The sequence below is a fragment of the Plodia interpunctella genome, chromosome 10 (assembly GCF_027563975.2).
Source record: "Plodia interpunctella isolate USDA-ARS_2022_Savannah chromosome 10, ilPloInte3.2, whole genome shotgun sequence".
NCBI classification, from domain to species: domain Eukaryota; kingdom Metazoa; phylum Arthropoda; class Insecta; order Lepidoptera; family Pyralidae; genus Plodia; species Plodia interpunctella.
Genome location: NC_071303.1, coordinates 8,388,707 through 8,460,375, shown reverse-complemented (window position 1 = coordinate 8,460,375; position 71,669 = coordinate 8,388,707). Strand labels below are relative to the sequence as shown.

At 33.6% G+C, this 71,669-nt stretch overlaps 1 protein-coding gene and 1 long non-coding RNA gene across 3 annotated transcripts; both read left to right on the top strand.

Annotated features, from left to right (window-relative positions):
• Positions 1-449: 449 nt before the first annotated feature.
• Positions 450-4,356, top strand: LOC128673059 (piggyBac transposable element-derived protein 4-like). 2 transcript variants are annotated; one of them, XM_053750658.2, is made up of 3 exons: positions 450-824; positions 1,067-1,477; positions 2,101-4,356. In XM_053750658.2, exons 2-3 carry the CDS (start codon positions 1,067-1,069, stop codon positions 3,958-3,960), a joined length of 2,271 nt encoding a protein of 756 aa, XP_053606633.1. In that variant the 5' UTR covers positions 450-824; the 3' UTR covers positions 3,961-4,356. The 2 variants fall into 2 exon arrangements, with proteins under 2 accessions (XP_053606633.1, XP_053606634.1); XM_053750659.2 differs by having other exon boundaries at positions 450-1,477.
• A 28,781-nt stretch (positions 4,357-33,137) lies between these two features.
• Positions 33,138-45,729, top strand: LOC128673060 (uncharacterized). The gene is made up of 4 exons (XR_008405037.2): positions 33,138-33,281; positions 33,447-33,568; positions 38,469-38,569; positions 45,452-45,729. It is a non-coding gene; the product is annotated as an uncharacterized LOC128673060 (long non-coding RNA).
• Positions 45,730-71,669: the final 25,940 nt, after the last annotated feature.

Sequence of the window (71,669 nt, the reverse complement as noted above, 5' to 3'; positions counted from 1 at the left end):
GTATTAAACAAATTTAATCATAATTTTGAAATAAATGCTCACAGAATTAATCTTTCATTCTGTGAGCATTTATTAATTATTCTTGAATAATAAAAAATAATAATTAATCATTGTATTTTATTATATTTTTCTGGGGCGATTTTGATGAAATTTAGAATACACAAAGGACAACACGGTCAAGGACACGAGGTCAAACATATGCTACGCCGGGCGAAGCTGCAGCAAACAGCTACTTATAAATAGTTTAAAATTATACAGAAATAACGCCTATCACTTAATAGAGTCCTATATTCAGTAAAATCTACTACTAGAAATCAAAACATTTTATTTTAGATTTTTGTCTGTCTGTCTGTTAGCATATCAGGCAAAATTATTTTATGTCTGGATGGAATTCGATGCAGTCACAATTGTATAGCGGACAGTCTAACTTAAGTTCTGGTGTAGGTTTAACACTTTCCGGGGCAGAACGGCGATTTTCGTGATTTGCGAAAATCACAATATGACACAACGCCTATTTACGCTAAAATATTTTTCAATTTATTTGCTAGTACGGACATAAGCGTGAAGATTTCATAGAGTCTATATGAAGTCACATGTTTACTGTCACAACGCAAGCAATTTCAATGGTGTACTGTCACAACAGAAGATTTTTAGCTGCAAACGTGTGGCCTTACACACACATGTAAACGTTCGCATAGTAAGCGTGTCGTGCCGCCACGAAGATAGCCGACGCGCGACTATAGCGCTGTGGTCGGTCAGTAGCGCAGTGCCACAGTGGGGGGCGATCGCTTGCGGCCGCGCAGTTTCAGCACGTGGTGTTTGTGGTTAGTATTTTATTCAATTTATTATTTTCTTGCTTTTTTGGAGTAAAATAATAACATGCCAATTATTTGTGAAATGTGTTTCAGAGAATTGAGTGTATTTTACGATAAAAATGACATATTTTGTACACCCTAACCTGTAACTATAATTATTATTATGTTTTATTGTATGTTGTATATCTATTGCAATCGTGTTATGTTGCTTCTGGTCTGGCTGTCTGTTACAATAGGTATTTTACTTATAGATGGCTACTAGAAAGAAGAGGGCACGTCAAAGCGAGAAATCCAAGACCTTGTTTGGAGCAGAAGAGTCAGGTAGTAGTCATGATCCGTTCTCTGACGTTGAAGGTGAATATGACTCCGACAAAAATTTTGAACCACCCGTGGAATATTCTAGTGGCAGTGAAGAAAGTATTTTTGACACACGTCCGCAGAACATACCCCGATCTCTGTCAGGAAGTGAGGAATCCAGTCAAGAATCTGATGAAAACTCTGAGAGTGATGACGGGACAGAAAATAACTCAGCTGAAACTCAGGAAGAAGGTGAGGATGCCGACGTAAGCAGCGACCAAGAAAGAAGCTCAATTCAGGGTGTTAGGGCTAGATCGCCCGAGCGGGTTTCTGGAGAAGAAGTTACACATCAAGAAGAAAATGAGGTAAACTGCTATTTGATACTTACCTTGAAGTTGAAACTTTGAGTTCAATTTTTTTTATAACCTATTTAATTAGTACAGTCAGCGTCATAAACATCTACACACTTTAGTACCCTAACACGTTGTAATAAGGTGCTATAGTGTGTAGATGTTTATGACGCTGACTGTACATATGTTGTAAAACCCAAAATGCGACTATACCTAAGTTTAGCCGACTAAATTTAGGTGTATCCGCATTTCGGGCTTTAGCTGTAACACATATCGCACTAACAATACAATAAGTAGTGTTGTAACTCAAAATAGGTAATTTTTCAGAATCAAAAAAGACTTATAAATCACTTCCTATTATAGATACACATAAAATGAATGTTTTCTGTGTTTTTGAAATGAAATTTTTGGCATTATTACAACGACGGTTTTATTGACTTGTGGGGCATTGAATTTTACGTTTGTTTATAGTGTTATGTCAAGTTAGATGTATTTTCAGTTACAACACTATTGTATTATTAGTGCGATATTATAAAGGATACAGGTAATTGAGTGTTGAATTGAAACTGTAAAATTTATGTACAGATTTATTTGATTTATTGTCAATAGTATGTTTACATTACTTTTTGTTCATACAGGACCAAAGCAGCAGACCAGAAGATTCACACGTTTCGGAAGAGGAAATCAGCCCAAGTCAAGACGAACCGATTACCGATCGTCAATCAAGCGCCAGTCAACCACCAGTGGCCCTAGTTTCTGATGGAAGAAATCAAGACTCTGAAGATTTTCCTTTGCCGCAACCACAGGCACAAGCTGAAGTGAGAGAGCGTGAGATAGAGGTCAGTATAGTTCAAGAAGAAAATAATGCCGGAAATCAGCTTAGTGTCAGTAGAGGACACAGACATTCGGTGAATCCTGTGCGCCGAGGTACTCCTCCACCAACTGAAAGGATTTGGGAGGAAAATGTATTAGATATTCCTTCATTTGAGTTCAGATCAGCTGCGGAAGGTCCGACTTTTGAAGTAAATGAAAATACCACATGTGAAGCAGTATTTAATGAAATTTTTACACCAGAGATGTTAGAATATTTAGTTGAAAGAACAAATTCTTACGGAGAAGCCCTAACAAATACTAATCGGCCGCATACACGCCATGCGCGAAACTCTGTATTCCGACCAACAAATACAGAAGAGATGAGAAAGTTCCTAGGGCTCATATTATTAAATGGTCATATTCATGTCCCAAACCAAAGAAAACTTTTCACTTACGATGATCCGCTGTACTTCCATCCCGTATTTAATTACACAATGTCCTGTAGAAGATACGAACAACTACTGCGGTGCTTATATGCAGCTGATTTGGGTGCAGATGGAGGTGCAAAAATTGAAGGATTCATCAATACACTGACACAAAATTTTCGAAACAAATTTAACCCTGGAGTAGATTTGTCTCTTGACGAGTCACTGTTGCTATATAGAGGGCGTTTGATGTTTCGACAATATATAAAGTCAAAAAAGGCGAGATACGGAATAAAATTTTACGTTTTAACGACATCTGATGGCTATGTGTTAAATATTAAAATGTATACTGGAGCGGAAGATGCAGATTCAACTGTGAGAAAAACAGATAAATTGGTCCTTCGTTTGATGCGTCCGTATGTGCTAAGAGGGCATAATCTCTATATGGACAACTTCTACAACTCTGTAACGCTTTCAGAGAAGTTAATAGATTTACAAACTCATTCTAATGGAACCCTGCGAAAGTCTAGGAAAGACAACCCAAAAGACGTCACAGGAAAGAAACTAAATAAAGGACAACATGTCTGGGCTAGAAAAGGAAGAGTTTACGTAAGTGCATGGAAAGATAAAAGAGAAGTCTGTATGATTACAACTTTGGACCACCCAGAACTTATTGAAGTGACAAACAGATTTGGTAAAAAGAAAACCAAACCCATAGAAGTTCATAGATACAACCAAAAAATGGCGGGCATAGATCGAGCTGACCAAATGGTCAGTTATTATTCGTCACCAAGAAAGACCATTCGGTGGTATAAAAAGGTTCTTTTCCACCTTTTGGACACGGCTGTTTGGAATTCTTTTTACATTTTCAAAAACTATGTGAAGAAAAACACAAAGTACGAGTTCATAAAATACAGAGAAGAACTGATCCGAAAACTGATTGGATTGAATGAAGAAAAAGGAGTCGATTTAGTACAAAAGTCTCATAAACACAATAGCCGACGATTTGTGGTTCAACCTGATCCAGTGCCCCAAACACAACCTGAAGAAGCATCTGCTTCCCCATCGACTTCCAATCACGGACATTGGCCTACACGCATGATGCCTTCTTCAGCATCAAAGAAGAAGTTTGCATTTTTGTCATGCAAGCAATGCTCAAAGAGTAAAATACGACGAGACACGAGCTATTACTGTAAAGGATGTGACAAATCTCCTGCATTGTGTCCATCGTGCTTCGAAGACTGGCACAAAGATCTCTAATATAATAGAAATGATACTTATATTTTGTTATATCTGAACTTGATACTGACGTTTTTAAGTTTTTTTTATTGTTATGTTTGCTGTGAAGAAGTCACATTTTTGTTTTCTTAAAAATAAATAGATACTGTAGGTAAATAGGTATAATAACAGGGTAAATTACTTTTATTTTATTGTGAGGAAGAACAAATTTTAAGTTTTTGTTAAGTTTCGTTTTATTTTTTTGTACACCCAGTATCATAAAGATTGATAAAACTGTGATTTGATGGAAAAATATGTTCCTACTTAGACTATAAGATTTAACTGATTAAAAAGACTTGGAATATAAAGACTGTATCTAAAGTTTGTCAATTATAGTTATTAAGTTGTAAACAAATTATAGTATGTGATTTAATTAAAGTGACTCTATTTTTTTCCTACAAAAAACACTTCGTACACAGGTATTGTGCAAACAATCATCAAAGGATTTGTAGTAAGTAAATATGCAACTTTACGTTTAATTATATACCAAAAACGTCTAAATCCGTGACGTAACAAGGCGTTGTGTCATATTAACGCAGTACATCTCTATTATTACCGGTCAGCACGTCTATTTGCGCTGACATACCAAGACGTTGTGTCATTTCTTAACTGTTCTTTTGATCAATTTTGGATACATCTCGACACAACGTCTGTTTACGTGTCACGTACTAAGACGTACTGTCAAATCCACAATATGAGCAGCAATGCTATACGACAGTACGCCTATTTACGGTCACGTACCCAGGCGTTGTGTCAGAATTTTACAGCATGCATGTAAAACCACATGACAGTACGCCTATTTACGTGTCACGTACCCAGGCGTTGTGTCAGAATTTTACAGCATGCATGTAAAACCACATGACAGTACGCCTATTTACGGTCACGTACCCAGGCGTTGTGTCAGAATTTTACAGCATGCATGTAAAACCACATGACAGTACGCCTATTTACGGTGACGTACCCAGGCGTTGTGTCAGAATTTTACAGCATGCATGTAAAACCACATGACAGTACGCCTATTTACGTGTCACGTACCTAGGCGTAGTGTCACATTAAGGTAGAGTCTGATGTAGTTATAATGGCAGTACGCCTACGTACAGAGACGTACTGCCATGTCAGCAGTTATAGTATCTTTAAATATGTGACACTACATTTATAGACGTGGTTTGAATTTGTATGAAAAAAAATAGTGCCACATTTGGTACTTGATCTAGTGAATAGTGTCCTTGAAAGTGTTAATCACGATACGATGCTTAGGACTGGAAATGACTGAGATTTTACTTTGATTCAAATTCAAAATTCACGCTGAAAGCTTCAAAAAACTGGAAAATTCACGCTGGCGAGGCCGCGGGCAGCCTAGTAATTGATAAGAAGCCTAATAAATTGCAATCGCATCACTAGCGGGACAAAGTACCTGAATGGGACTCGTGAGAATTCTAACCCAATTAAAAACAAGTTTCATTGAGTCCGTTCCCTTGAACCTAACTTAAACGGGTATTGCTCACCGGTATCTTAGGTAAGTGATAGCACAACAACACGACGCGATGCTGTGTGTATGTCCAGACGCCAGATAAGTACTCACAGTCATGTCTATGCGTGTAACTTATTTTTTTTCGGTGATAATACAGTCCAGACCAGAAGCAAACATTAATTCATACATTAATGCTAAAGTTTGACTGTCTATTTTTTGATCTGTCTGTTGCTCTTATATAGATGTGATCGAGTTTGATGATGAAATTTCTTATGAATATAAATAAAGACCCGTTTTTATTTGGTGAGAATTTTCAAACCTTATGAAAATCACTCAATTTACTAATAATATATAGCTTTTTCTTACACTGGCAACAGATACATATATATTATACACACATAGCGAATCGTCACGCCGCTTTACCGCTTTTGTCACTCGCCTAGGACGTTGCCGTGTATTGCTCAGGAAATGGACAAAAACGGCGGCGAAACCAGTTAGTCCAGAAATGGGAACGGCCGAAACTGGATGGCTAAGCCCTAGACGCAAACCGAAGGATGTGATAAGTTTAACATGTTTATGGTAGTATGAAAGTAGTAGTAGTAGTATGAACGCTCGTCGATTTGTGAAAAATAGCTAATTAATAAACCTTTTATTTTATGTAAAATTATATAATTATGCAATCGAAGCTTAGAAAATAATAAAAAGAATATCACAGCCACTTAGTTACGAAGGAGAAGTGAAAGAGTCGTAAAACTGAAGTGAATTATTTCACCCCGGGGTGCTGTAATCCATGGTGGGTGAAAGATAATAATATTTGCCAAATTAAATCTAAGAGAACGTAAAAAATCCGCAAGTTGAGGAATGAAAATGTGTTATTAAGCGGCGCTAAACGATGTTTTAATAACCGTTGTAACTTAAATGTAAAATACTTGTACATTTTTTATTATGGGCCTATTTTCTTTTTGTTACAAACAAGATAACAGTCTTAATGTAAATCACAGTAAGACAGTATCACTATGAACTCAGCAAAAATTGTTTAAAAGTAAGTACCTACAAATTACAGCCGATAATAAAGTATTCAATATATATCAAAAGTTAATATATATTTATTAAAATATATATTAAAAGTTTTGTCAATCCTACTAATATTATAAATGGGAAACTTTGTGATGATGTGTATATTTGTCACTCTTTCACACAAAATCTACTGGACGCATTGTTATGAAATTTGGTACACGCGTAGAATATAATCTACAATAATGCATAGGGTAATTTTTATCTCGAGATCATGAGAGCGAAACCCGGGGCGCAGCTAAGTTTTACTTAAAACTTCTATATTATAACGTTAACTATTAATCAAGAATACTGCAATTAAAACTGCATAAATGAATTATCAAAATATTTAAAATCCCTTTAAAAAATATGTTTATTATACATTCCGAATAACATGTTTGCCATAATTTAGTTTACAACAATATCCATCGATTAATGACCTAACAATATAAAATAAAAAATCTACGAATACAATCGAACAACCATAATACCAGGAAAATAGACTCGTGTCACATTGTACCCCAAAATATAATCAATCAATAACCATCGAAGAATTTGTTCAATAGGACCCGTGCCTATATTGATGCAATTTTAAACGCTCTAACACCTTCTAATTTAAACTACCCCACGGAATAAAAAAACACAATCAAACAAATTCATACCCTAACTGAACCCACAAGGGTTCAATTTCTCTTTGTCCCTATTGGACCTTACCGTCAATAGTTTTTGTGCTAGTTATTTTTGCATCATACTTCATCCTATGTGTGAACCAAATTTTAATTGTGGGACACTTTTTTGTCCTTATACAGGTTTTTTATACTTAAAACCACTTAACTTGCTTTCGGTAGATGTATTTTGAATGAATGTTTGTGATACAGACGTTTTTTAGGATTAACATTTTTTATTTTATTCAATTTTTTTATTTAATTTTGAAAAACGTGTGAGTAACTTTTTATTCGATGTGCATTTTTAATTGTGAGAAATATGATTTTCAACCCTCGTACGAAACTAGGAACGGAAATATTTTTAATAGTTGTTTTAAAAAATTAAGAAATAATGGTACATAGAGCATAATTATTCTATTCATTTTTTTTATCTATTCGACACATTTTTTTTACGTTAATTTCTAAACTTTTACCAGAAGATTTTTCTGTTGAATCCAAACTAATATTATAAATGCGAAAGTAATTTTATTTGTTACCTCTTCACGCTCTATCTATTCAACGAATCTTCTTGAAATTTTGCATACATGTAGAATGAAGTGTGTAGAAGAATATAGGGTGCCTTTCATTCCAGAAAAATAACTATTCTCATGGGAAATTTACGCAGGCCAAACCGCGGGAAAATAGCCTATATAGTAGTAATATATAATTATAATTTTAAATACCTTTTGCTCGCAACTTACCCGTTACCATACGCATTTTGGGAAATCTTCCTTAAATGGATTTGTTAAAGTACATGTCACACATTAACTTATTTTTGAAAATAATAATGAGATGAAAAAATTCTAAAATCGAGCGGGAGATGAAAAAATTCCTTAGTATAGTATATGGGAATAAACACACCATACGACACCTAAATACCTAATATGCATAGTGAGTATAATGCACTCCAGCACAGCCAAATTATAGTCAACAAACGTACAAAATAAAGTAGGTACGTAAAACTAAAGTCAAATGTTTAGAATATAAAAAAGAAATGTTTTTAATATGAGGAAATCTTACATAAAGACGGAGTGTAAATCTCGAAATTATATATTTACTTATAATCCCTCGGCGCGGGTTGTCGACACGGCGGAACGTGTTCCCTAATTAATTTTCAGGGGAAAAATTGAATTAGGGGGTGGAAAATTTTGACGAAACTTAAATAAAAATGCAGATAGGTGGAAGTGAAGGGACCACCCTCTCTTTGAAGTTAAGGGTATATACTTAGTAAAAATAAGTCGCTCCCTTAAATAAGTTATTGGGGAAAATTGAAATTGTTAAGGCGTATTTTTGTGTGGGGCCGGCAGGTTCGGGTGAAACGAATCAATCATTAGTAAAATACATAATACCGTTCAGAGGGATTAAAAAGTGCCATAGCTACGTCATTTAGGAATATTGTAGCTTTACAAAAATATGAAAAACAATTTAAAAAAGTTTTTTCAATAATTCGACAAAGAGTGTGTTGCTCCAGTCAACTTTGATAATAACTTTAAACTGCGCAGAAAAATCAAAATATGACATTTTGTCTAAACGGCGCCGGCGGCGCGCAGGTTAAAGTAAACGTCAAAAAATAAATAGTAAATAATAATAATTTATATTTTGTTATTATGTATTATATATCTGAGAACATAAACGCCATAGCTCGCTGTTTGATTTCCATAATTGCGACGGCAGATTGGAAGAAAAATGCTCTTTTTGGGGCGCGAATGTTTAGTCAAATAATTTTCGTCTTAAATACAGTAGAGTTTGCAAATAAATGCAATTATGTCCATTCTTTTATTTTTCGCAACATTATTATTATTAGATAAATCATACAAAGATAATTTCGATATGAATAAATAATTTAATACGCATATTACGTGTATTTAGGGATCATCTTACAGGCAAAGAATTTTGTTAATTGGTTAAGTATTATTAAAGGCTCTATGACAAAACGTACAAATTTATAAGCTAACAAGTAAACATTTTATCTTAGTAATTTCAGTGTCTATTTTAATTTCAAATATCTGTAAAAAAAATACTATTCGAATCATAACTTTCTAACAGTGGAGAAAATTTCCTTTTTAAAACATGAATTTATGAATAAGAATAAAATCTTTTAATCACAAGTTAGAAGCGGTGATGTTGTAATGGTTAAACCTGTTGAAAGTTCTCAGGTTCCAATCCTACTCATACCACATGAGTTTATATACCAAGCTGACTCTGTGTAATAAATAGTTTTCATAGACCACCACCTGCTTCCGGTTAAGGAAAATATCGTGAGGATATTGGTTGATAATTAACTCGTATGTGAAATAGAGAAGTGCCATGAAATTTATTGTGTGTTTTTCATTCCACGTAATGACCACGACCCTCAGCCATGTGGAAGTACGACTCTGAAGAGAGAATAACAAATATTGAAACAGTATAAAAAACGTCCTTTCACAAGCTTCTTTATACTATAGAGTTGAAATTTTCCACGTCGCTTGAGTCGCCATAACAATAAAATTCTGATAAGCATTAATTACCTGATGTTGCACCCAGCATCGGCTCTCTCCGATGGAACTCCTCAACGATTTTCTACACGGACTTGGTGTTAACGTTACGCGTCAATCAAGATCTCTTTGACGAGAGTAAATGCTTGCAAAAATGTTATTTACGTAAATAAACTGATCTGTGCTTAAATGTTTTCGAAAAATATGATTTTTTTTGCAGACGGTACTGTTCGATAAATACCAAATCGCCGAGAAGTGGGTGCGACCGCTCTATTCCTTTAATTATTTTCTTTCTTTTTTCCTCTCTCAAAGCCCCAATAATAAATGCAAATAGCAGTTAAATATTTTTCTCTCAAAAACGAGCATTGGGATTTTTATATGATGCGGAATTTTTGTTTAAATTTCTTTTTAATTCTGGCTGTGTAGGTTTTTTTTTTTATTTCAACTTCTTTCACGTAAGTGCCTGATTCATGATTCATTTTTAAATTTAAAGCTATAAGAATTTATTTTTAACTTTTTACTCGCATATTTAAAATTCTTTCTCATAAACGGATTTATTAAAGAACTACATTTTTTGCCATTGCAATACCGTATAGAATGGTCAAGATTGGTCGATAAATATACAGTGTTGCCAGCCAACAGGAAACTGCGCCGTCATTTATTTTCTTTACTTTCTTGACAGACTTAACATATTTTATATTTATATGCTACTGTCGTATTAGAATAGGCTTTTTGTGACGTTTGGTTACAAGTCTATTTGTTAGACAAATAAAAATGAAACCTATATTTTGCGATATTTTTTTACATAAACGTAATTTTTGACCCAAACTTACAAAACCCATATTCGCCCAGTAAACCGTTGAGGAGTTCCCATGTCGGGAGCCGATCCTAGGTGCACCATCAAGTAATGCATATAATGATAATGCATTGTTATCCAAACTAAACAAACAATAACATTTCTGATCGATCATTTGACGATATCTGTTTCAAAATTAAGTTCAAAGATTACACTCGTTACCGGCTCCACGACGCTATCGCTCAGTTCACCGAACTTGGCGAATTGGGCATACATTGCCGGTTTTTCATTGCGGTAAATAAAAGCGCTCATACAAGCTACGCAATATTCATGGATTCACGTCGGCATCTTTCCGACTTCGGCAAAATTGTGAAGCGTGTGATACATACCTTCATACACATGGGAATTTTGAGATGAAATATAGCCTATAGCGATCTTGGATAATGTACCTTTCTAATGGTGAAAGAATTTTTTAAATCGGTTCAATATATGTATATGTATAACGTAAATAAACTTGCCTGTAACAAGTTAGTCAACCAATATCTAAATTTATAGCTATAACGAATTCCATCACTCCCACCCCTCTGATTTATCAAGCCTGCTTCAGACAACTTGGAACTTTACGAAAAATTATTGTTTGCGATTGTTTTTAATGGTCTTACTTTCTTTAAGTTAGGTTTTTATCGATGGATTTAATTTACCAAGAGAATTTCTGAATACTTACGAAGTTCCGATTTGAGATTTTTTATTGTGAAAGAAAATTATTTTTAAGAGATTTTTATATTGGAACTAGCGATGTGGTTTAGCTTCATGCGAGGTCATTATGTATGTATAAACTTTCGGGAATAAATTGTCTAAATAACAGTGAAAACTGCATCGGAATCCGTTACATGTTTTAAAAGAAGGAAGTTAAGAAACAGACAAACGCGGACAACTTTGTTTTATAACTATGAAATGTTAGTAATGAAGCTAATGTGTAGTTGTGAAATACATATCTGGTCTTCTTTACATTATTATTAAAAAATCCTCTGCCACGTCTGTCTATTCGCGATAAAATCAAAAACTATACGGAATTTTTCATACGGTTTCCAACAATAGATAGTGTGATTCGGGAAAAGGTATATGTATAATTTATTATATTTTTATTATTTAGTTAGCTAGCGATAACCAGTATGCAAACCTAAAACCCCACATTATATATTATGCATAGATTGGCTTTACGCCCAAGTTGTTCAGTTTCTTCCCAACTGATAAAAATCCGATAAAAATTCAATTACAGAAGATGGATTTGCCAATGATGGTATACCCATCTCATCATATACAGGATGTTTCATAAACCATGTGCACATAAGAAACTGGTACCTTAGGTAGATCCTTTGTGCGAAGATTCCAGTAAATATCAACACTTCCAAAAAATGGAGCTACCGCGAATGAGTCACGGGTCACGGGCGAGTGTGTAAATTACACAAATGTTACCAGGTCAATCATATGGTGTATTGTATATATAATAAACATGAATAAATAATAAGTAAAAAATAATTAATATTTTCCTCTCAGATTACTTCACCGACAAGAAATGTTTATATTTACTCAAAACTTCGCATGGAGGATCTGCCCAAGGAGTTATCACCCTGTTTCGTATGTGCACACGATTTATAATACATCCTGTATAATTTATATAGGGCTAAGCTATAGGAGTATGAACCCCGCGTGCTCTCCCCCGCTGGTCACATTTGTAATGGTGAAAAAAATCGATAGTGCAAGGGTCAGGGACGTTGTCACATCGCCATTTTAGCTTTGTTTGTCGGTCAACAAAATGAGGTCGGCTGATAACCGACTTCCCGTATGTATACAGGGTTACTTGTATCAAATTCAAATCATTTATTCAGAAATTAGACCTTCACAGGCACTTTTTCTCGTAAATTTTTATATTTATAGTTATTTCTCACAAGCTACAAACTACTGGCATTTCTGGAGAATAAATGCCGAAAGAAACTCATTTGAACAGTGTTGGTCCCTATCATGCCAGATCGGCTTACCATTATTGTTTCTTACAATGTCTTTTTCAAAATAAAACGCAAATACAGGAGGTATTAAACACTACTTAGTTACATCAAAACAAGCAACTTTTATTCTACGACATTTCGTGATTCGTAGTTTTTTTTTCATATAAAAAATACAATATAATTTGCGATTCAACACATCTAAACTCTATGTAATAACAGAGCAACACGAGACAGTACAGTAGCGTTATATAGCGGAATCGAACACACAGTAACGCTTTATAGAAACGACATTAAAAGTAAAAAAAGGATTTTTTTTTGTATTTATCACGTTTAGACAAAAGTCGTAGAATAAAAGATGTTAGTCTCTATGTAACTTATGCGCCTTTTGACGGTTATGCGTTAGATATCAGTATCCCTGTATATATAAGGACAATTAATCACAACAGATTCAGTTAGTCCCAAGGTAAGTTCGAGACTTGTTTTATGGGATATTAACTCAACGATACTTTTTTCTAAAACATATACATATTTAAATAAACATCCAAGGACCAGGTCAATCTGAAAAAGATCATTTTCCATCTTCATTTATCGAACCCGGGACCTCAAGTGTAGCAGTTATGTTCATTAAACACATTGACTACGGCTTACCTAAATTATGATGCACCGATATTAACGTAACGCCTGCTATAGGTACATTATGCCGCTGTCAAACTGTGCGGATTCTATACATTGCTGGTTTTTTATTATTGTGATAAATAAAAGCTCTCATATAAAAAACGAAACATTCATGCATTCGCGTCGGCATGTGACATTAGCGAAATTTGGCTGTGAGATTTTCCGAATGTTGTTTTTACCTATCGGCTGCCAAGACTAAGGACACAATAATCGCCTTTTACGATATCCACGGAGGATATAGATTGGTTCTATTACATAGGACCATACGCCACAATTCGATCTCTCTCTCATTTTCGCGTATTTCATTCAAATATGTTACGCTTACGGCTTGCGTTAAAAAATAGCATTAAATTTAGAATATCCCTTTACAACCAGATACCGGCCTAACGTCTACCCTCTTTGGAAATGCTATTCTTATCTATAAGCTGTAAGGCTATGTACCCCTTAATCGCCTCGTACGACATCGCACCACAATCACCAAATCGATCGTAACCATTTATATAATAACATTTTTGATTACTATGTGCCTTCCCTTCATTAAGTTTTGTTTCTTGAATAAAAACGTATATATTAATCAACACTGAATTTACAGGCAAATTTTTTTGTAAAGTCCTTAATTCACCCCTCAAGAAATTTCAAAATCCTTTTTAAATTCAAATCCGCTCGCTGGAGCGTTGACGAAACGAGATGGAAAAATTACGAACCCCTAAATATATATCAGAAATGTATTGGACCCCCGTCCATATGAGATTTCAAACGAAGGGCAAAGAAAATGAGCTAAGATCAGTAGGGACTGTACGGTGGACTGTCATAGAGAAAAGGAATTGTTAAAATATCACATATATTTTAAAAATTCCATTATTTTGTATTCGAACAACGGCAATAAAGACCTAAGTGCCAGCCGCCATAAGGTCCCTTTTGGTTTAGACGGCCACATATTACGGTCTATTTGAATTTAAATGTAGACTCCAATTTTATGGAAAAAATCATGTCGTTGTCACAATAATACTGGCTGAAAATAGAAAATAAAAACAAATAAAAAAGAATTAACCACATTGGCACTTCTTAGTAACTTCATAAAATGTTTTTCACGCTATTAATTACAAGAATAATGAAACGCTGAAATATATTTAATAATATGCAGTTGTTCTGTTGATTTTTGAATATATTTATTAAATTTACTTTTTATCTCATTTAAGATTATAAGAAAAACTTTATGCCACAAATTTGATGAGTTTATATGTAAGTTTTGCTTATCCGTTACATGATCAGAAAATTTATATTTAACTAGGTAGTCTGTTCCCGGCAAAAACATAATAAATTAGCCTAACCAATATAACAAGAATCACGTTATCTATTGGTAAAAAAAACCATATAAAAATACAAGCAGTACAAAGTTTTGTGTTTATTGCGAACAAACAGACGAAATGACACGGCCGAAGACTTTGTTCTGTAATGTGTAATGATAATAATAATTGTAAATAAAAATTATAAATGTGTTTTAACCTCGACTGTACCAATCGCGCTCCCCAATAAAGATGAAGTTTTTCCAAATCAGGCGCTCGCCCCCGCGGCTTGTTATCGCGCGTTATTAGATTTGTTAACGGCACTGCAGTCTTATGTAAAACCTTATATACTTTCACGGGAATTTCGACCTTAAGTCGTTAAGGTCGAAATTCCCGTTTTTAGTTATTATGTAAAGAATGGTATGTGCTTTCATAACAATTTTGAATTACCAGTATATCAATAGTAAATATGTGTTAGATTTTACCTATATTCTTTTAATTTCAAAGCGTTAGGTATGCAGTGGTTTTATAATATGTAATATTATGATTATTATATTAGGTACTTATAAATACAGTCACAGTCATAGAGCTTCATATGTAAAAGCCAAAGTTTGTTGGATAATACATAAATAAAGAAATTACAAAAAATTTGTTACTGTATATAAAATAAAAACTAAAAAACTGATTCCTTAAAATCGATCTATTAAAGTGGTTATGTAAATATCCATGTTTATATTTTTTTTTCTAGAAATGACTTATTTTAATTCTTAGCAACCAGTGACATTATTATAGAACACAATTAAATAATTCCGTTCCTATTGCTTAAACAAAAAAAATATATTCAATAATAGAATTTTGAGACCTTAACATACTGGTAGTGTGAGAAAGGAATGACAAACAATTTTATTTAAAAAAATAATACATTGTCTATGTTTTTAATTTCGTTTGATTTGCATGCGTCGCCTGTTTGAATAATTTCTAACGAAAAATGAATAAATTATAAAAGGGGACAATGTCTTCGAGAAGGGAAGAGGAAGCCGTAATTAAAATATGAGTGGTTTGTAGGGTTGTCACAAATATATTTTTATTTTAAACATCATCGTATAAAATAATTAAAAAAAAAATTTAATCTAAACTTAAATAGTATTAATACTACTACTTCAATAGTAATTCTCAAGTGTTCTCTCAAAAATAGAGTAAATAAAAAATATTTGTACTAATTTCAAAATAGTACACCATAAAACAAAGTTATTTGTTAACATTAAAACTATATTCCTATAGACACGTTTAAGTTTAAAAACACAACAATAAAAATAATAGGTACATTATGTGACAACTAAGTTACGTCTTTGAAACAATTAATTTTATTTGAATCATATTTATATTATAAATTGATTTAACGGAAAAAAAGAAATGTAAGTATATTACAAATTCTGTACAAGACTCGGCATTTTAAAGAATGTGTCAACCCTAACACATCCACTTCACCGGCTCACATCTCACTTTACCCTTTCAGATGATAATTCAAACCTGTTCCAAATCTTATTTTTTGTTTTAGCCAAGGGTTCCTGGCCCTATAATTGTGTCAACGTACCTTTGTAACCATAGACAAAGGCAACTGGGGTCATACACCAGATGTTGCGACCGAATGCAATGATATTGTCTTAATAAAGACGAAATATGCAGATAAGGTATTGAAAATAGTTTTTTTCCGTTGGTGGGAATCGCCAGCCCTATAGTGTATAGTTATTCTTTTGTTTTTTTGCAACTGTTGTTTCTGTTTTATTAGTTATGGTACGAGCAGATGGTCTAGTTTTGTTTAATAAAATAAATAACCACGCTTAGATTGTTGTTGAGAATTTAGTTTTTGCCTATTTTTAGTTCTGGTGAATAAACTCGATACACATTTTCTATATAGTTATTATAGTAGCAATTTTACATAATTTGTTTTGAAAAAATAATATTACTTGTGATTTCGTAAACGGAACAGCATAAAAACATACGAGTACTTAAATCATTACTATCATTTTTAGCGATGTGCTTGAAAAATTATCTGTTCTCGGAATGTAGGTATATATCCTTGGAATATTTCCGCAGATTTCCATTTGACATTTATCGGAAATTTCACTATTATAATAAAGTGGTAAACGTTTGTGAGTTTGTATATTTGAGGGTAGTAATCTCCGAAATTACCGAATCGACTTCAAAAATAAATATAATAACACTAGATGTTGCCCGAAGCTTCGCTCCAGTGGGAATTTTAAGATAAAACGTAGCCCATGGCAATCTTGGATAATTTCTATTCTTGGATAAAAAAATTGAAATTTCTAATGAGAAAGGTACATTATCCAAGATTGCTCCAGTGGGAATTTTAAGCTTAAAATTCCCACTGGAGCGAAGCCCCGGGCAACATCTAGTGTTATTATATTTATTTTTGAAGTCGGTTCATAGATAATCTTTAACATTATAACGAAATTGTTAGAAATAATAAAAGTTATATTCGTATTCCTTTAGGCACAACAAAAGCTATTGCAGGCCTGAAGGTGAAAGCTGCACATAAATAAATAAATAACACCTTGCAAATAAAACATTATCTGTACCGACCATTATTATTACCTAGCATTCTGTACCATTAGCATAATATTAGACGTGATCTAAGGTGCTTCCAAACATCTGCCTTTCTAACACATGTCCTATCTAGTTTTATAGCTGATGTCTATATAGGAGAATATTCTGTAATTGACCCCGTGAGATATAGATCTCGCGGGGTACAGAATATTCTCCTACCCATGGAGCAGTTGACGGATTGCAATGATTTTAATTTTTTTATGTTTCGGCTTATAGTCGATTTGCCATGTACTGATGTACCACCTTTGGAGCACCGAACGTCATTATACTCGTACTTAGAGGTACCACGATTATAATTGATACCCGGAGCTTAATTCACTTATGACGACCTCGTGGCGCAGTGGTAAGGTTCTTGCCACTGAACCGAGAGGTCCCGGGTTCGATCCCCGGTCGGGTCATGATGGAAAATGATCTTTTTCTGATTGGGCCGGGTCTTGGATGTTTATCTATATATGTATTTGTTATAAAATATAGTATCGTTGAGTTAGTATCCCATAACACAAGTCTCGAACTTACTTTGGGGCTAGCTCAATCTGTGTGATTTGTCCTAATATATTTATTTATTTATTTATTATATTTAATTATTCGGTCGGTCCCGGTCGCGAAGAATAGAGATATACAATGTATATTTTTTTTATTATGCAGTACGAGTAGCATGTCACCGGTCACCGGTGTTATAAACATTATGAAGTGAATTGACATTAAACCGAATACTGTTTACAGACAGTTGAAAAAAAAGTTTTGCATATATTCGTGCCAATAAATATAGCGAATTTCTGTTCCGTTGTTTTTAATGAATTTATTATACAATTTGGTAAATATTACATTTTTGAGAACGGTCGATGAAAAACATTTTGATAGATGCGGTCAATCGATTCAATTTATCTGTAAAATATAACTCAATGTCCAGATTTTATTTGGAATCATAAAATGAATGTTGGTACTTAATTGAAGAAATTAATTATGATTTATTTCTGTAAAAACTTGTTATTCACTTCCAAATAAATATTTAGAGATGAAACAATAATTCTTTTAAATTACATCGTTCATAGATAAAAGAAAAACGACGTCGTTATTGAATGCCGAGGTAATAAAAATGTAATGGTATAATTTTCGTCCATAAAAAGAATAGAATGTCACATGCAAAAAGCAACTTCCAGTTAAAATCTGATTAAAATCAAAACTACTTTAACAATTTTTACTTTTTTGGAACGCGCAAAAAAATATCTTTTATATCTAACAAGCTACGCCATTCGTTTCAGTGCACTCAACTCTTTCAAATGTCGGCTTTAAATCAAATTGTATCAAAAGACGTAGTCAAATTTCGCGCTTTTGTTTCATGCCAGTGACACAAAATAAGGGGTACCAACTTTTTATACAGTTTGAATTTAAATTAAGAACTCTATTGTCACTAGTATTTTTTTTAATTAGAAACATTGCAAGAGTCATTTTTCATGCATCGCTTACTTTTTGATTTACCTGCCAGTAGCACATTTTTTCTTTTTAAAATAACCAGTTGCGTGCATAAAAAATGGCCAGGGGCGATTTTTGCGTGCGCACAGAATTATTTCCATTCGTACATACATTTCTGAATAATTATTATAATTGAGTAGCTTGAAATAATTTGCGAATTTTATTTTCCCTTGGTAATGGGATGTTGAGTGGTCATTCGACGAATTTATTTAAGAACTTCTCGTTCTCGTATGTTTAAAAAATATTTTCCTTTCTGCAAAACTTTACGTTGAAATTGGCAAAGTTAAGAAGAATGAAAATGATAGACAGGGCAGAGACAGACACCTAAAGACGTCTTTCATTGTTTTCTATAATCTAGACGAACATTTCTGATCAGTATATAATCAATTTAAAATTATTGACTAAATACTAAAACGAAGCTTTGCTGATTATACGATACCGCAACGGAAGGCTGTCCACTGAATCGCGAAATTTATTTGCAAGTTTCACATGTTTATAAAGATGGACAGACAGAAAGACATTTTGTAGTGCTTTACAATGGTCTTGTAATATGTAAATTTAGTTCAATTCTGACTTAATTGAACACCTTTGAGACCTGTGCCAGTGCTTGAAACGGGCAGATGTTTTTTTTTTAATTTTTTAATGGACAAAATGCACCTTTAGTTAGTCCAAAACTTTATCACTATATTAAACTCGACAAAATGTTGTTTTGACATACTGTTGCTGGCAGCAATGTTTTTGAGAATAATATTAACATTTAAAAAAACAATGTTTGAGAACCCTTTTTAAAAATGGTAATTTTATTAATTTGAAATCAACCATAATATTTCATCGCAAGTTGTTATAGTGTGTTTTAACTTTTTGAACTGGACGTGCTCTTGCCATGGCTTTGCTTGCGTGATAATCTCAATTTTCCCAGGTGAAAAGGTGTTTACCTTTTTTTTACCTATGTTTTTGTTTTGTACCTACTCCTCACATGTCACAATTTTAACAAACATATAATATTAAAATATAATAATATTCAAAGCGTAAATATTTCAACACAACAAAGCGTAAATATCATGATAATTATTTGAATTAAATCAGTATTAATTAGATATTAATATCATTCTAATTAAAACTTCTTTGGCAACATTTTTAACTAAGTACTTAACAAGGTTACTATTTTCATTTTGTATAGCGAAGTGTATACAGCACACCTATATTTTTACGTCACGTCATTGTAACGCTTACGAAACTATACTAAATAGTCTTTATGCCAATTTTTGTCAATCTCAATCATTATTACGTAAATGTGTGGACAGGTCTGATAGTCCGACAATCCCATAGTGAATAATCCAAACAAAAACAACACTAGTAATTAAACGAGAATAATTCTTGTCAAACAACATTGTCTTTTCTTAGATTAATTTATTACAATCGACATCGACGAGCACACCGCTTGGGCAGTAGCCAAACGGCCAAATAAAACCATCAAACAACTATTGAAAACAACTTGAATTTTAGCGCCACATGCCTGACGCACACATTGTCAAAGCCAACTTGTCGTACACAAAGCGGAATCGTCGATAAAACAGCACGCTGTTCCGCTATTCGACAACAGATGGCGTAACTAATTTAAAATAAAAATAATCTCATTTTGTTGACGAATATAAAATAAATTACGCTGTACCTATTAATAAAAATAAAATAAGTTTTTTCTTTTAAATATTTTTATGTTTTACTTAGCATTTGTTAATAATAATAAAAACTGTCACTGCTGGCTCATAGATGGCGCTAGTAGTAGCATTCAGCGATTCTGATAGTTGTACAATTCTACACGCCTTCGTACGTGACTTTCAATGTAAACTGTCTCATTTTCCATCCAAATTGCCTCCTCACATCTTACTCGGTACGTTTTACGCATTTATATTCATTTCTTGGGGCCTTTATGAAGATGTATGTAGTTTTGTGAACTCTAATAAGAAATAGTCACGTTGATTCCTATTAGAATTTACTGTAGGTATTGATTTTTTATATTAGAATATCTAAATAGAAATCTAACTGGACAACGTCTAAAAACCGAACGGATTGATTAATTTTTTTTTGTATGTCTGTTCAGATCTACTTTTAAATACAGAAAATTTTGATTATAGCTAAATCTATTCTTTTTTTACTTATCATGATGTTACTAAATACATGTAACTAAATAAAACTTTTTTTAAACATCGAAAAAGGTGTTTAATTATATTTTAATTTATAATTATACAATTATAAATTAAAATATAATTATAGTATAATCATAAATTATAATATAAATATAAATATATAATATGAATATTATAATATAATTATAAATTATATTGTAATTTTTTTATACGTTTACTCAAAATACGTATTATATTTACAATTTATTTTGATTGGAGAAAATGGTTCCGTACTAGAATAGAACCACTATACATATCATCACATCGTACGAGGCGACTAAGGGATTGGCATAGGAATTGACATTATGAAGGCGGCCGGTTAGTTAGCCGTAAAAAAAATAGGTTACTTTTTGCGCTGACCCCGGGCTTCGCGGCGTCACAGCCCCGAACGTTAACGGGAATTTGCGGTGATGAGAGAAAAATAAAATTCAACGATTTATATTTAGTTTGAGTAAATTTCACTTTCAATCATCCAATTTGTTTTAAAATATTAAAGGTTTAGTATATTATATAAAATTTATTAGTTTGGAATTGGACTGTTCTAAAACATTATTATCTCTACAAAATCTCAAACAAAAATTAACAATACAAAAATCGATAAAAAATACACAATCATTGCATCCCTTTCGCTCTACATCAATGAGCATTAAACACTTTTTGCAATGTATATTTTGTCTCGCTCTAATATTTTTAAGACTCCACCCCAATTTTGGACAAAAGATTTTTTTTTAGTTTCGGGGTAGGGATTTTTTAACGAATGAAGCAGTTGAACCTTTAAAGTGCGCAAGAGTGGATCGATATAGATAAATAATATATACTTCTTTCCATCTCTAGCATCAGTGCTAATATTTGTCGATTTAGCAGGAAATTTTATTTTTTCAATTGCTTATAATTTTTTTATACCTTTATTTTTTATTTGTCTCCTAAATTTTTCTAATACCAAGACGTATGAGTGAATATTATTAGTATATGACCAGCATTATTATTAGTGTTAATGACGTGTATTTTTATTTCTGTAAAAAGTATGTAAAAAAAATATTTGTGTGCCTGCTACAAATTATTTTCGACGGATTACCGATTGGACGTTTCGTGAAAACAATTGTACTTCTTTGAAATTCAGTTTTTAGACCTGTGAAATTCAGTTTTTAGACCTGTAATAATTTTACAACATGTGTATAAAATTTTAAAAACACAACCTTATTTAGTTATGTTTTAGTTGTATTTTCGATTATTTTCTGATTGGCCCGGGTCTTGGATGTTTATCTATATATGTATTTGTTATAAAATATAGTATCGTTTAGTTAGTATATATTAGTATATATTTAGTTTAGTATATATTTAGTTAGTATATATAACACAAGTCTCGAACTTACTTTGGGGCTAGCTCGATTTGTGTGATTTGTCCTAATATATTTATTATTATTATTATACTTTTATAAATGTTTTCTCCTTTTTTAAAGGATATAAAAAAAGGTTATACGCCTTATAGGCGGGCGGAAGCCAAGCGTAAGAGGGAAAAGTTTTATATGCTAAAGGTAGATGTGAGGGTAGACAAATTTAGGAATTTACGTGTGATTCGGCATGTATTTAGTATTTATTAATGTTTACTAACTAAAATCATTAAAAGTCAAATTACAATGTTTATTATTTATTATTTTAATTTGAATACTTAGTTGTTTCTAAATTTTGCTAGTCAGCGAATGTGTCGTTTATAATATTAGTGTGGTTCCGCCCTATAATAGGTCCTATTATTTCCGTATCCTTAGTGTGGTTCCGCCCTATATAATAGTTCCTATTATTTCCGATTCTCTTTTAGATGTTATACGAGTCGACTAAGAAAGCACCGGCAGGTGATAGGCAACAACTTTATTCCCAAAGGGGGTCGACGTCAGGCAGACGGTCAGCCTTAATTTACAGCCTTACGATTGCAAATCAATATTTCAATTTGTCAATTTTCATTTTGTAAAACGCACTTTGTAAACACTCTACTCACTATATTCATACGTATGTATGTATTATACATATATATATTTACTTAAAAGGTATGTATGGTCACTCCTTTGTCCAGGATCGCCACCGTGAAGATTCCTATCACTTGTTGTGTGGCCGACGTACAGACAGACCGAACATTTACATGTTCTTATAAACATATCATCATTTAAAGCTTCTGTGTTTTTTCCGACAGTTCATACATAAATTTCATGACAATCTGTCCAGTAGATTTTTGCAAGCTTTTATTTAACTTGCAATATACCTATATACCTACGTATGTAAAGTCGATTTGTATCCTTGTAACTCAATTTTGAAGCAGATATCTTCAACCGATTGAGCTGAAATTGTGTATATAGGTTTAGTTTGAATGCCATTATTGGGATAAGCATGACCCGATAGTGCTCCCAGGAACGGCTCCCGACAAGGGAACTCAACTCTCAACGGTTTACTGCACGGGCTTGATATTTTTGTCACACATTGAATGCAATAAGATCTCTCTGATAACAATTGAAGCTTATGTCAAAAATGTCATTAAAAGCATATAAATAAGGTATATATCTTATTAGTATTCTATTTGAATTAAGTATTCCTTGTTTCATTCCACCAGTGATCGAGTGTTTTGTATTTTATTGGCAAAATTAAGAAATAAAAAAAAAAATACATTTTAAGTCACAAAAGTAATATTTGTCAACTTCAACAATCAAAATATAATATGTAAATTATAAAACAAAGTCATCTGCCGCGTCTGTCTGTCTGTCTGTTCGCAATAAGCTCTAATACTACTGAACGGATTTTGCTACCGAACGGACAACCGAACAGACCAATATATAGTGTGATTTCCGAGGAAGATTTATGTGTATAATTTATTACGTTTTTTTCCGAGCGAAACTGTACAGAAGTCATGAATAGTTGGATGGAGTATTGGTGATATTCAGATGATTGGTTAAATCTAACAAAGAAACAATAACGGTAAGCCCTTCTGGCATGATATTGACCAACGCTGTTCAAATGAGTTTCTTACGGCATTTCTTCTCAGCAGTGGTCGTTCCGAAATGTTTAGTAGTTTGTAGCTTGTGGGAAATAACTATTTAAATACAAAAATTGACGTGAAAAAGTGCATGTGAAGGTCTCATTTCTGAATAAATGATTTGAATTTGGAATTTGAACTGTCCAGGATTTAAATAACAATAAAATAACTGCACTGGCCACCTATATTGTACTAGAGAAATAAGTTGACAATGTTATTCTTATTTCAAATATTTTTTCGCTGTCAAGGAAATTTCCGCCGATAGTTGGGTTGTATTTTCGGTTTCCAATATATATTTACATTTTAATTGCCACTACACAAGAGATTCATTTATTACGACCATAGATGTTGTTCATGAACAAAAATATACATTTTTTTTGCTATCCCTACTTAAAGTCACATAGCGTTATATTCGAATAATAATCAAGTGCCTAATCACCGAGCTTGAGAAGATAGGTGCTAGTGTGAACACACCGTTATTCAAATACGACTTTAAGTGGATTCAAAAATCTATGACTTTATTTCATTGTCTACTAGCTGCGCCTCCGGACTTCGCTCCCGTGGGAATTTCGTGATAAAAATTACGCTATATGCTATTCGAGGTTACATTCTACCCCTGTACCAAATTTCATATCAATCGGTCAAGTAGATTTTGCGTGAAAGAGTAACAATCATACATACACATACACATATACATAATCACAAACTTTCGTATTTATAATATTAGTAGAATTAGTAGTATTTTAAAATATACAATATGATTTGCAATAGAATTGTATATATCTCCTATAAAACATTTTTTTTTTACTTTAGGAAAAGTGAATTTGCTACGGGAAATTTATTTTTTCCTGGAATGAAAAGTAGCCCGTATTTTCCGTTATCCTAACTATGCGTAAGACAAATTTCAAGATTGATTCTAGTTATAATTTTTTTAAACGGTAGACAATTAGTTGACAAATGTTAGTAAAATAAAGATAATACTTCAAACTTAGATCTTGCTCAATAATATGTCTAAATGACACTCATCATCAAGATAACCTTTTACAAATGACAGATGCGAGAGACCTGAGGTCCTACCTCATACGGTTATCTAAACAAATAATAATTTCATAACGTTGGCAACACTAACGAGACATTCACAGATAAAGTAGATTTATAAACGCGATAGTGGAACTCAGTGTTGCATCTCTACGTTTTATTTGTCTGTGGGCTGACGTAATTGGTCGCGAATGTCGCTTGGGCAGTGCACAGACAGAGCAAATTATAGTTATCACTTGTAACCAGTTGTAACTAATTTTATCAATTGTATCCAATTTTGTAGCCTGTAATCCTATAGCCGTTTACGATATCTTTAGGCGACTTGAATAAATCTTACACCATAACACATTTAAAAAGAATAATACGACCACGGTATTCACCATTTTTTAATTTACCATTCAGCAAATTACGTAAGAAACAAAATGTTCAACTTTGTCGTTCCCATCTGACCCTGGCAGAACAAAAGATACTATAATGGCAAACCCTAGAAATGCTAAGCGGTGACGGAAAAATAGGGAAAACGTTAGATGAGAGACATATTTGACGTCGAAAAAGAAGCCTAATTTTAATTACGAAAGAAGCGGTGGTGGTGTAATGGTTAAGACGCCCGCCTGTAGATCGAAAGGTCTCAGGTTCGTATCCTACTCGTGCCATATAAGTTTATATACCAATCTGATTCCTATATAGTGGTTTTCATAGACCACTTGCTTCCGGTGAAGGAAAACATCGTGAGGAAACCTGCACACTGGTAGACAGTTTAGTTCCCTAGTGTGTATGCGACTACCTGCCACTAGATGGAGGTAAGTAGTCGTAAAAATAATGTCAGATGCCTTTAGGCGACTTCAATAAATCTGACACCAGTGTTAGCAATAACACACTCGATAAAATGATGATTATGAATGTACCGGTATCAAATTTAATTTTGTCTACATTTTCACATGTTTTATTTCAACAACATCAAGTTTATTTATGAATAATGCAAACTTTATGCGCGCATGCATTATGATAGGCGTGAGAAGTAGAGAAGGAAAATTAAAAAGTAGAAGTAACAAAGTAGTCAAGGTGAAGTAACCAAAACGCTTACACGAGAATGATAGAGTGAAAAGAAGCCATCAGCAAAGCAAACATTTTCATATTTTCTATATGTTTAATGTGATGAGGGAAATCCAATATACCCTGCGGGTGTACACTGTGTACAGTTATAGTTAGAAGCACAAAACTGCTCGCGTGCCTTCTGACCGACTGTCCAATTGTTTATCATGATCCAAACTTAACAATTTTGTATGACGGTAACAGTTATTTGGTAAAAATTACTAATCACGACAAAAAACTTTGGTTGAAAGTCTGCCAAAATGACTAAAATTAAAGCATTTTATGTAAATAACGTATGTTTGATACGTATTTCCTATAGTCTAATTTATTATTCATGATAATAAAACAAATTATAGGTAGGTAGGTACATATATTACACATTGTCGATGAAATGATACAGGCTGTAAGGAAAATATTAAAAAAAATAAATATCGAAGATATTAAACACGTTCGAAAATTCAAAAATCCAGTTCATTCAACCCTCAAACGCCAAGTCAAATAAAACCGCGACGCACTGCACAACATGACATGGAATCATAAGAAGTCATTAGGCATTCAAGCGAGAGCGCGCGCACCCTAATTCGAAATTCGAACGAACACAGCCATATACCACGTTTGCTGAAGCATTTTTGATGGAAACTAACTACATACGAAATTATATCTTAGCGCTGTTACAAATAGAGTTCAAAATGGTTTGATATTTTTTCATGACAATCGTTCACATATCGATGGCTTAGATGATCCGATTTGGATTTTGTTCCATAAAATATAGGGTTGAAATTAGAAAGTTGAGGGAGTACAGTCAACAAAAACATGAGAAAAAACCGGGCATCTTTTTGCGTCATTCCGCCGCTCCCCTAAGCCAGGGGGTGTAGGGGTGAAGAAAATCCGCGTGTAGGGAGGTGCCCCCGCAGTAGTTTTTCGTCGGAATCACGCATTCGCGACACAGTATTGATTTTTCCGACACATACTTGCGTTCAGGTGGTGTTTTGGGCATCCATTTTTACGTTTGAGAAAGCGTATATCTATCTGTACAGCTACGTAACGAAAATTTCGGAAGTTATTGTCATATTTTCTTTGGGATACGAAATTTTGAGATACAATAGTGATAGGTTGCTAGTCCATCGCCCATGAGAACAATCTCCAGTTGAAATCATTTTCCCTTGATTGACTTTTACAATTTGCGCGAGTAGCTTAAAGCTAAATAAGCTAGCTTTTTGTCTGTTCTTGTTCTTTCTTTGCTCACAGATCAGTATGGATAAAAGATATTATTATATATTTTATGATTTTGATATATTTTACTATAATTTTTTTAAAGACATATAGCAATATTTCGCTCGTAGGTGGAGTTCAATATAAACTGTGACTTGTGGCTTAACTATGACTAATAGCTTATTTGGATATGTGTCTGAAGCCAACTCGTTCCCTTGACCGACTTGGCTTACACGAAGTAATCGTAACCATTTTTTTTGTTATTAAGAACTGTCCATTTACAAAGAGAAATAGTTTTTTTTTACTTATTTTTCTTTCACCTTTGTAAACATGGCAAAGTTAAATAAGCAGCTGAAATGTGTAACAATGTATTTTATAATGATCATTAATTATTTAATTTAAGCTGACTCCAGGTTTCGGGTCACAGACCTGATTGCAACCGAGAACACACAAAAATGAGAGACTTATTGCAAAACGTCTCCGATAATCTTATCTAAGCTTTTGCTCGCTGCTTCGCCCGCGTGAATTTCTCTGTGAAAGTGGAACACAAACTTTCGTCACCCATTATAGTAACTTTTTATAAAGTACCTTGTTTTTGAATTGAATGGGAGCTTTTAACTATATGCATACTAAAATTCATCAAAAATTTAGTTACACCAGAAATTTAGCCGTGAACGCTTTCACGGCTAAATTTCTGGTAAACAGACAGACAGACAGGCAGACTTTCGCATCTAAAATATTATTATAGATTAACCTATTTAAATAGGAGTGACTTATCGATAATCAATAAAAAATAAATAAATAAACAAATCATTGGTCCCTATAGTCAGATATAAATTTAAAAATAAGTAGCAACATGCTCCGTTTTAAAGTCGGTTAGAAAATTACAAACTGACTGACAACGGAATAAAAAGAAATAAAAAAATTAGTATGCATTCTCACAGTGGCAGAGCGAAAATTATGCAAATGAAGCAAAGGTGTTGAAGATTAGCATCTTATTGTGATTCGACGATTCGTTCCGAACACTCGTGTTTGTTCGCGATTCGATTCGGCCCGGTGTATTCGCACCTTAACAGCTTAACCCGTTAATGTTTCATAAATTATTAAATATTTATTTACTGGTGGGTAAAACAATCCGCGTCTCTCTCTCTCTCTCATCTCCGCTTATTTCCATTTGCGTTCGGGGCTGTGACGCTGCGAAGCCTGAGTTTAGTGTTATAAAATTTTGAAGCCGAAATATTTTAAAATTTTGAAGATTTGGGTGTGATTTCCTGTCGTCAACTCTCCTTTTGAATACTATTGTTGCCTATCAGTTGTCGAGGCTGTCTGTCCCTTAGTCGCCTCGTACGACATCGACGGAAAGTAAAAATCAATAGACATATTTAGATCGAATTATATTTGGAGCAAAAATACCTATAATTAATGATAATATATTTCAATAAGATTGTACAGTCAAATTCATTGCAAACTCGCCGCTACCGCGCCACGCCCCAGAGGTTCATGCACGGTAACTTGATGTGCTGTTGACTGTACTAAGATAAACCTAAGACAGAAATTTAGAAATTATACAGTATGATCATTAGAATAGGTTTGATTTTTGATAATCCTTTATTAGTGAGCATATGCGTACATCCTAGGATTATTACGTGTGATTGGAATAATTGTAACAATATTTTTGTGATTATAATACCTAATAAGTTATTCAATAACTCTCTTTATTTCAGTAAATTGATGCGTGCATAAATTGCTAATGAAGATGTTTTTTCTTCATTGAAGATAATAACAAAATAAATTCCCGTCGATATTGAGTTTTACGAGTAGAAACTGTTTGCAATTATGAAATTAAAATAAACATATTTTTTTTTCATTCGAAACAACACGTTATAGAACTATGAGCGATTAATTTACAATGACATATAGCTTTTGTTCATGTCTTTGTTTCATAAAGTATGAATTGAATTTAATTATTAAGTGCAAATTGATATCTGCATGCATTCGTTTTAAAATTAAAATGCAACTCTTTGTGAGCTTCCATACTTTAATACTAATATTGAAATGATTTCAAAAATGAACCGATTTCATTCCTAACCGCTTTAATTTAGAGCTGAAATTTGTATGCAAATAAATGTTTGTGACAAAAAAGGTGCGCTTTTGTTTCGTCCCAACGATTTTGTTCTCAATTTAAATATTTTATACATGTGACAATAGACAAAACCGGTACTTGTAACAGTAAAAAATTAAATATACAATTATGACGGTTGCCCTTTGTCTCTTAATGTATGCAAATGCAGTTCGGATGTGGATGTGAGGCTGGACGGAAGTTGCCACTCGCGTCTTTTTTTTTGTTTGAGCATTACTCTGTTTATTGTTAGGGTTTGTGTTCGTTTTTTGATTTAGCGAGGAAATATTTTTTTTTGTAATAAATATTTCCAGCCTGTAAATTACCTGTGCCTGTATCACTTAAGAGGTATTAAACTTTTTAAACTCGACACTAAACGAAAAACAAAAAAGTTTAATTGATTGTTATCAAATATACTACGACAAGTATCCAGCAAAAAGTAAAATATTGCCAACAAATCATCATTTAAAAATATATTTTCTTCTTACGTACTCAACTAGATTGTTTTATAATACTTAGATATTTCAATTGGCATAAAATCCCAAATTTACACATTCATGTTTTTTTTCTTTATAATTTCAACTCGAAGTTGATTGTTTGTCATTGTCACAAAATAGTTTCGTCACTGACATTTTATGACGGCGTTTTTATCTTTATAACACGTCTCCAGTGCAAAAAACTCCTAGGACTTTAACAATCCCTATTACCATTGCTAGAAAGAGAAAACAAGAGGCGATATTTCAACAGTTATTCACGAACGATTAACCTGCATCGCAGTCTTCTGCGAACAATTTATTCTGTACTGTTTTGTGTTGCTTCCTTTTTGCGGATAAAGACTTCGTTGGAAACGTTCAGTGGAGAATTACTGGAGGATGTACTCTTGTGGTTGTTCTTTTGTTTTTCCCCCAATGAATAGAAGATTTTTATTTCCATTAGCTGTCACTAGCGGCCCGTCCCGGCTTCGCTCGGGTAAAAACACAATAAATTATACACCTAAACCTTCCACAGGAACCACACTATCTATTGGTGAAAACCGCATGAAAATCCGTGCAATAGTTTTGGAGTTAATCGCGAACAGACAGACAGACGCGGCAGAAGACTTTATTTTATAATATGTGAGGATAATGATTATCGTGATCGGGCAAGCATTATTGTTTCTCTTAATGAGTCCTGTGCTAGCAAAATTCTATGAAGACGCTCGTCTTCATCGTCATATCGAATTTTATTCAAGTCGCGTAAAGGCATCTGACATTACTTTTACGAGTACTTACCGCTGTGGCAGGTAGTCGCATGCACACTAGTGACCTAAACTGCATGTCCACCAATGTGCATTCTGAAAATTAACCCCTTCAAAAGGGGGTGAAAGATTGTATGGAACTTAATACAAATCTAGTTTCAAAATAAAAAGCTAAAAATTGGTAGACATACTCTTCATACATTTTTATTAAAGAATGACCGAGATTTTAGTATGAAATTCACACGGGCGAAGCCGCGGTCAAAAGCTAGTTGTTAAATAACAATTTCAAGTACCTACAACACAATAAATCAAACAACCAAATACATTCAATAACAAATAAAAAGCGTCCGATGAACAATAAATAAAATATTATTAATTTATTCAAAACCCACTTTTATGATCTGCCAACTTTATTGTTTATTTTCATTCAGTGAATGATTTTGAATTATTGAAATGATATTTTTACATTGTTATTATAATGAGATTATTAATCTTGTGTTTTTTTTTTCATTATCACATACTAGAATTTAAATAATAGTGTTTGAGCATTGTAAAATCGCATTTTATAATTATTATTTTCTTAGTAATATGAAGATTCTTTTTTATATTTCTTAATTTCTTTTTGATTGTCTGTCTATATCTGTTTTTTTAATGTCTAGTTTATAGATAATAATGTAGATATCAACCTATGAATATATTTTAAAATATTATCAATTGATTTTATTTTATTAGGTACTAGTTGAATGTCGGGTCGCGACAAAGTTCGATATTTACTTTAAATATTTTTAATTAATTAACATTAGCAATTATATTAAAATATGGCGCTCTTTAGTACTTATTTAATTTTAATCTTTCATAATCTGAATATTGGAATTCAAAAGACATTCTATAGAAATATTTTTAGTCATAAATTACTCGCCTGCGCACAATACTCTGTCTACGTCGACAAACGATACAACTCTAAATATGACAACGGAACGAAAATATTTGATCTCATTACGCATACAAAAAGAATTCGACGTATCAACAGTGAAAATCAATAACACCCATACACCCAGTTCGTCATCCATTGTCCCACTGTGCGAAAAGTTAAAACACCCATAGATATCTTGAAGTCCTAAAGAACCCGTATAGACATGCAAAACAGATCCTGCATCTTCGTATTCAAAAACGTTCGATATTCAAATGAGCTTCCATTTTCTGTAACAGGATGCGGAAGAGCAATTTTGACACTTGGAACAATGGCCCCTAACCCTTTTTTACGTTTAATATTCAAATTAAGCGATCGCGCATCTTTGATTCTTTACGGCCAGTATAGATTTGAATATCACAGATAAAAGACTTTTTCGTAATGAACGCGTTAATATATTCATGTTTTTTTTTTTAATGCGTGAGAAAGATTTCGGGGACGTCTTCGTGAGAATTTCGTGTAGTGCCTTAATCGAGGGGGAAGGATGTTATGGAAAGCTGTGTCAACATTGGTTTGTAATATGCAAATATATTGATTGCCTATACTCTCGATTCAGCTTTTATGATCACTAAAGTTTTGATGTTAAAGAGTTTGCCAATAAATTGTTAAAGTTGCAAGTTACAACATTATTTTACCGCGGCGGTTTAAACGATTGGTTTATTAACATATAGTTTTATTTTAATTATTAACTTTTGACTTCAAATTATGACTTTCATGTCACCTGTCATAATTTACACCTTGTCATATTTCTTTACTGCATCCAAATATTTCAGAAATATAATTAATTTTATATATGGAACTTAATTTAGGCCATCCCGTTTAAATCTAAGTTAAACATAATACTATTCACGAGCATTTTTTTATTAGTAAATTAAAGTCAGTGAAATATTTTTTTAAATGTCAGCAGACAGTCAAATATATCAACAAGCTGAATGAAATAAATTAATATCTCCAAATTAATGTATTAAAAATTTATAGCGAACAAACGATTTAAAGTTCAAAAAAAGAATATAATTAACCGGTTCAACGTACACAACAAAAACTGGTAAGCGAAACGTCGTCTTGGGGCCTTCCGCGACCAATTCTAATTCAAATGTCCCCCGTGGCTGCAGGTGCACTATCTTGAAAGAATTTCCGTTCGCACCAATGTTTTAGATTGTAATTCGTTGAGCATGGGGTCAAAATGTGTTTCGACGACATAAATTAATTTGTTTTTTTTTTCTTGTCTTTTTTGGAACCACGCACAGATGTTTGGAATTATAGTGGCATTAGACGGTGACAACTTGGAATTATAAAATGATTAGGTTATTGGAACTTTTTTGTCTGAATATATTATTATTCAAAAAAATATTATATTGTGTATCACGATGAATTACGATTACTAAAAGCATTTTTTTTTTTCATGGGCTTTGCTATCAGACTTTCGAATAACTTTCATAATTTGAATGTCTGTTTTATAAAAAATATTTTCTCAACAAGAAATCGTGTTATAAAATAATGCAGAATATAAAACGCACCTGGGTCGAAAAGATCAGTTGTGATTCCGGCATCCACGGCTCATTTGCATCTAAGGGGTTAATTCTTAGCGATTATTTAAACTCACGCATATTTTTAATTATGCAAGGGTTAGAATGTACCTACCTACGCTTTAAAATGCAAATTTGCGAATGTGATTTTTGTGACGGGTTCAGTGTGTCATTGAGTTTGGTGGAGTGTAGAACTTAGCTTCAGTGTTTGTTTAAATTTAAAAAAAAAAGTTTTTTTTTAGTAGTCCCTCTACATTGTGTTTAAAAAAATGTGAAAAAGAAACACAACAAATCGACGTCCAAATATAAACTTAATTTTGGTTGAGGAAATCACCTAAGTTAGCTTAATTTTTATTTAAACTGACCTAAAATTGCACTATTAAAATAAATATACCAAAGTTTAATAACGTTTTAAAAAAATATAGCTGGCCATTTCTTCTCTCAAAAAAATGAAAATCGAACATCAATTTCGCTAAACTAATTTTCAAAATTCGAATCTGCAGCGAAGTCAAGACTAGAGATGGGTACCAAGGCCATGCATCACGGATAATGATTGGATTCGCCCCGCCTACGTCATCAATCACTAGAAACGAGTGACGCCGAGTGGGTGGCAGCCCTGACCAACGTAAGTTGAATTTTGACTTTGTACTGCAATTTTCTTTGGTCGTCCATTTTTAGATACGCGCGGGGGACGTTGCAGGTCTAATTGGTGTGGTCGCTATATATGGAGGGAAGTTATTTTGCAAAGCCATTGTGTCTTGTTAGACCCATGGTAATGTCTTGGCTGGTTGGATATAAGGAAATTATGTTTTTTTTTGGCGTGTGTCAGGGGGACATCTAATATGTTTAGTGGAAACAATTTTTGTTTATTATCTCTTGTAAGCGCATATATTAAATTATAAATAATAATAATGTATGTTACGAAACGGAACAGTGAAATGATTAGTATATTTAATTTAAGTAATCACCTAAAAATAGTGACGAAAAATTAGTGATAGCAAAAGTAGTTTACTGACAATCAATGAACTTTAAATAAATGTAAAAAACCTAAATACATAAAAAATGCTGGCTGAAAATATTAAAACAAAAATTTTAAATAACACAACAGCTAATTGAATGTTTCCAGAATCTATGCCTACATAGATCCTGTTAATTGAAAAATAGATCCGATAAATACGGCAAATACTTATGGCATATAGTGTAAAAATAAACCTATTCAGATTCAACTATCCAAAATACTGTAATATTAAGGGAGAAAAATCACCCGCGCGGGGGTGTAATCCCCAGGGGGGGGTGGGCTCGAAATTGAGAAGATGTAAGAAGATTACAACTGATGCATTACGTGACGCGCGAGGTAGACAGGTTTTTTTTAAGAATGCCAATTTGATGGCTATAAATGCTGGCTGATTTGAAGGATTTCTTTTTAATTATTTAAATAATGTGATTTATTTTTTGCAAGCCAGTGTTAAAAAGTTATGCTACAATTTAAAATATTCTGATGCTTCCATTTGAGATAACTTAAATTTTTATTAAATAATCCTTTATTGTATAAGTCAGCTGTATCTTGTTATAAATTATATATATATTAATTTTTAAATAATTAAAATTTAATATATTTTTATTAAAATTTGTAATATATATAAAAATACCACAATAATATAAAATATATATTCTACCATATAAAATAACCAAACCTAACAGCACGCAAGTTGAAAATACAAGTTTAAAGCTTCTAAACCGGCGAAGTTTTTTCATATCTCCCCTGTAAATGAAGCCATACACAACATACACCCACATATATATAGAAAAGGTAAATAAATTGGAGACTGTGTGAGTTCCGCCGCAAATCTTGGAAGAAATATCTTTTGAAAAATAAATTCGTGCCTGGTTTCAGAGCACCTGACGTATATATTTATGTATCGGACATTGTAAAGTTGCGTTCAGATTTGAGTATAAAATTTTCGTCAACAATTTTGTTTGTTATCACTGCATAGTATAAAACAAAGTCTACTCCCGCTGTCTGACCCTATGTATGCATAAATTTTTAAAACTATACACAACGAATTTTGATGCGGGTTTTTTATATAGATAGTTTGATTCCTAAGGAAGGTTTAGGTGTAGGTACATGATTTATTATGTTTTTACCCGAGCGAAGCCGGGACGGGTGGCTAGTATAATATAAGAAAAAAATTACATTGAATATCACATGAAACGATTACAAATATTTTTTTTTATAAAATTTTCTAAAATTCTACATTGTCTATGGACGCGCCCTAACCGACTGACGCTAAGCCTCCATTACCATACATATGAGGTAGACATAGCAACGCGCACGGCTTTCTTGGTTTTTTTTTCCCAACTTCCCTTTGTCTTAGCCCCACTTCTGTTCGCGTATACGTGGCGTAGTCATGACGTACTTTTTGGCGTTACGCTCAGCGTAATTAGAATCTCTTGAACTTGCTGAAACTGGTTTTAGTACTTATACAATTTACGAGTGGTGTTAAGTTTTGAAATTCTTTTACGAATTTTTAAGAAAATATATTTAATATTATTCGTATGCTTATAACCGTGTAATACATCTGACACTTTTCCTATTTATAACTAACTAGCGACTCGCCCCGGCTTCACTCGGGTAAAACCATAATAAAAAGTAGCCTATGTCACTCCTGAAGGTTTCGCCTATCTCTATGCCAAAAATCAAAATCGGCCCAGTAGTTCTTGAGATTATTTATTACAAACAAAAAACAAAAATTCAAATCTTTCCAGTTTACATGTATTAGTATGGATTTTGAACTTTCGCGTTTCATTGTTAAATATAAATAATTTAATTTGTGTACACAACAGACATTAAACTCGCCCGTTTTCGCACATTAAAGATTTCATTTCGCTACGACTTTTGAACGGCTGAACCGATTTTCATGAACCATGGCTAAGAACACGTCGGGATAAAATTATCTATGATACAAAAAAAAACCTAAACGAAAATCGGTTTATCTGTTTGAGAGCTACGATAGCACAGACAGATACACAGTCACGTTAAACTTATAACTAGAGCTATCTTATAAGTAACCCCTGATATAAAATAGAATGGTGTATTAGTAAATATTTGTGTTAAAGAAATAGAACAGACATTTTCCAGTGGACTTTTTCCAGTGGACTTTTTCCAGTGGACTTTTTCCAGTGGAGAGTTCAACAGTGGACCTATGTTAGCCTATTTTAGTAGTCCGCAATACAAAACAGTGGACTGTTGAACTTTTTATAGTAGGTACTTACCTAATATAAAAAACAAAACCCAGTAAAAGTTAAAATAAAAAATAACCTAATCAATTTCGCCTCGCGTTTTCGACGAGAAAAAAAAAATATAAGCAACGTTACACCTCATAAGAAAATAAAAGATGGCGCCGAAAGCCTATATATCACGTGACGTCACAGGCGAATGCGGCGGACACAAAAATATTGCGATGCATCAAAACTGCCAAGGAGCCGGGAGAAAAACGAACTTCCACAGTTTTTATACCGCACAAGGCATTAGTGTTAGCGATATTTGATTGAATTGATTTGATTTAATGAATGGTTAAGACGCCCGCCTGTGGATCGAAAGGTCTCAGGTTCGTATCCTACTCGTGCCATATGAGTTTGTATAGCAATCTATTTTCATAGACCTCCACATGCTTCCGATGAAGGAGAACACCGTGAGGAAACCTGTACACTGGTGGACAGTTTAGTTCACTAGTGTGTATGCGACTGCCTGCCACTAGAGGGCGGTAAGTAGTCGGAAACATCATGTCAGATGTTTTTAGGCGACTTGTATACAATCTGACACCAGAGTTGTCGGGGTTATATATAATCTGACACCAGTGTTAGCAATAACACACTCGATATAATGATGATGATTTAATTTACATAGGCAGAACTCATGTCGTATAGGGATTGATAGTAAGAAACAAGAGTAAAATTAAAAATATTCCACAACTACTTTACTCCTAAAAGAAACTACTCCATAAATCCTTAAATCTCTTGAAGAGAATCTACTCCTTAAAGCAGTAGATTCTCTTCAGTGGAATATTTTTCATTTATAAATTAATAATGATTTCATTCAATGTTCTATTTAAATGGTGACGTATTCTAATGCCTACGTACCTGAAGTCTACGTGTAAAATTCTTAGATTATATACCATCTAATTAAAAAAGAAGTACCCCGTATGATCGCAACAAAGTCAAAAATTATCGGACCGGTTTTTTGCGGTTTTCACCAATTAATAGTGATTCGCGAGGAAGATTTAGACGTATAATAAAACTCATTATAGTTTTAATAGAGCGAAGATGGGACGGGCCGCTTGATGATATTATTGTACTGAAAATAATTTTACTACTCGTAAAAGGATTTTTCATTTTAATTAAATAATAGTTGTGTCTTGGTTATAGAGTAACTTCCATGTCTGATTTTCCTCAGCCATCCTTTTGGACTCCTTATACCTGTTAAAATGTATTACTGTTATCACGCCTGTTTCCAATGGGGGATAGTAGGGGATAATAGACAGAGACAGAGATTATTTTTTTTTTAATGTTTTATTAAAATCGCTTAACTTCTAAACTTGTACCATAGACCACCGTTTAGAAAGAGGGTGGATTGTGTCTTGAAAAATGGAAAACTCTCCCTAAACTCCGAGATGACTCGCATCCCGCGATATTTATTCCCATTTTATAATGCTCTTTCGTTATTACATGTTTCATATTACGTAGGCATAATGTTAGGGATATAGGCGGTAGGGGCTTTAGCGGACCCTGAGCTCCGATGCTCAACGGCTGAGGAAGCGACCGGGAAAACAATCAGATGAGAGAGAATGTTAGAAAAGGAAGGAGTGGAAATTTCTAGTAAATGACATGGATATTTGACCAGGCGGCGATAATGGAAACTTTCAAAAATAATTTTGAAATATAATTTTCTTGTCAAATTTATTTGGTAGTTGCGACTACTTTATCTATGGTAACTAGCTACGCCCCGGGGCATCGCTCCCGTGGAAATTTCCGGATAAAAAGTATTATGTGTTATATTATAGGTTATATTCTACCCGTGTACAAGGTAGATTTTGCGTAAATTAGTAACAAAGATACACACATACATCTTCACAAACTTTCGCATTTATAACATTACTAGGATGGCGATTGGTAGGTTGCCGATTAATGGCTGATTTACACGTATTTTGAGTTTTGGGGCTGTACTGTTTTTTAGTAAGTCGATAATGGTTTGATTCAATTTAGTAGGTAACCAAATTGTTCTTTTCTAAACTCTTAATTGTTTACGCTTTTTTTTTTAATTCGCTTAAAAAAATTGTCACCAACTTGAGAGCGTAGGTTACATACGTATGTAACTGTCAAACAAATGGTATCGAATAGATTTCTGCCATTTTAAAATTAAGTAGGTATTCGAAATATGAGTTTTTCCTTCATGTTTTGACAATTCGTCAAAGAAATAAACCGTTGTTTTTTACTTTTTAATTTTTAAAAAGTTTTTTTTTTTTCAGAATGATCGTGTAATATGGTGTACAGAGCAAAGAAGAATTTTAGAAGACACTATTCCATGAGAAGACTAATAAACAATCTTGTGACGCATTTTACTGATCTAGTGAGTATCATTCAAAGCGGTTAAGAAGCGTCGAACAGAAGCTTTTATTAATGGATTTATATTTGATTAACAAAGTATCTGGAAGTGTTATTTCACTTATTTATTTCACTTTGTGAACTTGCGTGAACAAAGTGGGGTTTCTAGCGAATTTAATTTCGCTTCGGATTCATATCGCCCACGTGATACTCAGGTGAAATTCGGTACTTTTCAATTTCAATTTGCAATCGATTAACTCAGATGATGATTTACGACCTCTTCTTTTTTTTTTTTTTGGACTTTTACACTGCATAAAACAAGCACGTTTCTTTGTAGTAGTGTTTACTGTTTTTATTATCAAGACTGAATTTGACGTCCTTATACTGTTGACGTAAAAAATGTCAAGAAATTGTTTCACGACACTAGTTTCGCAATTAAAATTATGGCAGATTAACTAGTGATCCACTTCCAAACATATATTTATTTTCCTTTGTATAAGACTTGTTTAAGACTTTAAACTCGCATAAAATACATCGACAAAGAACGAAAAAGTAACGCAAAGGAATCGGTACCAACTACTATCTTAAAATTGATCTAAACCGCATACACGCAAAAATCTACTCTATCCGTAAAAACTTACAGCACTTTTCGCGTTGTGTCGCTGAAATATAAATTGGTTTTTCCGTGCAAATAAATTTGGAACGAAAACGGAGACGGATAAAGTGTATTTTTGTTTGTTGGGAGAACGCACGTTCCCTCACATAAGTTAAGGCCTAAGTAATATGGTTGACGACGTGGAGTTAGAGGAAAGAAAGGGGAGAAGGAGGAGGGTGGGGGTGGTAACACACCCTCGTTTCGGGTTTTCAATAGATGAGACGGTAGACAGGTGTAGAGGCTGTGCGTTATCATAAATCGAATTTTGATTCGATGTTTGTTTGTTTCTTTTTTATTTGATTTTACGCAAAGCTAATAACTTTTCCGTAGTCGTGTTAAGTTTTATACTTTGCATTCGAAAGTGTTTGCCAGTTTATTTACTATGTTATGAATATTATCTGTATCATCATTACAATGATAAACGTTTTAAAAAAATCTGTTTTTTGAAAATCCTTACCACTAAACGGAACCTTTCTACTAAAACTAATTAATTCTGAACCCTTGAGTTATGATATGACTTAGGTACATACGGCTTTTTCATACAAAGATTTTAATGTATTTATATCACATTAAATCCGTGGTGGATTTAATATATAAATAAATAAAATCCATATTTAAATAATTATATTAAGTGCCATAATAAATTAGTAAACTTTACCGTGACAACGTAAAACTAGCGTCATACACTTTTCTATATAAAGTATAACTAGTAAAAAACCTTATACCAGTCAAGGAAATAAGTAATTGATAAATACTTATTATTTTTTTATTAACCAACTTCACGTTTCAGACTTGTTGATCCGTAATTAGTGAAAACCGCACAAAACCTCCTTTTCATAACCTAATAAAACAGGCAATTAGTTGACATGACAAATAAAAAAAAACTTTACTTTAAAACCGATACCTTCTTTCCATAGAAATAGAGTTCAAAATTGGAAAGTCGAACTTTAAATGCGGTGCAGCAAAAGAAAAGATGTTTTTGTTTGCTTAATGACATCATTAAACGTCGTAACAATAGTCCAGACAGGGATTATCCGGACAGTTTGAAAGGCACTCGCGTAGGAATTATGGAGACGGCTCCTATTAACTTCTTTATTTAGACGCGTATTGAAAAGATGCTGGCTGATTTGTGAATTAAGAATTTTTTTTTAAAGAAGAAGAATTTTTGAAAAGTTTTTTTTTTCTATTTGGCCTGTCTTTCCGTGCTTCGTAGTATCGAGATTATTCTTTTGTTAATTAATTAAATTTGGTAAAGACAGTAACAGTTCATACAGTAAATTAACTGTTTTCCATATGAATGTTTTTTATATGTATTTATTGTTTGACAATGAGAATAAAATAGAAAAATAAATAATTAATGATCAATAAAATATCATATGAAAAAAAAATGAAAAAATGAAAAATATTTTTTTTTATCTATTGCGATTTTGGCCATCGCGTAACCGTCGTCGATTATTTGTATTGATTAGCACGAGCAAAGTAGGGTAAGCACCCCCAGTTAAATACCTCTGTTTTGACACCGTAGCCCAGTTTTCAGTGTACCTACCTAAGGGGATGCCATAAGAAAATGAATTTAATTAATCATGAGATTTCATTCTATGCGAATACGATTTTTATCAATATATTTTTAATCGGGTGCGTATGGTCTTCTTAAGATTCCATGAAATAATTATGCTTGGGATTTAGTGAACATTCCAAAGAGAATTGTGAGAGTTGGAATTCAATGATCATTACATAGCATAAAAATTCTGTTTTCCCTGTTTATTTTAAGTTTTATTCTTATAAAGCATGCAACGAATTTTGATACAGTTTTCACTGTTATTTAGACAACTTATTCCCGAAAGTTTATAGACCTCGTGCGACGGCGGGATGATCACTACTTTATTTTCTAGTTGTGGTTTTATTTCTTTCCTTTTACTGACTTAATTTTATCCATTAATATTGGCAGGAAATAGAATAGTAAAATGTTATTTTATCGAAATTTGAAAATATTAAACCTATTTCTCTCATTGTCACGTATTTGCGGATGCTTTCGGAGTGGTGATTCCGCAAAGCCCGGTATCAGCGTAAAACAGCGTTCGGTTGTGTATGCTGACTTCAACCGTCAATGGAACCGTTCAGCTGTGTATGCTGACGTCAATCCTTGGGAATGCTATTGTAGCCTATAGTTATCAAGGCTATGTGTCCCTTACTCGCCTCGACGGAATGGTCCTAGTACAGGGTGAAATAACAAGCCGGAGAATATTAAAACTAGTTTTTTTTTTTAAATATAATTTCACATCAACAGAAATAACAATATTATAGAGAAAATTACTCGTTATTAAAATAAAATTATTCAGTAATACGTACATACACAGAAAGCTTTAATTTGCAAATATTTTCAACAGAATTCAATTTATAATTAAGTATTTCATTACGATACGATTCGATCAACAAAATATTGTGTTTCTATTTGTCTTTTCTATTGGTTGACGAGATGGGATTTGTCCGCCGTTGTTAGTGTTTTTTTCTGTTTCTTTATGTTCCCTTATGTAATAAATTTAATTCATACAAAACAAACCAAAATATAGCATTCTTTTTCTAAAATAACTGTACTGATTTCAATACACTCATACGTACCAGTAGAACTCTGTATAAAATTTCTTCTTACTCTATGTCGTTCACGATATAGAAACAAAAACATAGTGTAAAAGAGATAGATGCAACTGGGCTTCTCTTCTCGTGTCTACTGTAAACGATAATCAAGGAAATGTTTTTAAAATCAGTGAATTTCTATAAAGCTAAGCTAATATTACTTCATTAATTCTGATGTAAAATATTATACAGTAGATGTTGCCCGGGGCTTTGCTCCCGTGGGAATTTTAGGTTAAATATAGCATAGATAATGTACCTATCTATATAAAGATGAAACTACATATTGACCGAAGCTTTGCTCTTGTGGGAATTTTGAGATAAAATATAGCATAGCAATATTGGACAATGTATCTTTCTAATGATGAAAGATTTTTTGAAATCGGTTCGGTCGTTTCGGAGATTACCCGCCTGAAACGTACAAACTCACAAACACTTACCTCTTTATAATAATAGTATATTATAGATAATAGATTGTTAACGTTATTATAGTCGCTTGGCAACACCGCGAATGTGTTTTCTACCGTTTTTCACTTTCGAATGCTTTTGGATATCAAAAATCACAACTCATTAGTTATACTATTTAAATGATGATTCGAAATAAGTAGGACATCGAACCCTGGGCTCCGACGCTTAGCGGCCGCGGAAGGAAACATAAAAATGTTCTGATGAAAGACAGAGATAGGATTCTCACAGATGCAGTTGTTTCAATTAAAATTAAGTCAAAAACCGTGACTTGTAAAGAGCGCTCAAATTAATTAATTCCGATTGCATATCGCTGTACTAATACAATTAATAACTTACAGACAATCCCAAAAGCATCCTCAATTTGTGTTAATTAATGTCCAATTAATCTGTTTATTTGCACCAAAATGAGCCGAAACCGAATGCAAATGGTGTTATTAACATGTTTAATGTTGAAAAGCTTTTTTAAGTGTTGTATTGTATTTTTTTCAATTTACGCTACGTACGCTAAACGCTAAAAGTTTTTTTTTTAAATAATAACTAAGCAGTTATTGTTTTAAAAAAAACTTTTTTAATAATAACTGCTTAGTTATTATATATAAGCATATATCGCATATTTAAAAAATCTTCTTCGTAATTCTGTATTCTGACAAATAAATGATTTGATTTGATTCATCTCTTATCCCATTTAATATCTCCTCATACACAGCTGCGTCAGAGTTGTCGTGTCGTGGGGATTTTCAATCTCAATCTCTTTTTGTACATTGGACCACCTGATTGAAGGTGACCTGCATGCTTTATGAGTATTACTAAGAGGACACCTTAGTACGAATTTTCTTTCTAATAAGAAAGATTAATGAAGTAAGGAAGTGATCTTATAAGATTTATTATCTTGTTTTATAGTCAAAAATGATACCTTTTCAAAAACAAAGTAAAACCAAAGAAAAACAACAAATAAATAACATACGCGAAACGACAACTTTCCTTCCTTATTTATATTAACTACGCCAAACCATAAAAATGGTCTACACACTTCCGAAAAATCAATTTAACTCCTAAAAAACGTATCATATTTTCCTACTGCCTCCCCACGCGTCAGCGATAAGGAGAAAGAGAGGGAAGATAGTAATTTTCCAATGTAAGAAAGAGAAAGAACGACAAACAAAAAGTATACGAAAAAAACATGGTCGCGGATCCTTATAGGGGTTGCATCTGAAGTGCCACATTAGAGCTCCATACTGAATTTGACTGGAGAAAAATGAATTATAACCCACCCGCCCGATGACGGGGGAAACTTTTACGATCATATTCGCGAAGATATAAGAATCCTTGAGGATATTAAAAATTTTGTGACACCATTTCAAAGCACCCTTTAAATACTGAATGGAGTTCCACTCTGCTACGATATGACAGCCATAATGTAAACATATAGTGGAAACTGTAACTATCCAAAACAGTACCTAAACTTTACAAAGAAATGAATAGCTTTTGAGCATATTCCTAATTGACTTCGAATTCGCTCGCCTACGGTCCACTTCTTTTCCACTTCGTATGGTCTTCGGCATCCCATTGGCACGCATATCATCCTTGACGATATCAAGCCAGCACTTCTTGAGTTTGCCCCTTCTGCCTGGACCAGACTGAAAGGAAACAGCTAGGTACTCCTACATAATTTTCCAGTCCAAAATGTTACATAATATCATAGTGTATAGTGGGTAATCTTATGCCATACAATATTAATCATGTTAAACTAAATTGCCTTTTATTTCAATTGGTAGACCGTTTTTTTTGAAATAGTTCGTTACCATTCGTTGGCATTAAAAACATGTACCAAAAATGTAACCTTTCTTGTTTGTAATTTAATTACATATTTTAATGACCAACCTATTAGTCTGTAATTTCAATTTGCTTGAGATCATAATTCATAAATTTAATTTACAACCAATGCATCTCACATGGTTTCAACTTAATTACCCATTTATATTATGGAATTAAAGTTTTATGCATTTGTAATGGGTTCCGTATGCAATTACTGACGAGACAATATATTGTATGGGATCGTTAATTCCGTTTTTTATCACCGTGTTGTAATTTATTTGAGAATTTTAACGAATCGTTGAGTTAATGATGACCTTATTATGGTGTTTCGGTGGTCACATTTGAATTAGTTCATTGGGATTTATAAAATATTAAATCATGCAACCTTGTCCATCAAGGAATATTTCACACATTTTGTCAGTATCTTTCGAAAATTTTTTTTTTTTTTTTAATTTTATTATACTCTGCCACTCTTTATGCATAAGGTGCGTGCTTTTGATGTTGAATACAATCCTGTACTAATATCTAAACTATCTATATTGCAGTTTCCCAGCAGAGATATTTTTTCATTTTGATAGTTACCTTATAATACTAGCTTTTTGCTCGCGGCTACGTAAATTTCCCACGGGAACAGTTATATTTCCGGGATGATAGGTACCCTATGTCCTTCTCCACATTTTAAACTACATATGTATGCAAAACTTGATTGGTTTGGTAGATAGAGCGTGAAGAGGTAACAAATTTACTTTCACATTTATAATATTAGTTCAGATTTTTTAAAATAATATTTCGAAAGGGACCGTCAAAACCCTTATAGGAATTATCATGTGTAAACGCACTTAGTTTTGACATAGTTGCGTGTACACTTTATCTGATAAGTTTAACGGTTAAACTCACAATTAACCATTCCGATGGCTTGATAACTGAATGCAAATTAACTGACAAAAAAACTGTGTTCCAGTGGTTAACGCATTTTATAGGGTTTACAGTACCCGCTTTACGTCACTTTTTGGCTTTGCGTCTAATTTTAAACTTCCAGATTCTAATCTGGGTCTAAAAACCCGCAGAGGCAAAAAGTGACAATTGGACCACATTTAGATGGCCTTTTGGACCTAAAACACCTGAATGATATTACATTTATTATTACATCTAAAATTTTAACATATTTTCATTTAAAGAATAAGATGATAAGTACAATTTTTGAAAATATGTAATCGTATGACGAAAACTTTCACGTTCGTCCTATAGAAAGTCGCAACTTATCACATTGTGTAAATATTTTTTTACATTTGCACGAAAATTGATGAAATTAAAGCTTGGTTCGTTTGTTTGTTTCAGTTGAAAAGGAGTTATGTATGGCAAACCTTCAAAATTTTAGGATTAATTTTTATTTAAATTATAAAATTATTGATATTCATCAGCTGTAAATTTAAGAGTACGTATGAAACAAAGAGGTTTAAAATTGTTTGTAAATAGTAAACAATAAAACAAAGACATTTGTTTGTTTATTACACTTTATCATTCCACTTGTAATTCTTTTTAACTACAATATATTTAATTTATCCGTACATATAAACGCAATCGATAAATCATATTTAAATAGTTATTTTTACTTTTTTTTTAATGAGTGTTTATTTTTAGGTACCTAAGTTTATTTCGTAGCCTAAAATTCAACCGCGAATAAGTTCATATATAAGAGAAAATGTATGACAAATAATTAATACATCTGTACTCACACTATCTGCAATGCAAAAATTGTAGATAATTTTTACAATTAAAATTATGCAAACAAAAATAAAAATAGTACAAAAATGTAACTTCTGGTAAAATTGTAACAATATGTTCTATACCTGGTCACAGAACCACCTTCGCATCTCGACAGTATCATGTCTCCAGCTCGATTATTTACAACACAGTTAACAGCACTTTAAATATATATATATATATATATATATGTAGGATTTTTTTTTTGTTAATTAATTTCTGAACGCTAAGAAAGGCTAATTCGGAAGTTGATGGTTTCCGAACGAGCGGATGTAGCTAGCTCGCTCTAAAAAAAAAAAAAAGAATGACAGAAATAAGATATAAGACAGGACATTGTGAAGCGCGTAAGGTTTTTTTTTCTTTGTGATTTAATAATAAAAGAATGCAGAGTTAACATAAAATATTATTTTATTTAGACCCTCCCACAAAATTCTCGTCCGGGATAATATTGGGTCTAAATAATTCGGAAGACTTACATCACAATAATTGGATTAGTGGCTTGCACGTTTCACCGGCCGGTAACCAAAAATAAAAACGAACGAGGTTAGCAAGAAGACGCGGACTACGTGCAAACAAACGAAAAGATGCCTGACGACGATAAAAACGATAGCAACAAGGTCGGTAATCTGATGAACGTGGTGGACTCCATACCCAAGTTCACTGGCGACGATATGACTTATTCGTCGGCGAGGTGGACACAAGACCTGGAGGATAACGCAGAGATATTCGGGTGGACCCCGCAGCAAAAGTTAATAATTGCTCGCCGGTGCCTGGGCGGCACGGCTGAATTGTGGCTGAGGACGGAAAAAGCTTTTAAAAATTACGAGGAACTGAAAACAGCGCTCTTAAAAGAATTTCCTGAGGCGGTTAACAGTAAGCAAATGCACGAGATGATGAGCACCCGTAAGAAGCGGAGCAACGAGTCATATTATCAATACATGCTTGTTATGAAAGAATTAGGAAAAAGGGCGAAATTCCCAGACTATGTGTCGATACAATATATCATAGACGGTATAATAGACTACGAGTCCAACAAATTATTGTTTTATGGAGTAACCTCATACCCGGTGCTCAAAGAAAAGCTGGCTCTGTACGAGTCGTTTAAGAGAAAGACGTTAAAGAAGCCGTTACGCGAGAAGACTGAGAAAGAAGAGAGTGATAAAAAACCAAAGGAAGGCGGACAAGTTAAGCAATTCCTGCGCTGCTATAAGTGTGGCGAAAAGGGGCATACATCAACAAGCTGCTTGAAAGGTGTAAAATGCTTCAAGTGTAACGAGTACGGGCATATAGCAACGAATTGCAAGACAGAAAATCCCACTGAAAAATCATCAAACAATGGCGGCGCAAGGAGCATTCGAAAATCCATGTTCGTGACGTCACAAGAGGTTGGCAATTCTGACCTAGTGAATGAAGAGAGCGACGGTGAACCGGAAGCGTCAGCGAGGGTGAGTGATCAAATCACCAAGTCTAGTTCGTTCGGCCATGTTCATTTTCCGTCATCCAGTAATCAGTGTGACATTGACATTCGTGACAGGTGTCAACGTGGACGGGTACTAAATATAAACAAAGCAAAGCATATTCTAAATAAAAGTGTAAAACTCGTGAACATTGGTAATATTATGGTGCATTGCTTGATTGATACGGGAAGTGATTTAAATTTAGTTACTTTTGAATTGTATAAGAAGCTAGGTTCTACTTATAAGCCTGAAAAAATGTTACTTACTGGTCGGGGTACTTGCAAAGTGTTTTCTATCGGTACTTTCGAGATTGACGTGGTTATAGATCACCACAGTTATCACATTGGTTTTCATATTGTGCCTGACCATGCTATACCATATGACATAATTTTAGGACAATCGTTTTTGGTCAATACCATAACAGTCATTAACAAGGGTTCTGTTGAAATAAGGCCTCAGTGTTATGATAGTTCCTATTTACATAATATTTGTTTATTTTCCAGTCTTAGTGATGAACGCCCTTCAGTACAGGAAATTATACATAATTATACACCTAAGAAGATTAGAGATGCTCCCATAAAGTTGAAAATAGTTTTAAAAGATGATGTTCCTGTCACACAACGGCCAAGAAGGTTAGTTTTAGCTGAAGAAAATATAGTAAAACAGCAAGTTGAAGAGTGGTTATCAAAGAACATAATTCGTCCAAGTTTTTCAGAGTATGCAAGTCCTTTGGTTCTCGTTAAGAAAAAAGATGGAGGCACCAGAGTATGTGTTGATTACAGGAAGATTAATGAAAAGATGGTAAAGGATGAATATCCACTTCCTGTTATTGACGACCACATTGATAAATTGAGCAATGTCAACATTTTCAGTACATTAGATTTAAAAAATGGATTTTTCCACCTACCAATTGAGGAAGACTCTGTAAAATATACTGCATTTGTTACGAGTAATCCAGAAGGACAGTATGAATTCTTGCGGGCTCCATTTGGACTATCCGTTTGCCCGAAGTACTTCACTCGTTACATAAACATAATATTTTCCGACTTCATAAGACAAGGAATAGTTTTAATATTTATCGACGATTTGATAATTTTATCGAATAATGAAGAAGAAGGAATCTCAAGACTTAAAGAAGTATTGAAGGTGGCCTCTGAATATGGTTTGGAAATAAATTGGAAAAAAACACAGTTACTACAAACCTCAGTTCAATATTTAGGACACAACATTTCTAATGGAACTGTGAAGCCTTCCAGTGAGAAGATTAAAGCGGTTAAGACTTATCCCCTGCCAAGGAATTTAAAGGATGTACAGAGTTATATAGGGCTCACCTCATACTTTAGAAAATTTATCAATAATTATGCTATGATAGCTAAGCCTCTAACTGATTTACTCAAGAAGAAGGGTGAATTCCAGTTTGGAGAAGAACAAATTCAAGCATTTGAGGAATTAAAGTCAAGGTTGTGTTGTGAACCTGTTTTAAGAATTTTTGACATTCATTTGGAAACCGAGTTACATACTGATGCATCCAAGTACGGGTATGCAGCCATTTTAATGCAGAGAGACTCTTACGATGGGAAATTGCATCCAGTTCATTACATGAGCAGAAAAACTACTGAGCCTCAACAAAAATGCAGCAGTTACGAGCTTGAAGCTTTAGCAGTTATTGAAGGTGTCAAAAAATTTAGAAGATATCTTATTGGGATACATTTCAAGATTGTGACAGATTGTGAAGCTTTTCAGAAGACTTTAAACAAGAAGGATGTTCCGGCTAAGGTTGCCCGATGGATTTTGTATCTCCAGGATTTTGATTTTTCTATAGAACATAGAGCCGGTCAGAAGATGCAGCATGTCGATGCCCTAAGCCGAAATATATGTTTGGTGAATGTGGAATTGCATGCTAGGATTAAGAAGGCACAAGATGAGGATGAAAAACTGAAGACAATAGCTGCAATACTTAAAGAAAAGGAATATGAAGACTATTATTTAGAAAGTGGAGTGGTTTATAAAGGCATAGAGAAGAAACTAGTGGTTCCTGAAATTATGGATGTAGAAATAATCAAGAGAGTGCACGGAATGGGACATTTTGGGAAGAAGAAGGTGAAAGATCTTATAGAGAAAGAGTATTACATATCAAAGTTGGAATATAAGATTGACAAAGTTATTTCTACATGTGTTCCGTGTATTCTGGCTTCTAGAAAATCTGGAAAAAAAGAAGGGTGGTTAAATCCTATAGATAAGGGAGATTTACCACTGGATACACTGCATTGTGACCACCTAGGACCATTAGATGCAACTAAGAAGATGTATAACTATATACTTACTGTTATAGATGGGTTTACTAAGTTTGTATGGATTTATCCCGTTAAAACTGTGACTGCAAAGGAGACTATAGAAAAATTAAAATTTCATCAAAAAGATTATGGTAATCCACGAAGAATAATAACTGATCGGGGAACAGCTTTCACTGGGAATGAGTTTGCAGAATATTGCCTTCTAGAACAAATTGAACACATCATTATAACAACAGGAGTTCCACGTGGAAACGGACAGGTGGAACGTATGAACCGCATCATCATTTCAACCTTAACTAAGATGTGTATTGAAGAACCTGGACATTGGTATAAATATGTTAGTAAGCTGCAGCGAGTCGTCAATGGTACATATCAAAGATCAATCAACACTACCCCTTTCGAGTTGCTGACTGGTGTAAAAATGAAAATTAAGGAAGATATAAAAATTATAGAACTTTTGGAAGAAGAAAATAGAGCCGAATTCATGGAAAAAAGAGATGAGTCGAGAAAAGAAGCTAAAGCACAAATATTAAGAATACAAGAAGAAAATCGAAAGCATTATAATAAGAAGAGGAAGGAGGGAGAGAAGTATAAGCAGGGCGATCTTGTAGCGATCCAGCGTACACAATTTGGAAATGCGTTAAAATTAAAACCTAAATATTTTGGTCCATACAGAGTTAAGAGGGAGTTAGGGAAGGATAGATATGAAGTGGAAAAAGTTGATAGGGGAAAGGAGGGACCTATTAACACATCAACTGTAGTTGATTTCATGAAAAGATGGCCTTAGTTCAACATTTTATTTTATATTTCTACTTTTGTCATAAAGGTGTATGAAACAACATATGTATGGTATGGTCTTAGGTATACTACACATGTTTTTAAACTGTTAGCTGATGTTGGATTTATTTTTAGCTGAGAGTAAAAATTATAAAATAATGTTACTGCATTTACTACTTTAACTTAGTTTGTCCTATATTGTAAAGTGTAATAGCTTTTTGCTTGGAATTCAATGTTAAGTCTATAAATAAGTTTCAAATTTAAAATGTTGTAGTAGAATTAGTCAATCTGTATGTGAAATATTAATTTACTTTTATTTAATATTAATTTACAATTTTTGGTTTGTAACTAGATTCAGTCTGGGGTCAGACTGAACAGCAGAATGGCCGAGCTGTAGGATTTTTTTTTTGTTAATTAATTTCTGAACGCTAAGAAAGGCTAATTCGGAAGTTGATGGTTTCCGAACGAGCGGATGTAGCTAGCTCGCTCTAAAAAAAAAAAAAAGAATGACAGAAATAAGATATAAGACAGGACATTGTGAAGCGCGTAAGGTTTTTTTTTCTTTGTGATTTAATAATAAAAGAATGCAGAGTTAACATAAAATATTATTTTATTTAGACCCTCCCACATATATATATAAACTAAATAAATACAAGATAAAAAGAATAATTACCAATTGGTTGTTAAAACTTGAATATGATTACACAGAAAATTTGCTAACTAATAATGACTAAAACACCAACGCTACTTAAACACACAACACAAACACACTTTCAATCTTTCAATCTCACTTTTAAATACACATACGTACATATTTCTGTTTCTAGCTCATTGTTAATCCTTTTAGCCTAAGCACTCTATTTACTCTTTATATAGGATGTTCCTCAATTATATACGGTCAAACACTGGATTCCAAAATACAGGCTTGCCTAGTTTGGAACTCAGGGTTTATAAAGTAATTTTTACTATCTCTGTTAAAATTGTTGTATAAATCCTTTAAGTAAATAAAGAATTTATTTTTATTACTATTATAATGTTTTTGTTATTCTTCTTCTATTCAATGTTAACTCTGTAAAACTTGGGAGAATTTGGCCCGTCTGGCTTCGTTCGGGTAAAAATATACCTATATCTATTGGTGAAGCGGTGGTGGTGTAATGGTTAAGACGCAAGCCTGTGGAATGAAAGGTCCCAGGTTCGAATCCTACTCGTGCCACATGAGTTTGTATACCAATCTGACTCGTGTATAGTAGTTTTCATCGACCACCACTTTCTTCCGGTGAAGGAAAACATCGTGAGGAAACCTGCACACTGGTTGATTCTTATTAACTTGTGTGTGAAATGGAGAAGGCAATGGCAAACCACTCCATTAACAATGCCAAGAAAGTTGTTATGTGTGTTTCATTCCATGTAATAACCACGACCCTCAGCCATGAGGAATACGACTATGAAGAAGATTGGTGAAAACCGCGTGAAAAATTGTACTGTAGTTTTTCTTTTTTTAATTTTATTGCAGTTGTTTTCTTTTTGAGATTATATTTATTATACAAATAGACAATAATTGCGAATGATATGACGTGTCAATAATATTCCCAATGAGTTCGAGAACAATCAACAGTTAAATAGCCCTTTTTCCTTCATTAACTTTTACAACTGCACGAGAACAGGTAGGTGGCACATTCTGTGTTATTTTTGTCCCAGACAAGCATATTAGTCTCTCTATATAGTAAAAAACAAAGTAGCTTCCCGCTGTCTGTCCCTATGTTTGCTTAGATCTTTAAAACTACCCAACAGATATTGAAGCGGGTTTTTATATATATTGAGTGATTCAAAAGGAAGTTTTAATAAATAACATGCAAAATATTGCACCCGTGCGAAGCCGCTAGTTATATCGTATTTCACATTATCGTAAATGACGATTGAAACATTTATACATTATTTATTTTGTAATATTAGTTATTACGATGTTTATCACACAAAAACTAATTGTTGCTTTTGTAACAGAGCTATAATAGTAAATAAGCCTCAATAAATAATGAACCTCAAGTTAACGATCGTGAGAATAGGGTTACAGTTATATTGCTGAGCTGAGCAACGGTAAAAAACGTACGTTAGAGATACAGTCAACCCTTCTAGGGAATGCCGTTGATGCCTATCAGGTACCTAGGCTATGTGTCCCTTAGTCACCTCGTACGACATTCACGGGAGGATATGTATTGGTCCTACTCCAGGACGAAACCACACGCCATACGATATACGATCTAGTCACTTTTTATGGAGTGTGGAACGGATTTTTAACGAATTACATTTTTGCCAATGCAATAGAATGGTCATGATTGGTTGATAAACACCCAGACTTGCCAGCGTAGATAGAAAGAATAAAGTAAGATTCGAAAGTCGATTATTGAAAATATTTTTTAAAGAAAATAGAAACCTCAAATAAAAAAATCATCATCAATTTAAAAAAAAAGTTAAATTAATAATATTTTTTTTCAAATGTTTTTATAAAATCAATCGACCAATTCTGATAAATCAATTAGGTTGTGATTACAATTTTTAAAATTTTAACAAAGACTAGAATTCGCATTCGTTTTAATATCTTACTTTGAAATGCCTACTTATTTAATCTGTACTGTGGTAATGTCAATATTATGAATGATTGATTTTTGAAATGATTCCTTCCTCAAGAAAATTTATTGATCGTAAAAGGCACACGGCGCGGTCGCAGCGGTCGAAACGCTCTGAGAACCACCTTAAACAGGTACCTCAGGTACTCCGTATTATTACACTACATGCGTATTATACGTATTTTTTTATGAAGTGGGTCAAATTTTAAATTCTGTCGAACTCTGTTATTTAGTCATCAGTTTAACCAACTGTTAATGCAAGGCAGTTAAGTTAGCCCCAAATTATAATTAATTTATTAATAAAAGCTTGTTTGTGGGTGAACTTTGGATTGTAAATCATTGTTTTTGGATATAATCTTTATGGGGATGTTATCAGATTAACGTTTATTTTCAAACGACTTTGGGTTAACCGTGTTAAATATTCATTAGGTTATGGGATACCCTAATCGAAAATGTCTTTAAGAACTATTAAAAATAAACATAAAATAAATATTAAAATATTACGTAAAATGGCGTCCAGTATCTTCATCTTTTTTAAAACTTGTCAATGCCAAAACAACCTCTATCTCTCTCTCTCTCTCTCATCTTGCCGCGTTAATGGTGGTTAAGACACTCTCAATGGTCGGACAATGGATGTGTGACCAAAATCATTTTGAGCTCCTCCGTGCTTCAGAAGGCACGTAAAGCCGTTGGTCCCGGTTGTATTTGCAGTCGTTAAAACCCGCCAATCCGCAATGGGCGTGCACGGTGGGTCATGGGTCAAACTCCTTATCCATCCGTAAGGAAGGCCTGTCCCAGCGGTGGGGACGTCGAAACGGCTGTTGATGACACCAAATACCAGTGCTGCCTTCTGGAGGGATAATATCGCTGTGATATTAAAACATTTTAAGAATAAAAAGTTAACATTAAAAATTAATTCTGGATCAACACAGGCATATAATATAAGTTCTATATTCAAAATATCGTCATATAATTATATTCAGATGTTTTTGCTTCGAACAAACTAATTCGCGACATTTTTAAATAAAGAACTTGACATTTAATTGGACGACCATAAAAGGGAACAAAATATGTGTATCTTACCGAAGTATTATTTTACTGACACCAATTTATGACAGACTAGATTATTATTGTAAATTACACTACAGATTTATTATTGTAAAAACAGCCAGATGCCACCGATATTCACGGATGAAAAAAGTAAACATTATTGAGCCAATAAATGTGTATTTCCTTTGAGTTTTGTTGCAAGCTTAGATTCAAGCTAAATTCTGTGGTTGCGGGGTGTTAAACATCATTGACGACCTCTATGACCGGAGGAGGTTCCGGGTTCCATCAGATCAAGATAAACAATGATATTTTTCAGATTGATTGATTGGTATATGTTACAAAATATAGTATCATTTAGTGAGTACCCCATAACACAAGTTTAGAACTTACTTTGGGGCTAACTCAATCTATGGTTCCTATATATTTATTTATTTAAATGCGTTATGAGAATAATTCTGGTCTTTGGGTGCAGATTTTTTTTACAATATGCTTTATAGTTTAAAATCACTATACTACTAAAATAATTATTATATTCCCATTTTTACTAACCTATCCGATTAGGATTGATAAGTTTGTTTACACCCAAAAAAATAAGTGTTTACACCACAATCTAACGCTTTCACTGTGCATGTAGTTATCCGCTCATAAATATTTATAGTTTTCATTAATGACCACCGAACTTGGAGCGGTTGGCCCGAAATTTTGTGCGATTGTAATCACACCAATGATTTGGGGTGATAGCGATAATGTGTTGAATTTTAAAAATGTTTTCACTCGTTGAAAGTTGGTGTTTAGGCTCGCCGCGTATTGTGTTGAGTAGCTGACATGTGATTATGTAGTTAGGGATTCCATTTTGAATCATATTTTTTTTTATTAAGTAGGTAAACAGGCATGCGACCCAGCTATAGGAAAGTTGTTATAGTCTGAAACATCAGAGTGTAACGCAGCTACGCTTTGTTAGGAATCTCTTTCGATGTATTTCGCCTGCGCTGGCACATTTGGATCTACTGTCATAAATTTTAAAATTCTAAATCCGCTCGAACACTTTGACGCGTAAACATTACGATCAAGCTAGCGAGGCAAGGGGGTGGCCGTGATAAATTTATAAACATTAAATAAAATAATAAACAACAGACCCAAATAAGGGTAAGTGCTCCATTCATTGTGAATATATATAACGTATCACCTAATATCTATTTTAGATTTTTAATTTATATTTAATCGTTCTAGGTCTTACCTTAAGTTTTATAATAAACTTACTTTGCTACCTACTGCCTAGTGCCTATTTACTATCCAACCCACGATAGTAATTAGTAGTGTAGTAGTGATTTTAAACCAAAAAATCTGCACTCAAAAACCAGAATTATTCTCATAACGCATTTAAATAAATAAATATATAGGTTAGGAACCTTAGATTGAGTTAACCCCAAAGTAAGTTCTAAACTTGTGTTATGGGGTACTCACTAAATGATACTATATTTTGTAACATATATCAATCAATCAATCTGAAATCACCTAATCTCTATTTTAGATTTTTAATTTATATTTAATTGTTCTAGGTCTTATCTTAAGTTTTATAATAAACTTACTTTGCTACCTACTGCCTAGTGCCTATTTACTATCCAACCCACGATAAAACCCCGACAAGAGGTGTCACGATAAACATAATACTCGTAGGGTCGCTAAATTAACTTGTTCTAAATAATTTGTATAAATCAGAGGGAACACTGAAGTGGTAAATGTTAGATTCAGAAGACAATGACTGAAATGGAACATTGCAGGCTATAGTGTGTAAATGGCTCTAAACTGTGACCAATTTAATAGGTCACATTTGACATCTGTCAGACATTTGACATCTGTCAGAACTGTCACAAAATGTCCTCTTTTGTTAGTAATATTTCTTTATGTAGTTAGTATTTTAATGGTATAAAGTTATTGTAGTTATGATTTTGGAACAATACATATCGGGTGCCCTCCTTTCCCTGTGTTACAAGGTCACATTTATGAATTTTGACGACGTGTCTTCTTCTTCATAGTTTTATTCCTCATGGCTGCGAGGGTCATCCCTCAGCCATGAGGAATACAACTATAAAGAATAACCATGAGGTTATTACGTGGAATGAAACACACACTACAACTTTCTTGGAATTATTAATGGAGTGGTTTGACATTGCCTTCTCCATTTTACACACAAGTTAATAAGAATCAACCAGTGTGCAGGTTTCCTCACGATATTTTCCTTCACCGGAAGCAAGTGGTGGACGATAAAAACTACTATACTTAAGTCAGATTGGTATACAAACTCATGTGGCACGAGTAGGATTCGAACCTGGGACCTTTCGATCCACAGGCGGGCGTCTTAACCATTACACCACCACCGCTTCTAGTGTATACTGTGACCTATTAAATTGATCCTACTATAGACTATATATATATATATCCCTGGACGTTTTTCGGCTATGGTGACTGATCATTACTGTTTTGGCGTTGTATAAGGCTTCGTTGATGTGCCTTAAAATGGCTGATGTATCTGTACACTAACTAAAGAGTGACAGAAGCGATACCAAGTAACAAAAAGAGCAGAGAATGAGATGGAGATATATTTTCAGCAAGAAGGTAAGGAAATTCTGTTGTGACGACATCGCCAAGACTGGTGGCCCGTTGAGGAGAAACTCACAAGATCATGATACTTGGCGTTCATTAGACGAGCTATGTGTTATTAATGGACGAAATAAGAAGATTTGCATTTATATTACGTGTACGTTGTTCCTTAAATTAACCTGATAGTTACATACCTTGTTTAGCAATGTGAAAAACTATTATGGGTGGAATGAATTATATGAGTCGATAGTCCTATTATGGGGTACTTCATAAGAAAATGCTACTTTTTGTACAACCAAAATTCTGTGATCGTAACGATGTCTTACTGAAACATGGAGTCTAACAAAAGAAACGATATACATGTTTGCGGTAAGTAGCGCAAATTGGCATGGAACGAGCCACGCTCGGCATCAAACTATAAGATCGAGTTTGCAATCTGGAGATATTTCGTCGAACGAAAGTTCAAGACGTGGTCTCCAGAGTTGCGACATTAAAATAACTGGCTAGAAGGGATGATGGAAATTGGAGTAAATCTGTAACTGAGTGGTACCCCAGAACTGGAAAACGGAGCGTAGGACATCCGGCAGCTAGATAGGTCGACGATGTAAAGGAAATTGCCGGCAACAACTGGATGGGGATGGCCCAGGGCTGAGATGGTTGGCGGAGACAGAAGGAGGCCTATGCCCAGCAGTGGGTCACGGAGTTGATGATGATGAATGATGCCTCGGTACCTCAGGGTCCCAAGTTGTGTCTTCAACATTTTGTTTATTAAGTTTATGTTACGCTAACGCCTGGCTTCGCGACCCCACAGCTCCGAATGTAGCCAAGATAAAAGAGCTCGCATTATATCTACGCGTTTTGAAAACATAACTATACATCTCTGGGTTGCGAACAAAAAATTCTTAGCTTTCTCGATTTTTTTTTTTGATAATTATGTGTTTTTAATAAACTGTGTTACAATTAAGGCAGCTGACGTAATTAAAAGAAAGAAGATAAGTAATGTTAAGGACATGGTGATAATGATGGGTTTGCGAGTATCAAGACAATGTGACAACATAATTGTGCAAAAGTAGGATAACACATTACAGAGTCAAAGCTGTTTTCATTCATATATTTTTCTATTTCGTTAATATTAACGTTTTATACGTGATAATATATTTTGTACTATGTATAATACGTAACTAATTTGTGTAAGTATTATTGTATTGTATATTTGTGGTCGTCCAAATCAAAAGGGACGACCTTATGGCGGCTAGCACTTAGGTCTTAATTGCCGTTGGTCCAATACAAAACAAAGTTCCATTTTGTCAGAACTCGTGCAAAAGTGTTACTTGTAATTTATTGTCTACTTATGTTATACTTTAAAAAAATAATAGATAAACATACAAAAACATACGTATATTGCTATTACATAAGGATTAAGTTTGTTACATCTGTTGTTATTACAATGTCGTGTTTACGTTATTTTATGATGTAAATTTGACTCTAATAAAAACTCTAAATTAACAAATCTCGAACTTAGTTAGGTACTAACTCCATCTCTGTAATTTTTCTCTAATGAATTGTGATACATATAAAATCTAATAAGTATTATAAAAACATTATACAATTTACTCTCCAAGTATCAATATAAAATTATTTTTGCTAAAAATATTTTACATTGATACTTGCTGAGGTTAAGATTTATAAAGATCCGACCAAGCTGAATAACTAGCTTGGTCTCTCTTTATAAATATGCCCTGTGACCGTGATGAAATGTCACAAAATGATTATAAGTACGTACTATTCAAAGATATAATTGCAGTAATTTAAAATGTTACCAGTATTGCTTGAATTTGTTAGGCATGGTAAATTATATTATCATTACATAGTAAAAAACGCTGTCTGTCTGTCTGTCACTATGTATGTTTAGATCTTTAAAAATACGCAACGGATTTTGATGCAGGTTTTTTAAATGTATAGAGTGATTCGAGAGGAAGGTCTCAATATACTTATATAACATGTATTCTATATGCATAGAATACACGTTATATAAGTATATTGAGTATAAGTACACACTTTATATAAATAAATTAAACAAATAAATAGTTGTCTTAATATTCATTTGATCTGTGAGCGAAAGGAAAACACGTGCCAGCTGATTCTCTTCCCGCGCATATTGTAAAAGTCGATCAGGGGAAATAGCTATAAACTGTAAACTCTTCTCACAGGACATATGTTAGTAGCCTATCACTATTTAAATTAAATTCCACCAACAAGCCCGCCATACAGTTAAATTTGGCTCTGTCTACCTCGCAAAGGAAAAAGACGTGGTACCACATTTTTTTTTTTCTTTTTTAGGTACCTAAACATTATGTTAGTATGGTGTGAATAAGTAAATTATACGAGCCCATCTCAAAAAATAAATTTCAAAGCATGCAACTATGTTATTAGGTACGTACTTAACTGGCAATACTCACAAAGTCGTAAAGCTACATTTTGACACAAAAGCGATGCTCATGCTTTCAGACGCATGTAAAACTTGTCATTATTCACTTTTTACTTCCTCTGTAATGCTTAAGCTGTGTTTACACACATTATTCATTGAATGAAGGAGGGAATTAAATGAATGAACTAACTGCATATCGTACAGTGCACTTTAACAATAAAGAAACAGAATAAATACTTAAGTATATAGATTAAGTAAATAAATTATTCGTGACTAGCTGCGGACCGGGGCTTCGCTCCCGTAGGAATTTCGGCATAAAAAGTACCATATGTGTTATCCCAGGTTATTTTCTACACGTGTACCAAATTTCATAACAATCGGTCCAGTAGATAATGTGTGAAGAGGTAACAAACAAACTTACTTTCGTATTTATAATATTAGTTGGGACATAATCTTCTGTGGATCTCGTACGATGCGACTAATGACACATTATCTTGGCATTTGCAAAATAGATCAAGCATGGACAAAATAGATAAAGATTCGAAAAATGTATTTAAAAGTATGTAAATTTATTGTTGGTTGTTTGCGCCCTAGAATCAGACCATTTCATATCCTCCCTTCGATATCGTCCGATACGAAGTCGTGCCATAGTTCTGTGGTGCAAAACACGACAGTATTATTTTGTTTATCGTATTTAATGGTCCTATTCCAAGACGGAACCACACACCACGACCAAAGCATAGACATACATAATTTATTTAAGTCTATAGTTAAAAATGTGAACTAGCCCTTACCACTTGCAGTGACGTAATTAGTGTAATAAATTTAAACAATATGGCGTCCAAGATGGCTGCGCGATAATCGATGGTCGAAGTAATAAACTGTTTTTAATGACTGACCACCTGCCCTAGCCTTTAGGGTTATTCGCCATGTGACCACACGGAAATGAATAATCGTGTGTTAATGTGGTTAAATTTGATAAAAATATACTTGAATCCACAATGAGACCACATCATTGTTAATTAAACATAATCTACAGGGGCTTTTAATATGCTTAGTATTATGAGTTTAAGGCATATAAAATGTTTTTGATGCGCCATTTTTAAGGCAGTAATTCAACTTTCAAAGCAGCATCACAATTCATTTATTGCATGTTGCTCATACGAACTTCCAAGCAGGTCACACAGAAAGCTAAAATTTAAAAATCAAATCAGTTAGGCTTTTAGGGACCTAAATATATAATATTTATATTATATTGCACTGAGAAATGGTTATTTCAATTTATTCGAAAAAAATTGTGTGGTCTCATAATGAATGCGAATCTGCTTCTTCAGCCCTTATCCCATTTTACTTGCGGTCGGATGCGCTGCGGTGGGATGCGATATTTGATGCGGTCGAAGCGAACTCTGCTCCGAGTTGTAATGGAGTTTATATTTGCCTCTGGATCTCTTATTGTTTACTGATTAGAGCACCAGGTAGACATTACTTTTGTGTAGGTCTATTTATATATAATTATTTATTTATTTAGCTAAATACAGAGTATAAAGTTATAATTTATAATGTGTTGATTATGTGTGTATGTCTTATAAATGCAATAATAAATTCGTGTTGACCACACTTTGTGGTCAGATCCCTATAGTAATGTAGAGAATAACCCGCTCTTAGGACAAAGAAAGTGCATTGAAGTATTGGAGTTTTTAAAGATATTTCTGGACATTTTTTAATCCTTATCAGCACAATTAGGGTTATTTGTTTTTGGGTTAATGTTTTTGTGAGAACCGGTTATTTTATATCAGCAGATACAAGATCCTTTTAAGTAGAGTACATACCAACAAACATATTTATGTTAGTTCGATTATCAGTGCAGCCAAATATTCGTATCTACGATCATAGACATTTGTCTGCGGTTCTGGGTGTGTTGTGTCCATTTCTGTGTTTATATCTGGCGATAGAAGGCTGTAGAGTATGTACTTATTTATTTAATTCAATCGCGTCAGACCTCGTTACAACAATTTCTGTATCTATACGAAATTGTCTGTCGGCGGGTCTGATCAGTAATTGTCTACGGAACAGAATGCAATCTTAAGTAAATTGACGGAAAAAGGCGTTGCAGCGGGCACGTTCATGCAGACTTATCTGGACGTGGTATTTCTTTTATACTTTCTTTCCCGTTAGAATTTCCGGATAAAAATGACCTTCCGTGTTATTACCGGTTATATTCTACCCGTGTACCAAACTTCAAAACAATCGGTCTGGTAGATTTTGCGTGACAAAGTAACAAACATACATACATTCTCACATTATATCAATATTAGTGTGCAATGGCTTTCTTCTCATTCATCCATTGTGTATAAAAAATAATTATTTATTTCTATCTTGAGCCTATCATATATTGTAAGCATCTGAGTCGTCTCGTCACTCGTCATAATCTTTGCCAGTTTGCAATGAGCTTTTAAAAAAAATCCCCTTTTCCACAAGCTTTATATGGTTCTGTGAGAAATCTTTCTGCATTCAACGCGTGACTATAAAATATTTTCCGTCTGTTGAGAAGGAAATTTTTGGGAGTCTATTGAATCTCGGCTCCCAAAGATTTCTTTCTTCAAAGATCGGGGATTAGGTATACCGTCACGGTCATGCTTATCATAATAATGCATTGTCATGGTAACTTGACATGGGAAATTTCAACTCCGTACATGTGGAAGTAATTGAAAATCAACTTGAAAGATTTTACTGTAGCCAAACTGTTTGCTACAGTCAAATATGGCTGTAGACAACTCTGTAGACAAACATCGGGACAGGTCAGCATCATCATATCGAGTGTGTTATTGCTAATACTGGTGTCAGATTTTATTCAAGTTAAAGGCGTTTGACATGACTTTTACGACTACTTACCGCCCTCTAGTGACAGGCAGTCGCATACACACTAGTGAACTAAACTGTCCACCAGTGTGCAGGTTTCCTCACGGTGTTTTCCTTGTTGAATCAGACTGGTATACAAAATCATATGACACGAGTAGGATACGAACCCGAGTACTTTCAATCCACAGGCGGACGTCTTAACCATTACACCACCAACGCTTCATCGCGACAGGTGACTAAAACCTTGTAAAATTATACCACATCCATTCTTCAAGTAGATGTACAGGAAATGGTTAAATCCACACAAATAGAATTACCAAGCGCCTTGATGTAACTCAGTTACCTGTTGCTGTGGTAATTAATTAGGTTTTCTCTCATTTCAGGTCATGCAGGCTTCTGAAGATATAATTGAGGTTTTAAGGCTTATATGGACCAAATAATGAAGGCTGAAGATAGAGAGAGACGGAAGTAACTATACCGACAGAACGTTATTCTTAAATGAGGACTGAATGAAAAAAAAATTGCCATGTAAAATTTACCAGCCAATTTTTAAACCGAGGCTTTTTCGTAGGTATACAAGAATTGTATTGTCCTGCACCACACACTGTTAAAGCTAATTCATATGATAGGAAGGAAGCCTGGCTGTCCAATACGGGGATGGTGTCAGCTTTCTTGGCACGAATCGGTACGATGCCTCACGGGTGTTGCTTAGATTTTCAATGAAATTTAGATATTTTGTTAAAATTTCAGAAAGATATAAGCCTCATAACTGGAAACGTGCGAAGTTTAGAACAAAATGTGGAAAAGTGGATCCTGGGCTAAAACACTTTATAGCTGGGAAGAACCGGACTAACTCTTAAGGAGGAATGACGTTTTTTTCTGTAATACAATTGATTGATTGATTTTTACTAATTCAGCGAGAAAATAGATGTTGCACAGACATAAAAAACTAGCATTTTTTAATCTTATTACATGCTTATTATATAATTCGGAGTTTCCTGTCATTCGTTGTATTCATAGATTGCTAAATAATTAAAACGAACAAACTGGAATTGATTAGGTCCGACAGTAATATAACTCAGACTTTTCTAAAGCTCGTTACTGTAATTGTTATAATAACATGGTCAATATCCGCTTGGTTTCCTTGTTAGTATATCCTGTTGTGTTCACCTAAATTACGCAAGATGTACCTGGGTAACTTAGGTAAGATAAATTAAAAAAAAATAGAAATACAATAAAATATATAAATGAAAAAAATGTATATTTTCAAAGAAAACTTCATCATTAATTTTTAATGCTTCTGTGTGAAAAAAATCAGTAATATTCAATATTACACTGCATACATTCATACATTATTTTTCATTAACTTTTGCTCGCGGCTTCGCCCGCGTGATTTATCTGCGAAAGCGGAACAGACGATTTTCATAAAAACTTTCACCCAATATAGTCATTTGGGGATTGATTTTTGGGGCAAAAAACGTTGCCTATGCTTGAACGGGGGTCTTTAACTACATGCATACTAATTTTCATCAAAATTGTTCATCAATTTAGCCGTGAAAGCGGAACAGATAAACTTTGCATTTATATTTCTTGATTCTTGAGATTTTAGCAATAATTGAACTTTAAACTGCCTGCCTTCTGCCTCTGCTTGTGGGCTAGAAATCACAGAAATTTATCAGCATCACGCTACGTCAAAGAAGCAGTATCCTAAAAAAAGCTAAGATTAATATCAAGACAGTTAAGTATACCCACCTCTTCGGATTTCGCTACATTAGCGATGTGGGGACAGAATTTGTGAAATTTATTACTTGCATTTACACAATTTATGGGCCACAATGCCTGGGGCGTTACCCCACTGTGCTTAAACTTTGCGGTTACTGGCTGTTTCTTATTTTTTTCTTTTGTAACTGTTGATTGTCTTTACAAATATTGTGTTAGTAGTGAAAAATAATTATATGCCTATTTGTTATGTTTAACGGGGTGGTTTTTTGTATGTGTTCTTATTTTTGAATAGTTTTCGTGTTGACCTTAGGTTAGGTAACCTGAGGCCGTCTACATCTAGTTTTAGATGAGATGATAACGGATAAATCTAGATTTAACCAAAGATAAGCAAGATAGCATCTAAGTGTCCCATCTGCGACCAGCTGCACCTGGATCTAGCCGGAATGAGAACCGCTAAACCAATAAAGCCAGGTTACACATAGGTGCAATCATCCTGCGACACCTAGGTATAAAAAACAGAGGCCGACTACACTGGCTATTTGTAGCCGAATAACCCTTGGTCTAGCCGCACTTCTGGATTTAACTGTAACATGTATAAACTGATGACATTGTTCAAATAATATTGTGTGCATTCAGTCCAGATCGGATATTGTACCGAAACAAACGAAGACGTCTCAATACGGAAAGAAAATAGGGTATTATTAATGTGGATATCTGTATACGTAAATACCCGCTTTGAGTTAGGATTGTAGCGCACTGCGAGCGATCATAGGGAGATATGTTTAGAAATATTATTTTATATTTTTACTAGATGTTGCCCGGGGCTTCACTGCCGTGGGAATTTTGAGATAAAATATAGCCTATAGCAATCTTGGATAATGTACCTCAATAATGGTGAAAGAATTTTTGAAATCGGTGTCGGTAGTTTCGGAGATTACCCGGCTCAAGCATACAAAGTTTGTAAGGAGGAGGTAAGCGTTTGTGAGTTTGTAATACAAATTCTTTATAATAATAGTATAGATATAGCCTGTTTAATTGCTGGGCAAATGGCTTTCCCTTTAGTCTTTCATAAAATTATTGTAAGTATATTGCATACAATTTATGAATATTATACAAATGAGGGCTTGTTGGCGCAGCGATTCGTGTGCGATAGTGGCAATTAAACTTATGTAAAGAGCTATCCTTCGTTGGGTGAGCAAAAATGTATTATTTAGAGCACTCCGTGCTTTAATATGGCACAATAATTGGATAGGTATCTATAATTCACATGACAACTATACATGTGGAAGCTGAAAATGCAATAAAGCTATTAATATACATTCTCAGCTTCCTTAAGTATTTTTCATATGATGTTCACTTATATTGTTCACTCAAATTGTTATATAACAAAAAACGAAAAAAAAATTGTATTATTTTTATATTAATTTATTAAAAATGTCAAATTATTCTAATCTTCAATTAAAGTTACTTATGAATTTTGAATGTATTTCAAAAATTTTTTATATAAATATATAAATGGAATGAATGAAACTCTGAAAAATAAATGGAATGAATAAAACTCTGAAAAAACAGAATGAGAGAATGTAATTTTTTTATATTCAATATATATTATACTAGCTTTTGCCCATAACCTTTTATGTTAGTTTAAATCCGTTTCCTATAGGAAATTCAGGAAATCCATTCTTACTGCTCCCCTACACTGTACTTGGAACCTACACACCAAATTTCAGCTTTCTACGCCCAGTAGTTTCGGATGTGCGTTGTCAGGCAGTCAGTCAATCACTCATTAACGTAAGAGTTTTATATATATATATATATATATATATATATATATATATATATATATATATATATATATATATATATATATATATATAGATTATTCTTGAATAGTTAGAACTTATACTATTGAAGAATATGAAGACTCTTCGAAATAGTTCATTTGATCGGTATAGCTCAGATTTAGTGTACAAAAACTTTAAAAAGAAAATGTTTTCCAGTCTTTTGTTCCCGGGATACACTGTAGCGTTCACACACGAGTGCTCCCCTTTTTAATCCAGGGTTTTTTTTTCGCAAAGGAATAAGGTATAAGGATGCCTTTATAAGACGAAGATTGCTTCGAAGTTTTATATATATATTGTGTAGATGTTATAGCATGGATGCTACACAAATTCTGGTCGGTAATGTAAATACAAACCGACAATGTATCTTTATTTGAATCCGAGAATATGTAATCTTTTATATATTATATTATATTTATAAAACTCTATTGTAACTGACTGACTGATAGGCAACGCACAGCCGACACTACTGGGCGTAGAAAGCTGAAATTTGGTGTGTAGGTTCCTAGGACAGTGTAGGGGAGCACCAAGAAGGGATTTCCTGTAATTCCCGCGGGAAACTGATTTTCACTCACATACGGGTTAATATGTATATCTGGCCTTCTCGCATTATCCGGTCCGTTGCGGTGACGCAGCACGTTGTGACTCCGTTGTTTTTTTGTAAAGGTTTTGACACTGGCGTTGAAGTACGTTGAAATTCCATAATATTTCTGAGGAAAAAACTCAACCATCATGAAAAACTAAAATTTTATAACAACTTTTATTTATAGAAGTCATCACCATAAACGTAATATTTAATGTACCTAGCTAACAAATTCACAGACGTCACTTTGTTCGTGTCATTTAGTATGGATCTTTAAAATTATTATAATTATTACAGTACTTTTTTCACTGGTGTTTCTGTTCACATAAAAGCCTTCGAATAGTCATCAAATCAAAAAAATTGACAACTAGCCTATTGTCAGGTTTTAGTCAAGTCGCACAAAGGCGTGACGTGACTATAACGTTTATCTACCGCCATCTAGTGGCAAGTAGTCGTATACACACTAATGAATCAGTGCTGAATGAGCCAGTGCTGAATCAAAGCTATGAATTTCACCCCTATAACTGTCCAAAAAATTTTACGGGATTTTAGTTTTTACTGACATTATAACCGACCTCTCACCTCTCTCAGGTCCCTTGTTAAAATTTTTCATTTAAAATAAGTTTAATTCTACTCATTTTTATCAATCTTTAAGTTTTTTTTTAATATACTTCACTGTCATTAATAATAGTATAAAACAAAATCGCCCTCCGCGTCTGTCTCTTTCTAACCTTCCCTTTAAACCACGCAAATGATTTTGATGCTGTTTTCACTGTATAGACAATTTATTCACAAAGGTTTATACACCAATGACTTCAAGCAAAGCCGGGTCAGCTCGCCAGTAAGTAAATAAATAAATAAATAACAAAAGGTTTTTCAAGCGAAAACCTGTAAAGAAGCAACCGCACAGGGCGCCCGTCGGAAAAGTTTATAGAGATTTACCGCCGGCACTTTGATGTCGCCGCCCGTCGGCAAAACTCTTTCATCTTTAAACAGTTCTATATAAAATTTTCAACATATATGATACATACTGTTTAAATTATATAATTTTTTAGATATCTTTAAATACAGGTGATATTTCTATAGGTTATAGGCTATTAGGTAAAAATATATTATTTTTGTTTGAATAAGTTATTTTTCTGACATTATTAAAATTATCCACAGATTGGTTGGTCTGCTAGTTGGTTAGATAGGTTATGATTATTTTCTAATGAGATATTTAGGCACATATCTAATAATTTTCGAATTTTCTTATAGGAATGTCAATTCCCAATCGCAGTTGTAAAAATTCAGACGACATTTAGTGCGGGTATATGTATATACAAAAAAATATAGTTTTGATAAAGATAACCTTATCCAAACATACTAATATGATAAACACAGTGCATATGTGTATATTTTCTACTTTTACGTCAAAACGAAGCAATGGATAAGGAGACATACATAGACTATTTTCACCGCGGACAAAGCCGCGGACAGTATTATAAATGCATAAATTGGTGCACGACCTCGGTGGCGCAGTGGTAAAGTTCTTGCCACTAAACCGAAAGGTACCGGGTTCGATCCCCGGTCGGGTCATAATGGAAAATGTTTTTTTTCTGATTGGCCCGGGTCTTGGATGTTTATCTATATATGTATTTGTTATAAAATATTTAGTATCCCATAACACAAGTCTCGAATTTACTTTAGGGCTAGCTCAATCTGTGTGATTTGTCCTAATATATAAATAAATAAATAAACTTTCGAGAAATTTGGGTGTGAGTGAAAATGTTTGTCTGATCATCCTTAAGTGAATACTAATCTTCCAACCCTTGATTATATTCAAGCCGTCTAAAACATGACTTTATCGAATACCGCCATCTATTGACAGTTTTATCACAACTTGCAATTTGAACACGATAAAAATATATCGCACATCAATTTTCTGTTTATTTTACTATAATTTAGTTTGATTTGATTTTAAGTAATTTATATTAGTTATATTAACAATTCATACATCTTAATGTTGACTTTAAACTAAAATCCTAACTGATATTATAAATGCGAAAGTAAGTTTGTTTGTTACCTCTTCACGTTCTATCTACACAACCAGTCTTCTTGAAATTTTGCATACCTGCACGTAGCTTGAAGTGTGGAGAAGGACATAGAGTACCTGTCATCCCGGAAAATTAACGCGGGCGAGGCCGCGGGCATCAGCTAGTAGCATATAAAATCTCACATCTGATCGTCTTCTTGCAAGTCTTGAATTCAAGAAGCAAAGTATGAAGTTTAAACTCATAGACAAGAAAACCAGTATAGTTTCCAAACAACCGTATGACCGGGTCGAGAGACTGAACTGGGTGAAAGTTCAGCCATGGTCAAGGTGAAGGCGACGCCATTAACAACTGCACTTAGAACTCCACCCGCCACCGTCTTAAGATCTACACTGCGACCAATAATTATTGATACTTAATTGTTAAGCTACAATCGACCAAAAAGTCTCGTTACTTATTTGATAAGCTACCGTCAATCATCGAACTTGAAAGTCGACACGAATCGACTTGAACTCGAATCGAATCGACTCTTGAAAGAAAGGTTAGAATTCCATAATGAGTTACATTAAGCCGAAGAAATGAGGAGTTTTAAAAGACTGATTAGCGCGTTGCGTTGTCGTGCGTCGTTCGAACACAAGCGTGGTATGCGCTGGGATTGTACACAGTAATTTTTTTTAGAGCTTAAATTAAATTATTTGACTTATCTGGTCGCCAGTCGCGAGTGCCAGCAGCAGACTTGATGGCAGCTTCGGATGAAGCCATTGAAGTGGCTCGGTTCTGCTAAGAATTTAGTTGCTAGTGAGTATTAACGTTTCCGGATTTCACATGGACACGCAATGAAGGAAGTACGCATCTTTTATCGCATACCCACCTAAGAGGTATATATACAATAACATAGCTATAGATATCCTGTCTTAGCAGGCTTTTAGAGGCACAAAAAATTAAAAGTATTGTCAGATTATATCTAAATCCCAGTATTTTTAAGGTTTTAAATCAAATCGAATTAGCAAGTGATTATTCGATCGATTAGCAAGAAAAAATCGTCTACATTTTATCTCTCTTCTTAAAAGTATCAAGAGACATTCGTCGTCGTACATAAAGTTGGCTAAGTAATAAGATAATGAAGAACGGCGAGGTCGGGATACGAATTAAAACGAGAAATGAACGAGTCTGGACGGCAGGACCAAGTAACAGAATAAAAATATATATATGATCAACTGGGAGAGAGTACTTTTAGCGGTCGCCAAATGTTTATAACGTATGTATATATATTTTGTTACTTGAACAATAAAGTTTTATAAATAAATAAAGAAATAGCAAAGCACTCACAACCAATAAAAGCAATATAATTCTGAAATTATCTGATAAGAATTTTGATTCATATAAATTGAACAAATACATAATTCTGTAGTGATGACACTGAATATGTATCTTATCATTCATACCTTACGAAGTAGATAGAGCAAAGAGTACATAATATTTACATTTTTTTACTGAGTGTGTCACTAATAACAATACTACCAGTGATTGTTCTGGAAGTCATCATATGGTGTTTAACATGAAGACATACGCGCCCGAGACAATTAAATAGTCTGAAAGTGGGCAATATTTTTAATATAATTCAAAATCACTTTAATAATTTAGGAAACATAACCTCAATGATTAATCTTATAAGATAGTATAATTGTATTGTAATAATTGTCTTCATAGATTTACATGGTTTCCTACCCCAGCAGCGTGGTCCTGCCACACAGCCGCACACTTCGTTCCTTGTTTATTTAATGAGTGAATCTGAGAGGCGACCTCGGTGCGACGTCACTACTTCTTGAACATTGCGTCGGGTGAAAGGGAATACTAGGAAAATGTTGAAGTGCAAGCGAGATGGAACACCAGCTGAGAATGAATGAATAGGTTTTCTTAAGAAGTTTCATAATGAAATCGAAATGGAAGGTGTCAATGCTTCCCGAGTTGTCTGCTCCATTTCAAGGTGATTCGATTCTCAATTTGGACAGTTAATAATCGTGTTTTAAGGTGATCGATACTCAAAGAGATGAAATTAATTTTTAGTAGGTTTTGAAGAGATGGTAGTGGTTAAGACTGGTTTGCCTCTGGTCGACTGGTCCCAGGTTCAAATCTTTAGGAATTCAATCAAATATTTTTGGCAGTTCTTATAGACACAAAAAATACGCATCGTCCAACCGATAATCAAGTAAGTTTTAAATAAAATGTATTTTTAGTTCAGTGTGCATTTTATTTCTTCAGTTAAGTAAGTACCACACATGTAATAACTTACACCGAGCAAGTATTTATATATTTAAATCATATAAAACAATAGTTAAGTGCTTATTGGTATACTATATTTTTTCCCCTATTGTTAAAATTTCCCTATAAATATGCCTTAGCAACAAAAAGTGGGTACCTATTAGGTATCTAGATTGAAACGTTCAATCGAAAAAAGTTTAAATATAAAATGTAGGTAAAACATGTGCCTCCATTTTGAATTTCTTTTAAATTTATGTTGATTTCGTTACCAACGTAAACCCATTTCACGATTTATTTTTTAACATTCGTGAAGCCAGGTGCCGTATTTATAGTAAGTACCGTATTTTTATAGTAAGTTCTCGATAAATTCAAATAAAATTAATCCTCATCCTCATCATCATATCGAGTGTGTGCAAACACTAATGTCTGATTTTATTCAAATCGCCTAAAGGCGTGACATGACTTTTATGACTACTTACCGCCATCTAGTGACAGATAGTCGCATACACACTAGAGAACTAAACTCAAGTCAACCAGTGAGCAGGTTTCCTCACGATGATAATAATTATTTAAGGATTTTTATTAAATAAAAATATAATTGACTATGTTAATGTTAAATCCGAAGTATTTATTTAATTGCGTTTGTTGATGAAATATATTCTTTTACTTCGAATAAATTATAGATAATTGAATCCGTGTGTACATTTTCAAAACCTAAATATAATTATCCAATAAGAATAATTTGTAAAACGATCACCTTTATTACTGAAAAAGTAGTTTGTCTCTTTGATATTTTTCTTGCGTTTCTGAATAATATTGTGTAAAAAAATTGGAATGATTATAACGAAACTGAAGGCAAATCAAATCATCAAATGGTATGAGAACACTCTTGACACAATAAATTAAATAATATCAACATTACATTTATTCATTCGTGGGATATTATAATATCTGGAAAAGTACAGATATAATAATATCTGTACTTTTCCTAAGAAAATTAAAGAAAAAGGAATTAACAAAAAATCTTTGATAAAATGTACTATTTTTTCGACCTTGGGACTATAGATTCGGGCCGAGCATTTTTCATTAGGCTACGATCACATTAGGCGAGCGGACAGACGGCTGGATTATTGGATCGGACGGACGAAAGACTTCGATCCGTTCCCTTTTTGCTTTTTTTCCTGTCTTTTTTCCCGTTTCCGCACCCCCTCCCCGCGCCGTCTGGGAAGCCTTCTCTTATTTATTGCTTATACGAAGCCCG

Excerpts from the sequence above, each read along its gene's own strand:
- LOC128673059 (XM_053750658.2), top strand. The coding sequence starts at position 1,067 with ATGGCTACTAGAAAGAAGAGGGCACGTCAAAGCGAGAAATCCAAGACC. Across the intron at positions 1,478-2,100 it reads CACATCAAGAAGAAAATGAG|GACCAAAGCAGCAGACCAGA; the intron begins GTAAACTGCTAT and ends TTGTTCATACAG.